A 61,220-nucleotide genomic window follows, 5' to 3' on the forward strand; every position below is an offset into this window, starting at 1 on the left:
AACTCTTTCAAAACAAACAAATCACTCATGTAAAAGTCATGCCGCTCACATACACGTAGACATCATGTGTGCAAGCACCGGTTCGTGCACAGGAGGAAAACATGTATAGAGACATACCCCAAAAAGTTCAGATCTAGAGAAGGAAGACCTTCGTCCACTTCACCCGTTTATTTTACTTTTTAATGTAACATGCACCTGTCAGCTGGTCCTCTAACCGGCGGTATTAATTGGTTACGGTCATTCGGAAGGTGGGTCCGCTCTCCAGGTTCACCCCTGCACCCCTGAGTCCTCCCATCTTTACCGGGAAGAGCACAGGGGACCTGCGGCCGAGGTGGGCAAAGCGCCCTGGCAGCTCGGAGCGGCCCCACTCGGACCTTGGCCTCTCCTCACTGTCCTCCTGCAAACGCGGGGAGGGGCGGGCCGGGGAACCATGCCCACGGTGTCTGCGGCAGCCCTGGGAGCCCGGGTGCGGGGCCAGCTCCCGGCTCCACAACACTCACCTGGGGGGGGGGGGCACACGCGCAGCCTCGCTGGCCCCACACGCTCTCGGGCGCGCCCCGTCCACGGAGGTCCCGCGGTGTAATTCCGCAGCATCCCAGAAGGGGGCAGCACGCGCACGTGAACCGCCGGGCTTCTGCGGGGCTGGGTTCCCTGGCCTCCTGCTGCTCTTCGGTCCTGGTCTCCTGGGAACCCACCCTTAAAGAACGAACCCCCAGGATCCCCCTCACCGCACAGGAGGGGCGGCTGCGGACGGAAGCCCGCCCTGGGCAGGCTGGACCCCCACGGGCCAGTCCACTGTCCCGGCCCTCCCCCTCCCCCTCCCGCTTCTCTCTACCCACAGAGGGAAGCGCTTCCTGAGGGCCAAAAGGCGGGCGAGGGGCACAGCCGCTAAGACCACCTGGGACACTCGCATCCCGTGTCGGCGGCCTAGGTTCGAGTCCCGCTGCTCCAGGTTTCCAGTTCGGCTTCCAGCTCCTGGCTCCCGGCTGTCATGGGCATTTGGGGAGTGAACCAGGGGCCGGAAGACCTTTGTCTTTCTCTCTCAAATAACTTAAAATGAAATCCTTAAAAAGTCCAGCCCATTCACTAAAACACGTTAGCCCTGACAGCTGGAGGTTCTGCAACACGCGAGTGGGGCCCTGAGCTCTGCACTTGAACTCCACCCTCGCGGTCTCGTCCCCTCCCGGGGGGTTAAGGGCTGCCCTGCTCTGAGCCTGTGAGTTCAGCTTGTCAGAGCCTGGGTTCCTGGATTCACCGGCCCTCAGCGTGGCCTTTCCCGGCCCCTCCCCACTCCCTCTCTCCTGTTTTTCTTTCTCTCAAGGATTTATTTCTTTGAAAGAGTTAGAGAGAAAGCGGGGGGGGGGGGGCATCTTTCATCTGCTGGTTCACTCTCCAAATGGCCACAAGCTTTTTCCAGGTCTCCCACGTGGCTGCAGGGGCCCACGCACTGGGCTCTTCCTCCGCTGCTCTCCCAGACACATTGGCAGGGAGCTGGATCGGACGCGGAGACTTGAACCGGCGCCTGTATGGGGTGCCGGGCATCTGGCTGCGGGTGGTAGCTTTACCGGCTACGCCACAGCACAGGCACCCCCCTCCCCCGCCAGGGCAGCCTTTTCACGCCCAGCCAGGTGCTGTTCAGCACCAGCCAAAGCGAGCTGCAGCCCACGCAGAACGGGTGGACTGTGCTGCCTGGAGGCCGGGAGGTGTGCCTGCCACCCTCTCCTCTCTGGAGCAAGCGATGGGAGGAGACGAAACCCAGCGACGACGCCGGCCTCTGCAGATAGGAAGGCGTCTTGGACTGCACACACTCTGTTCTGTGGGTGTCCTGTGGAGCGCAGGTGGGAGCTGAAGCCAGCGTGTGCCGGCCAGCAAGAGCCAGCCGTTACGGCTCAGGAACTGTGGGAGGCGGTTATCAAACAGCTATTATTGAAATTAAACGATGTAGGTTTGACAGAGATAAATTACCTTTCAAATCAAGACAACGGGAAAAGCTCGTGTTGGTTATTTCCGTTGCTTTCCTTTGGTCGAGGCTGTGGGGGTGATTCATGTGCATTATGCCCCCCCCCCGCCGAAATCCTGTTCGCTGGTGAGCTGTGCGCCCCGACCGCGCTCAGGGACGAGACCCCGACAGCCCCGCACAGGCTGACGCAGCAGTGGTCCTGCCGGGCGACGGGCCACTTCAGACCGCCCCCCCCCCCCCGAAATCCTGCTCGCTGGTGAGCTGTGTGCCCCCCACCGCGCTCAGGGACGAGACCCCGACAGCCCCGCACAGGCTGACGCGGCAGTGGTCCTGCCGGGCGACGGGCCACTTCAGACCGCCCCCCCCCCCCCCCGAAATCCTGCTCGCTGGTGAGCTGTGCGCCCCGCACCGCGCTCAGGGACGAGACCCCGATAGTCCCACACAGGCTGACGCAGCAGTGGTCCTGCCGGGCGACGGGCCACTTCAGAGCGCGTGGTCCCGGAGACAACAGGACATGCCCACCAGCACCAGGCTACTCTCGTATTCCACACAATGTAGAAGTAAGATTTAGAAGAAAGCACTCACCGCAGATAAACAAAGGAACTGAGCAGATCACTGAATGTCCGTCTGTCCGCGGCCACTGGGATCACTGGTGTCAGACTGTGAGCTCCTCCGCAGCGACACTGACAGCAAGAGCACAGGGAGCCATTTTCCTTTAAAAAAGATCACTTTCGTGTTTTTGAAAGGCAGAGAAGCAGAGAGCAAGAGCTTCCATCAGCTGGCTCCTCACTTGACTGTGACAGCCAGAACTAAGCCAGGCGGAGCCAGGACCCCAGAGCTGAATCCCACATGGTCGCAAGGACCCGAGTGCTTGAGCCAGCTCCGCTCTCTCCCATGGAGCTGCAGCCAGAGCCAGGCGTCCAGCTCGGGCAGCTCGGGGCACCCAGCGGGTCAGTCCAAACACGGGTCATTTCTCTGCAGCGGAAACCTGGGAAATCCTTCCTCCAGATGTTTGGAAAAGTGTAACCATGGGAACCATGGGGCCAGCACCGCAGCACAGGTTAAACCTCCACCTGCAGCATCAGCATCCCTCATGGGCGCTGGTTCAAGTCCCGGCTGCTCCTCTTCCGATCCAGCACTTTGCTGTAGGAAAGCAGCAGAAGATGGCTTGGGCCTTTACACCCACACGGGAGACTGGGAAGAAGCTCCTGGCTCCTGGCTTTGGATCGGCGCAGCTCCAACTGTTGCAGCCATTTGGGAAGTGAACATGCGGATGGACGATCTCTGTCTCTCTGTAACTCTGCCTTTCAAATAATAAATATATCTTTAACAAAAGAAAGTGTGACTGTTAAGAACCACAGCTGCCCTGTGTGCTACACAACTTCAGAAGTCATTCAACATTTCACCTTGAAGTCCTTTTCCCCCTGTAGAGCCTGAGAAACGTCGGAGACAGGCACAGCTCGTTACCTGGCCGGTTTTGCCTCCTCTCTCTCTGTGAAGGGAGCGGACTTGTGTCTGGAACTCCTGGTCTGGGCTTCCTGAGGTTGACCGAGCACAGCCACCTACAGACAGCAGGCGTGTCTCCACCACCTGTTCTGAGCGAAAGGCACATGGAGCCGACAGGACTCTGCATGAAGACGAGCGCTCGCGTCCTGGAGGGCACGTGGAGGGGCAGAGGGCGAGGGGGAGGCAGCCAGCGGCCTCTGGGCAGCCACGGCTTCAGTCTGCAGCATCTCCTAGTGCCCGTCAGCTCCTCCTACAACTAGATTTTGTTTAAGATTTTTGTTTTATTTATCTGAGAGAGAGAGAGAGAGAGAGAGAGAGAGAGAGAGAAGTCGGTCGGTCTTCCATCCACTGGTTCACTCCCCAGTTGGCCACAACTGCTGGAGCTGCGCTGATCTGAAGCCAGGAGCCAGAAGCTTCTTCCAGGTCTCCCATGTGGGCACAGGGGCCCAAGCACTCGGGCCATCCTCCACTGCCTTCCCGGGCCACAGAGGAGAGCTGGCCTGGAAGAGGAGCAGCCGGGACATACACCATGAAGGACCGGCTGCACAGGCGGAGGCACCACAGCGCCACCCCGCACTCCGCTCTCTGGACAGCACCCGGACAGGCGGAGGCACCACAGCCCCACCCCACACTCCGCCCTCTGGACAGCACCCGGACAGGGAGAGGCCCCGCGGCGCCACCCCGCACTCCGCCCTCTGACCAGCACCTGGACAGGCGGAGGCCCCGTGGCGCCACCATGCACTCCGCTCTCTGGACAGCACCCGGACAGGCGGAGGCCCCGCGGCGCCACCCCGCACTCCGCCCTCTGACCAGCACTCTGATAGGCGGAGGCCCCGCGGCGCCACCCCGCACTCCGCCCTCTGACCAGCACCCGGACAGGTGGAGGCCCCGCGGCGCCACCCTGCACTCCGCTCTCTGAACAGAACTCCAAGGTGACTAACGTGCTCAGGGCTTCTGCCCTGGCCACAGTGTGTCCAGCACAGCCGACCTCACTCCCGCCCTGGCCACAGTGCGTCCAGCACAGCCGACCTCGCTCCCGCCCTGGCCACAGTGTGTCCAGCACAGCCGACCTCACTCCCGCCCTGGTCTCAGTGTGTCCAGTTAAGCTGACCTCGCTCCCGCCCTGGCCACGGTCACCAGAACACGATTTCCAGCCTGCGTTGCTACACAGACCTCGTCACCACGTCCCTGCGGGTCTCACACAGGCTAACGGCTTGTGAGACAGTGGAGAACGGGGCTCCCCTTCTCCCCCCAGGCGAGGATCCCTTCCCGCATCGTTTGAAGCTGTCACAGGCGACTATCAGTGGACACTTCCACGGCCTCACACCATCAGGGTGACTCCCACAAAACCAACACATTCTGGAGAGGATGCCGAGGCTGGAATCCTCCATCAGGCCGGCAGCAACGTAAACGGTACAGAAGCCAGGAAAGTGACCTGAGGTTCCTCAAAACAACGAGAAACATCATTATTTTGGGCGGTGTGTCATGGCTGCTGCACTTCCCATCCAGCTCCCTGCTAATGCGCCTGGGAAAGCAGTGGAAGGTGGCCCAGTGCTTGGGCCCCTGCACCCATGTGGGAGATGCGGACCATGCTCCGGGCTCCTGGCTTCCGCCTGCCCAGCAGGGGCCGGATGGGCTATTTGGGGAGTGAACCAGCAAACGGAAGCCTCTGTGCCTCTCCCTCTCCCCTCTGTAACTCTTTCAAATCAATCAATCAATCTTGAAAACAAGCCAGAATCATCGTTATGTCCCAACAATCCCACAGGAACCGAGAGAGCAGAGACTGACAGGCAACTGCCCAGTGGGAGGACAGCCCAGTGCCCATGGCGGGACAGGCAGAGTGCAGTCCACGCCCGTGCCGCACGCTGACCAGCCAGTCACCAGACCCGGGTGGTCCCGTGGTAAGCGGCAGCATGTGACAGACTGAGGGGCGCTGTTGGGGGGGGGAGGGCGCAAGATGGGAGGGTCCCTGAAGGGACCCCACAGGGAGCCTGGAGAGTCGGTGGGGGTGGACACAGAGGGGAGTGGGCGGGGGAGGGCATGGCAGGCACAAGGGCCACGCAGAGGACAGAGCCCCGGGTGCCCGGAGTGCGGGGGTGGCAGGGGGGCGTCCCTGCCTGGGACAGCCTTGCAGTAGCTCGACACAGGCCATGGAGCCATTCTGACCTCTGACCTCTCACACTGTCCAGGAGGCAGGGGGCAGCACTGCCAGCTTTCTCAGGGGTCTGAGTATGGGAAGAGATGGAGGCCACAGACCTGGGATGACCCCGAGTGTCCAGGCACCGACTCCACTCAGCTTGGAGAGTCTGAGCTCAGGGCCTCCCGGCTGCCTGACCCTGGCCTGTCCCTTCACCTGTTGAGGCAGTTTGTCCCTCTGTCAGCCAGGACGGCCGTCACAGACGAGCTGTGAGCAGCAGGTGCGAACCCGGGCCCTTACGTGTGTGTTAGGAGGATGGCACTCCTTCTGGATCTGGCCACTCTCGTGTTACAGTGGTTCCAGCCATCTCCGGGTCAGCAACACGAAATTAAACATCTTTAAAAGATTTATTCATTTATTATTTAAAAGGCAGAGTTAGAGAGAGAGATCTTCCATCTGTTGGTTCACTCCCCAAGTGGCCACAATGGCCTGGGCTGATCCGAAGTCAGGAGCCAGGAGTTTCTTTTGGGTCTCCACTGTGAGTGCAGAGGCCCAAGGACTTGGGCCATCTTCCACTGCTTCCCCAGGCCACAGCAGAGAGCTGGATCAGAAGTGGAGCAGCCGGGACTCAAACTGGTGCCCACATGGAATGCTGGGACTGTAGCCGGGACTCAAACTGGTGCCCACATGGAATGCTGGGACTACAGGCTGGGGCTTTAACCCACTGTGCCACAGCACTGGCCCCCAAACATTTTAAAAAAGAAAAGAGGTTAGGATGGGTGTTGTGGTGCCGCAGGTTAAGCCACGGCTTGCAGCACGGCATCCCACATCAGAAAGCTGGTTTAAGTCCTGGCCGCTGGGCTTCTAATCCAGCTCCCTGCTGAGCTGCCTCGGCACACGGCACATGACCCACATTGGAGACCCGGATGGAGTTCCTGGCTACTGGCTCTGGCCTGGCCCAGCCTTGGCTGTTGTGGGCATTTGGGGAGTGAATCAGCGTGTGGAAGACCTCTCTGTCTCTTTCTTCTTCTTTGCCTTTCAAAGAAATGAAGAAGGAGAAGGGGGGGGGGAGCGGGGGAGGAGGGGGAGGAGGAAAGGAGGAAGAGGAGGAAGAGGAAGAGAAGAGGAGGAGGGAGAGGAGGAGGGAGAGGAGGAGGGAGAGGAGGAGGGGGAAGAGGAGGGGTAGGGGGAGGAGGATGGGGAGGAGGAACAGGAGGGGGAAGAGGAGGAAGAAGAGGAGAAGGAAGAGGAGGAGGGGGAGGAAGAGGGGGAGGAAGAGGAGGAAGAGAAAGAGGAGGAGGAGGAAGAGGAGGAGGGGAAGAGGAGGAGGGGAAGAGGAGGGGAAGGAGGAGGAGGTGAGGGAGGAGGAGGGGGAGGAGGAGCGGGAGGAGGAGGGGTAGGGGGAGGAGGAAGGGGAGGAGGAACAGGAGGGGAAAGAGGAGGAAGAAGAGGAGAAGGAAGAGGAGGGGGAGGAGGAAGAGGAGGAGGGGAAGAGGAGGGGAAGGAGGAGGAGGTGAGGGAGGAGGAGGGGGAGGAGGAGGGGCAGGAGGAACAGGAGGGGGAAGAGGAGGAAGAAGAGGAGAAGGAAGAGGAGGGGGAGGAGGAACAGGAGGGGGAAGGAAGAAGGCAGCAGCAGCAGCAGCAGCTGTGGCACGCGGCAGTCCGAGCTCACACCGAGAAGGATCGGCCTCACACTCACTTCTGAGGCCGCGGCACCAGCAAGGCCGGGTCTGGACAGGCAGACCCGGGGAGCACACACGGGGCTGTTCTGAAGCCAACCAGGGTGTTCCTGAGACCCCAGGCTATGGAAACCGGGCTCTGCACCTGTCCAGGGAAGAGACAGACTTAGAGAACTGCGGATCAGGCAAACGTCCCTGCGGAGGCTCGCCGGCGGAGGGACTGAGGGACCTACGTGGATGAGCTCAGCGTGTCTTCTAATCTCAGGTCTGGCCACAGAGCAAGCGTGCCTTCGGGGACTGGACCGCGCCTCGGCCATCTTCCTGCAGTCGCAGGTGACGTTCACTGGCTGCTGTGGCCCCGGCCAGAGGTCTGCCAGGACTTCCTCAGATGCGTGGGGGAGGGACGTGTGACAGCGCACTTCCAGCCAGGGTTGTGGACACGGATGCCGGGGGCAAGCAGCCCCTCACAGAGAGCAGCTGCCCAGAGCGGCTCTCCATCAGAGTGCCGTCTCCACGGCAGGTCCACACCCGCCTCTGTGCCTCCCTCCAGCCTTCACGGGCTGGCACGGGGTCGGTTAGCAGTCGTGTTTTTGCCAGTGTCAATGAGCGAATGCACTAATAAAAGTGGAGCAGGCGTTTCTTAACGTTTGCCAACTTCAACCAAGAGTGACTTCCCCTCCCTAAACCTGACAGCTGTCTCAGGGCTGGGGGGAGCTGGGGGTGGTGGCAGGGAGGCCGAGAGCCCTCGGGCTAAGCAGTCCTGGGGGACAGCAACCCTGGTCAACCAAGCAGCCCTGCTCTTCTCGGTTTGCACGCTGGGAATCCTCGCGGCTTCTATTTGAACATTTTTGGCCACCAACAAGGGGCAAGTGGCTGCTGGTCTGTGTTTCGGGGACTTACGAAGGGCGGGGTTCACTGGGCCTCTCGTTCTAGAGCCCGGGCAGTCCCAGAGCACGGAGCCGGCTCTGCTGAGCCCCAGAAAGGCCCCGTGCTCTGGTGTCTCCCGGCTGCGGACCTCGCACAGGGCGGCTGTGCGCGAAGAGTTCACCAGTCACCCAGGAATCCACCACGACCCGGTCACCCTCAAGTGCTGTGCTGGGGACCACGGGATTTGGGGAGCACTCTCAGAGCATAGCTCTGGGGGTGGACACGTAGTCCTCTCTCTGGTTTTCCTGCAACTTCTTGCAAATAGTTTTTAAAAGTCTTTGAGGCCGGCGCCGCGGCTCACTAGGCTAATCCTCCGCCTTGCGGCGCCGGCACACCGGGTTCTAGTCCCGGTCGGGGCACCGATCCTGTCCCGGTTGCCCCTCTTCTAGGCCAGCTCTCTGCTGTGGCTAGGGAGTGCAGTGGAGGATGGCCCAAGTGCTTGGGTCCTGCACCTCATGGGAGACCAGGAGAAGCACCTGGCTCCTGCCATCGGAACAGCGTGGTGCGCCGGCCGCAGCGCGCTACCGCGGCGGCCATTGGAGGGTGAACCAATGGCAAAAGGAAGACCTTTCTCTCTGTCTCTCTCTCTCACTGTCCACTCTGCCTGTCAAAAATAAATAAATAAATAAATAAATAAATAAATAAATAAAAGTCTTTGAGGCGGCCAGCCCCGTGGTGTACGGGGGTAAAGCTGCCACCTGAAACACCAGCATCCCATATGGGCGCCAGTTCCTGTCGCAGCTGCTCCACTTCTGATCCAGCTCCCTGCTGATGGCCTGGGAAAGCAGTGGGGAAGATGACCCAAGTGCTTGGGCTCCTGCCACCGCTGCAGCCGCCCAGGGAGTGAACCATCAGAGGTAAGACCTCCCTCTCTGTCTCTCTCTCTCTCTAGCTCTTTCAAATAAACAAATAGATTTTTTGAGAAGTCTTTGTGATCAATACATTATTGCCCTGGTTTTGCCCCCGAGAACTGAGGCTTGGCGAGGATAAGCAGACGGCATAGCATCACCTCACCAGTGACACGGCACACCTGACTCCGCGCAGTCGTCAGGAAAATCCCACCTCCTGTTACTCACAGAACGCTTCGCCTGGGGCGTGTCTGCGTCACGACAGAGAGAGGCCGGCGTTCCAGCTGATGGGCTTTGCTCGGTGCAGACTGCCGAGTGTGAGTGTTTTCTTCCTGCCTGGTGTAAGACAGCAGATGTCAGATGAATAGTCACAGAAAGATCTGATTCATTTACCAAGAAAAATCTTAGACCTGAGTCATGGCACAAAAGGCGTTTATTTTGTGCAATTCAGCCCTCTCTAATGGCAAAGAAATCAGCAACATATTTGCAGCACTCCAATTCCATTCTAAGTCGCTGACTCACCTCGTTTGCTAGGACAGACTTGTTAGACGCCCTCTCAGTCCATTTAGTCTCAGTCACAATGGCAGCTCACAGCTCTGGATCCACTGAGTCCTTAAACCTGACCTCCACGCCTGTCAGATGCCAGGAACACAGTGAGCAGGGACCTGGTGCTTTCCACTGAGTAAGTTTATATGAAATATGTCAGTCATACATGAAACAATGAACACGTTTACATGAAATATGTCAGTCATGTATGAAATAATGAACACGTTTACATGAAATATGGCAGTCATCTCTGCGGCTCTACCAGCTGCTTGGCATCGTTTTCCAAATGTTCTCAGTTACTTTCATTGTTGGTCATTTCCTTACTTGGTTGAGGGTGGCACGGTTTTATAGGACTTCTGCTCAGGGGATATGATCAGCGTGAACTCTCCAGAAGTCTGCTGTGGTGGGAGGAGGGGCCGAGCTCTGGCCTCAGCCAGGCACAGGAAGAGACCTCGAGATGTCCGTCCAGCCTGTGGCTGTGTGGTCCTCCTTTTGTCACCTTAAGCTTTCTAGAGCAGGCATTCCTGTGACTGGGAGATACGGTGGCCAGCGTGGGTGAGGGCCTGCAAGTGGCCACTGTCAAACCAGCGGCCTGCGAGCCCAGCAGCCGAGGTGAGAAGCACAGCTTTTAGAGCGAATGGGCTTTTAGTTCACATCAGTAAAATGGCACAGTGACAGACGGACTTTCAAGGGAACAGAGGTCGGCGGGCAACTCTAGTTCTAAGGAACTTCAAGTAACAAGTCTGCTTTCATTTTTTTAGTATTGCTGGACTGATTTCAATTCCATCAGCAGTTTACTACAAGTCTGGGATGTGAAGGCACAGAGACAACCCCAGACAATGAACTTAGGGGCTCGCCTTGTGGCACAGAAGGTAAAACCACCACCTGCAATGCTGGCATCCCTGTGGGGGCCAGGTCATGTCCCAGCTGCTCCACTTCCAATCCAGTTTCCTGCTAATGCACCTGGGGAAGCAGTGGAAGATGGGCCAAGTGCTTTGGGCCCCTGCACTCGCCTGGGAGACCCGGAAGAAGCTCTTGGCTCCTGGCTTCTGCATGGCTTAGCCCTGTCTGTTGGAGCCTTCTGGGGAGTGAACCCAGAACGAGATGGAAGATCTCTGTCTTCCCTCTCATTCTGCAAATATTTCAGATATATAAATGAATCTTTAAAAAAAATGAATTTGGATTTCCATGGAAGAAAGATGAAAACAGGGTATTTTCCAGAGCTAAGTCATCCCTTATCAACTTTGAATGAAATTTCCTAAATCCTCCCAATTAAGTATGGGTTCTTTTCAGGCAGAACTAACACCAATTCTTATAAACCATTCCAAACAATTTAAAGAGAAGGAACCCTCCAAACTCATTCTCTGAGACAAGCATTATCTTAGTTGGAAAACCAGACAAGAATACAACACAACAACAAAAAGAGAACTACAGACCTATATCCCTGGGGTACACAGGTGCAAAAATACTCGAAAAAGGCCGGCGCCGCAGCTCACTAGGCTAATCCTCTGCCTTGCGGCGCCGGCACACCAGGTTTTAGTCCCGGTCGGGGCACCGATCCTGTCCCGGTTGCCCCTCTTCCAGGCAGCTCTCTGCTGTGGCCAGGGAGTGCAGTGGAGGATGGCCCAAGTCCTTGGGCCCTGCACCCCATGGGAGACCAGGATAAGCACCTGGCTCCTGCCATCGGATCAGCGCAGTGCGCCGGCCGTAGCACGCTACCGCGGCAGCCATTGGAGGGTGAACCAACGGCAAAGGAAGACCTTTCTCTCTGTCTCTCTCTCTCACTGTCCACTCTGCCTGTCAAAAAAAAAAAATACTCGAAAAAATACCAGCCAATCAAATCCAACGACACATCACAAAGATCATCCACTCTGGTCAAGGGACATCTGTCCAGGAATCCAAGGATGGCTCAACATGTGCAAGTCAATAAACTTAACTCATCACCACCACAGAACGGATACAGACCACATTATCTCCTCGACAGGCAGAGAACGCATGTGATAAAATCCAACAACCACTCAGGAACACAATATGCATAAAAGAAACAGACTCCAACATAATCGAGGCCGTAAATGACAAACACATAGCCAATGTGGTACTGAATGAGGAAAAGCTGGAAACACTTCCTCTGAGCTCTGGAACCAGACAAGGATGTCTACGCTTGCCACTCCTATTTAATACAGTACTGGAAGTTTCAGCCACGGAAATTAAGTGAGAGGAAAAATAGAAGCCTACAAAGAGAAAAGGGGAGGTCACACAATCCATCTCTGGACACGATTCTCTCCACAGCGAAGACTGGAGACTCCCAGACTATGAGAGCTGACAGACTCAATAAAGCTGCAGGATCCCGAACCAACACTGGGAAGTCAACAGCGTTTCTGCGCATGAATAACAAACCTGCTGAGAGAGGGAGCAGTGAGAGGAATTCCACTCACAGCACATACAGGAACTATTCCTCGAAATACATCTGACCGAAGCCGTGGAAGACATCTGCAGCAAAAATGTAAGAATACTAATGAGAGAAACTGCAGAAGAAAGAAGAAAACGGGAAGATCCTCCATGTTCATGGTTGGAAGTTTTTTTTTCCTTTTTTTAAAGATTTCACTTACTTACTTGAGAGAGTAACAGACAGAGAGGAGAAACAGAGAGAAAGGTCTTCCATCCACTGGTTCACTCCCCCAAATGGCTACAACAACTGGAGCTGGGTCAATCTGAAGCCAGGAGCCACGAGCTTCTTCGGGGTCTCCCACGTGGGTGCAGGGGCCCAAGCACTTGGGCCATCTTCTGCTGCTTTCCCAGGCCATAGCAGAGAGCTGGATTGGAAAAGGAGACGCTGGGACATGAACTGGCACCCATATGGGATGCCAGCGCCATAGGCAGAGGTTTAGCCTACATATCCCAGCTCTAGCCCCCTTGGAAGATTTAATATTATTAAAACGTCCATACTACCCAAAGTGACTTACAGATTGTATACAATCCTCATCAAAGATCAATGACATTCTTCACAGAACGAGAAAAAAAAATCCTAAAATTCATGTGTAAACACACACACAAAAAACTAGCCAAAGCAATTTTGAGCTAAAAGAACTAAAGCTGGACATCATAATACATGATTTCAAGATGTAATTCAGACCTAATATAAACAAAACAGCATGGCACTGACATAAAAACACACACCTGGACCAGTGAGACAGAAAATAATCTTTTTTAATTTTTAAATTTGCTTTAAAATTACTTATTTATTTACTTGAAAGGCAGCTAGAGAAAGAGAGATCTTCCATTTGTTGGTTCAGTGCCCAAATGGCCTCAACAACTAAGGCTGGGCCAGGCCAAAGAAACAGCCTGGAACTCCACCGGGGTCTCCCAAGCACGTGGGCCATCGTCTGCTGCTTTTCCCTGCACATTGGCAGGGGGCTGGATTGGAAGTGAAGCAGCCAGGTCTCAAACCAGCGCCCACATGGGATGTCACTGATGCAGGAGGCAGCTTCACCAGCCGCACCACAACCCCAACCCCAGGAAAGAACCTCTAGAAGTGGATCCACATGTGGACAACCACCCGACTCTCAACAAAGACAGCTTACACTGGAGAACGGACCCGTGCTGGGCACTGGACGCCTGCACCCAGGAGACTGACCTTCACCCCCACCCAATCAAGAGGGATCAAAGACCCTGACCTTCACCCCCCACACCCAATCACGAGGGATCAAAGACCCTGACCTTCATCCTCACCCAATCACGAGGGATCACAGACCCTGACCTTCACCCCCCACCCAGTCACGAGGGATCAAAACCCTGACCTTCACCCCCACCCAATCAAGAGGGATCAAAGACCCTGACCTTCACCCCCCACACCCAATCACGAGGGATCAAAGACCCTGACCTTCATCCTCACCCAATCACGAGGGATCACAGACCCTGACCTTCACCCCCCACCCAGTCACGAGGGATCAAAACCCTGACCTTCACCCCCACCCAGTCACGAGGGATCAAAGACCCTGACCTTCACCCCCCACCCAATCACGAGGGATCAAAACCCTGACCTTCACCCCCCACCCAATCACGAGGGATCAAAACCCTGACCTTCACCCCCCACCCAGTCAAGAGGGATCAAAGACCCTGACCTTCACCCCCCACCCAATCACGAGGGATCAAAGACCCTGACCTTCATCCTCACCCAGTCACGAGGGATCAAAGACCCTGACCTTCACCCCCCACACCCAATCACGAGGGATCAAAGACCCTGACCTTCACCCCCCACACCCAATCACAAGGGATCAAAGACCCTGACCTTCACCCCTACCCAGTCAAGAGGGATCAAAGACCCTGACCTTCACCCCCCACCCAATCACGAGGGATCAAAGACCCTGACCTTCACCCCCACCCAGTCAAGAGGGATCAAAGACCCTGACCTTCATCCTCACCCAGTCAAGAGGGATCAAAGACCCTGACCTTCACCCCCCACCCAGTCACGAGGGATCAAAGACCCTGACCTTCACCCCTACCCAGTCAAGAGGGATCAAAGACCCTGACCTTCACCCCCCACCCAATCACGAGGGATCAAAGACCCTGACCTTCACCCCCACCCAATCACGAGGGATCAAAGACCCTGACCTTCACCCCCCACCCAATCACGAGGGATCAAAGACCCTGACCTTCACCCCCACCCAGTCACGAGGGATCAGAGACCCTGACCTTCACCCCCCACACCCAATCACGAGGGATCAATACCCTGACCTTCACCCCCACACCCAATCAAGAGGGATCAAAGACCCTGACCTTCACCCCCCACACCCAATCACGAGGGATCAATACCCTGACCTTCACCCCCACACCCAATCAAGAGGGATCAAAGACCCTGACCTTCACCCCCCACACCCAATCACGAGGGATCAATACCCTGACCTTCACCCCCACCCAGTCATGAGGGATCAAAGACCCTGACCTTCACCCCCCACCCAATCACGAGGGATCAAAGACCCTGACCTTCACCCCCCCCCAATCACGAGGGATCAAAACCCTGACCTTCACCCCCACCCAATCACGAGGGATCAAAGACCCTGACCTTCACCCCCACCCAATCACGAGGGATCAAAGACCGAAACGTCACACCCAAAACTACGACACCACTAGAAGAAAACATAAGGGAAATACTTCCAGACCCTGACACACGCGATGATTTTTCAGATGACTGCAGAAGCACAGGCAACAAAAGCAGAAGTCGACAAATGGGCTTGTATCAAAGTACGGAGTTTCTGCACGGCTAAAGAAATGGTCAAGAAGGTGACGAGGAACCATCGGAACAGGAGAAAACAGCTGAAGCCGTTTACCTGGGTTAATATCCAGAATACGCAAGGAACCCAAGAAATTCAGCAATGGCAACAAAAAGGTGATCCAAGCAATCTAGATAGGAAACGAGACGGAAGGGCCAACAGAGACGTGACAGGACGCCCAGTACCATCAGCCTCGGGAAAGGTGAGTCAAACCAGCGTGACACTATCTCACCTGTTAGCACATCTGTTATCAAGACAGAATCTGGCAGATGTGGGCAGGGTGTGGAGAAACGGTGCCTAACACACTGTTGGTGGGAATGCAAAGTAACACAGCCTTGCGGAGAGAAGTATGGAGATCCTAAGCAAACTAACAGAGACCCAGCTATAACTCTGTGGGGGGAACCAACTCAGGATGAGGGGCCACTGCACTTCCGTGCTTACCGCAGCACGGTGAGCAACCGCGCAGTTACAGCATTGACCTAGGCGTGCACGGAGGCGTGCATGGGTTGAACAGTGACCTCCTGGGGCTGGGGTCGTGGCGCAGTGGGCAAAGCCGACCTGTGACGACGGGATCCAGCTCCCTGCTGAGGGCCCGAGTGCTTGGAACCCTGCCACCCAGGTGGGAGACCCGAATGAACCTCCTGGCTCCTGGCTTCAGCCTGGCCCAGCCCTGGCTTTGTGGTTATTAGAGGAGTGAACCAGGGCATGAAAGATCGATCTCTCTGTCTCTCTCTCTCTCCCTTTTTCTATATAACTCTTTCCAGTAAATAAATTTTTAAATGCCGGTCCAGTACAGCCGTAGGCAGGAAGGAAGGCCGGCTGCCAATTTCACATGGCCCCCGCGGTGCACCAGGCACTGGACAAACAGTGCTAATTGGGGAGCAGGCAGGGAGGAGTCCTTTTGTACCCCAGGAGCTACGGGGAAGCAGGCACAGTGGGGTGGAGCCAGCGGGTGGGAAGTCCCGGGAGTTAACAGACAAGCTCACCGCTGGGTCTGGAATCTAAAGCGAGGTAATAACCGTGGAGGGAGTGTGGCCTGTAGCCTGGGTAACCTTAGTGAACAGAGTCAGAACAAATCAGTGTCAGAGTCTCATCTGCTCTGGGCAGAGCCACACGTGGACACCAGTGGGGAAAAGCACCGTCAGGTTTTCACATTTTTCTCCCATGATTCCACTGGGGAGCCAGTGAACCAGGATTCAAATCCAGGCTCTGGCTCTTTCTGGATGGACGGCTCTGGAGGAGAGGTGTGACTCTAAGCCTCCATGTTCTCACCTGTAAAATGGGACAGGAATGCAGGCTGAGCGTTATGGACCAGGTCTGCCCGCCCCCCGGCACATCCACTGCCTCCCAAGGCTGTTGGTAAGAGAACCAGACAGAAACAGCCTAAGATGGCATTTTTTAAAAACTTCAAGGTGGAACCAGATAATTATATAAATTTGGAAACAACCCACACGTCCACTGTGATAACTAAATAAAGTGTGGAGCAGCCGCAAAACCAAGGTGCTCTGAACTATTGTCTAATACTGACCTAGAAAGAGCCCTGTGGGGCCAGTGCTGTGGTGTAGCTGGTAAAGCCGCTGCCTGCAGTGCCGACATCCCATATGGGCACTGGTTCCAGTCCAGGCTGCTCCACTTCTGATCTAGCTCTCTGCTGTGGCCTGGGAAGGCAGTTAAAGATGGCCCAAGTGCTTGGGCCCCTGCACCCACATGGAAGACCCGGAAGAAGCTCCCGGCTCCTGGCTTCAGATTGGCGCAGCTCTGGCCATTGCGGCCAACTAGGGAATGAACCAGCGGGTGGAAGACCTCTCTCTCTCTCTGCCTCTTCTTCTCTGTGTAACTCTTTCAAATAAATAAATAAATGAGAGGGAGGGAGAGAGAGAGAGAGAGAGAGAGAGAAAGGAAGGAAGAAAGAGAGAAAGAGAAAGAAAGAGAGGAAGAGAAGAGAAGAAAAAAGAAAAGAAAGAACACTGTAACATGTTATCAAAGGGCAATGGAGAAACACAAGACCCCACAGCACGTGCTTGCCTGGCCTGAGACCATCTGTAGGGACACAGCAGGGGTGAGTGAGTCGTCAGCCCCAGGTGGGGAAGGGATGGGGGAGACTTTCCCACGGTGCTCTTGCCATGAATTCAGGGGCCTGAGTCAGTCAGGACGCCGTCATTAGAAGCTCTCTCGCACATAAAGCATCACCTCCTACGGAGCCAATGAGGCCACCACAAGCAGCACAGATGTGACGACAGGAAGAACAGGCAAGCGGGGCAAGATGGGGGCCCGCGGGCGTCAGAGCGACACAGGAAACGCACAGGCAGTGGTGGCGCTCAGCCCTTGGAGCCCCGGCCACACACCTGCTCCTGCCATGCCCCGGGAGCCCCAGCCTGGCTCGTCCTGCTCCAGCCCTCTGGGATGAGGCTGCGGGGGCTGGGGGGTGCAGGGCCACTCCTGAACCCCTGCTCTGCAGAGGCCCCTCGCCACAGGTGGCAGTGACACAGGGATCCACCCAGGAAGCCGGGCTGCAGTGGGAAGTCGGGCCCACAGGTGGCCGAGGGCGTCTGGTGACGCCACTGTGCACACTCGTCTATAAACGGTGATCACGCTGTCGTGAATTCTGTCACGTCTTTGGTCTGCCTCGCCTCGGACGTCACGACGTCTCCCCGCACATCCATCTCGAGCTTCCTTCAGCTGCAAATCTCCTCCAGCGGACTGAGACAGCGACTGTATTATCAGAGATTACTCTGGGTGTCAGCAGAAAGAAACGGAGGGTTATTTTCCGACGCGAGAAATAAAGTGACAGCTCCATCAAACGGAACGTGCCGTCTGCCAGCTCTCAAGGACACAGGGGCGGCAAGGGAAGAGGCGCTCACAGCAGCGTTCTGAGGGACACTCAGGACGGTCTGACCTTTCATCTTCAAAAATTCTTTACACGGCTGTATTGCCAATATTAACGTGGGGGTTTTAGGGTACACGTTAATTAGCTACTCCAAACTAAACATAGAGGGCCCGGTGCTGTGGCCGGCATCCCATATGAGTGCCAGTTCGAGATCCAGTTGCTCCACTTCCAGTCCAGTTCTTTGCTATGGCCTAGGAAAGCAGTGCAAGATGGCCCAAGTGCTTGGGCCCCTGCACCCGCGTGGGAGACCTGGAAGAAGCTCCTGGCTCTGGATCAGTGAAGCTCTGGCCGTTGCGGCCAGTTGGGGAGTGAACCATTGGATGGAAGACCCCTCTCTCTCTCTCTCTCTCTTTCTGCCTATTCTCTCTCTGTGTAACTCTTTCAAATAAATACATAAATCTTAAAAAAAAAAAAAACTAAACGTAGAATACGAAAACTAAGGGGAAGTGGCTTTAAAGGGACATGTCCTGTAACCTGTGACTGTAAACCTTCACCTTGGATTCTGCAGCAGTGTGCACGTCACAGCACCCCAGCACCGAGTTCCAAATGGGAGCCTGCATGGTGGGTAGTGAGCCAGCAGTCTAGAAACATCACAGATTGCAGCTTGGCATTAACTCAGTGCCCCCTCCACACCCTTCCTCCCGTGGACTGAGTGAGAGCACCCACGGTCACCTGGTTCCAAGATGAGCCCATGTTTACTGCAGAGATTAAACAAGATGCACGGGACTCCTTCGTGAAGTGTTAAGAAACACAAACAAGGGACAAAACCAGAGCACGGCGAGGGCACCCGGGGACCCCAGCCATGCTAATGCAGCATCCGGCAGGGTCGGGCCACGCTGAGCAGATCCTACCAGAACAGGGCTCTGGGTGGCACCGGGGTGAGCCCACAGTCTACTAAACTCCCTTTCATTATCAAAGCCAATCCCTCAGCTTGGGTTCCTGCCAGGCCAAGACAGATAGGGTCGCTGCCCGTGAGACACTCACGCCTCTGAAGACGGTCCATCCCCTGCAGGTCTGTGTTTCTCAGGACTTGATGTGCACACGGATCTCCAAGAAATTGGATCTAAATGAGATTCCAAGCGTGGGACTCAGCCTGAGGGATGGCTGGTCTGATACTACCTGGAGGAGCTGACACCACCGTGCCAACCTGCCAAGCAACTTGCTGTTTCCACTAGAGGCAAACACTCAGCTTCTGAAAAAGAGCCCATGAACACCGACAGTGCTTCTGGGGATCCTACGCCAGAGGGGGCAGAAGCAGCAGTGACCTCTCAATGAGGACAAGGAGCTCTGAGAAACACACTGACATGTACAGCATGTGTGCACGTCAGCTCTGACGTATACAGCAGGGACTTAACCTGTGTGCACATCAGCTCTGATGTATACAGCAGGGACTTAACCTTGTGTGCACGTCAGCTCTGATGTATACAGCAGGAACTTAACCTTGTGTACATGTCAGCTCTAACATATACAGCAGGGACTTAACCTGTGTGCACGTCAGCTCTGATGTATACAGCAGGGACTTAACCTTGTGTACACGTCAGCTCTGATGTATACAGCAGGAACTTAACCTGTGTGCACGTCAGCTCTGATGTATACAGCAGGAGCTTAACCTGTGTGCACGTCAGCTCTGATGTATACAGCAGGGACTTAACCTTGTGTACATGTCAGCTCTAACATATACAGCAGGGACTTAACCTGTGTGCACGTCAGCTCTGATGTATACAGCAGGGGTTTAACCTTACTGTGTGAACTCTAGAACGCATGCAAACACATGGAGACTGAACAACATGCTCCTGAATGAGCAGTGGGTCATGGGGGAAATCATAAAAGTTCTAGAAATAAATGAAGATGAAAATACAACAGATCCAAACTTACGGGATACAGCAGAAGGAGTGTTAAGAGGGAGGTGTATAGCAACTGGTGCCTATATCAAGCAATGCATCATGTATCTAAAGGACCTAGAACAATAACAGCAAAACAAACCTAAAATTAGTAGGAGGAAAGAAATAAAATTAGAGAAGAAATAAACAAAATAGAAATAAAATATCAGTGTGATGAAGAGCTGGTTTTTTAAAACTAAACAAAATTGATATACCATTGGCCCAACTAATCAAAAAAAAAGGCAGAAGACTCAAATTAATAAAACCAGAGATGAAAAAGGTAATGTAACAATAGATACCAAGGAAATAGAAAGAATCATCAGGAATTACTGCAAACAGCCATTCACCAACAAATCGGAAAATCCAGAAGAAATGGAAAGATTTCTGGACACATACAATCTACCAAAATTGAGTCATGGAGACAGGAAATGAAAGCAGACCAATAATCAAGACAGACACTGAATCAGTAATAAAGATCCTCCCAACAAAGAAAAACCCAGGACCACATGGCTTCACTGCTGAATTCTACTAGATTTTTAAAGAACTAATTCTAATACTTCTCAAGATACTCAACAGAATTCAAAGGGGGGGATCCTCCCAAACTCCTTCTTTAAGTCTGGTGCCGCAGCTCACTAGGCTAATAATCCTCCACCTGCGGCGCCGGCACCCCAGGTTCTAGTCCTGGTTGGGGCGCTGGATTCTGTCCCGGTTGCCCCTCTTCCTGTCCAGCTCTCTGCTGTGGCCCGGGGGTGCCGTGGAGGATGGCCAAAGTGCTTGGGCCCTGCACCCGCATTGTGAGGCCGGGGGAGGCACCTGGCTCCTGGCTTCGGATCAGCGCAGTGTGCAGGCCACGGCGGCCATTGGGGGGTGAACCAACAGAAAGGGAAGACCTTTCTCTCTGTCTCTCTCTCTCTCACTGTACACTCTGCCTGTCCCAAAAAATAAAAAATAAATTTAAAAAAATTTTAAAAACTCCTTCCTTGAGGCCAGCATCACCTTAATTCCTAAACCAGAAAAAGATAAAATAAATTATACACCAATATCCCTGATGAACACAGATGCCAAAATCCTCAATAAAATACTAACTGATTGTATCCACCAACACATCAGAAAGCATTCACCCGGACCAAGTGGGATTTATCCCTGGTATTCAGCGATGGTTCAACATTCTCAAATCAATCAATATGATACATCACTTTAACAAACTGAAGAACAAAAACCGTACGATTATCTCAATAGAGGAAGAGAAAACATTTGGTAAAACACAACACCCTCTCACGATGAAACCTTAAACAAACTGAGTGTAGCAGGAAAGTTCGTCAACATAAACAAGACAGTTTATGACAAACCCACAGCCAGCATCCTAATGAATGGGGAAAAGCTGGAAGCATTCCCACTAAGACCCAGAACCGGGATGCCCACTTTCACCACTGCTATTCAATCTTGTCCTGGAATTTTTAGCCAGAGCCATTGGGCAAGAAGAAGAAGTCAAAGGGATTCAAATGGGAAAGGAAGAAGTCAAATTATCCCTATTTGCAGGTGACAAAATTCTATATATAGGGGAACCAAAAACTCCACTAAGAGACAACTGGAACTCATGCTAAAATTCATATGGAAATACAAGAGACCCTGAATAGCTAAAGCAATCTTGGACAACAAAACAAACCTGAAGACATCACAATACCAGATTCCAAGACATACTACAGGGCAGTTATAACCAAAACAGCCTGGTAATGACACAAAAATAGACATGTAGGCCAACAGAACAGAATAGAAACTCCAGAAATCAGTCCACACATCTACAACCATCTAATCTTTGACCTTTGACAAAGGAACTAAAATCAATCCCTATAGCAAGGACAGTCTATTCAACAAATGGTGCCGAATGCAAAAGTATGAAACAAGACCCCTACCTTACACCTTATACAAAAATTAACTCAAAATGGATCATGGATCTAAATCTACAACTCAATACCACCACACTATAGAGGTGAACATTGGGGAAACTGCAAGACATTGGCATAGGCAAAGACTTCTTGGAAAAGACCCCAGAGGCACAGGAAATCAAAGGCAAAATTGACAAATGGGATTACAACAAGCAAAGGAAACACTCAGCCAAGCAAAGACGCAACGAACAGAACGGAAGAAAATATTTGCAAACTATGAAACTGAGGGGCCGGCACCATGGCACACTAGGTTAATCCTCTGCCTGCAGCGCCGGCATCCCATTTGGGCACTGGTTCTAGTCCTGGTTGCTCTTCTTCTGGTCCAGCTCTCTGCTATGGCCTGGGAAAGTAGTGGAGATGGCCCAAATGCTTGGGCCCCTGCACCCATGTGGGAGACCTGGAAGAAGCACCTGGTTCCTGGCTTTGGTTCGGCTCAGCTCTGGCTGTTGCAGCCATTTGGGGAGTGAACCAACAGAAGGAAGACTTTTCTCTCTGTCTCTTTCTCTGTCTGTAATTCTACCTGTCAAATAAGTAAATAAAATCTTAAAAAAAAAAAACCAAAATTATGAAACTAATAAAGGATTCATATCCAGAATCTATAAAGAGCTCAGGAAACTCAACAACTACAAAACAAACAATCCAGTTAAGAAATGGGCAAAGGACTAGAACAAGCATATTTTAAAAGAGGAGTTCAAATGGCCAACAGACACATGAAAAAATGCTCAAGGTCACTAGCCATCAGGGAAATGCAGATCAAAACCGCAGTGCGGTCTCACCTCACCCAGTTAGAATGGCTTTCATACAGAAATCAACAAACAAATGCTGGCAAGGGTGTGGGGGAAAGGGTACCCTAGTCCACTGCTGTGGGAATGTAAACTGGTACAGTCACTGAGGAAGGCAGCATGGAGATTCCTCAGAAAGCTGAATACAGACCTACCACATGACCCAGCCACCCCACCCCTGGGAATTTACCCAAGGGAATGAAACCAGTATATGGCAGAGTTCTCTGTGCCCCCATGTGTACTGCAGCTCAATACACAACAGCTAAGATATGGAATCAACCCAGATGTCCATCAACTGATGACTAAAGAAATTATGGTATACATATAGTAGAGAATAATACTGAACTATAAAAAAGAATTAAATCCTATCTTTTGTAACAAAATGAATGCAACTGGAAACCATTATGCTTAGTGAAATAGGCAAGTCCCCAAAAGACAAATATCATGTTTTCCCTGACCTGTGATAACCAACAGAGCACCAAAAACGTAGAGTGAAATTGACACTGTGAGCTTCCATGATGTTTACAGCCCTTGTCTCCGCTGTTTAGGATCAGCGTTGTCTTCTTCCTATTTGTAGAACTCTACTCAGCGTGGGTTCATCTTACGAGTACAAAGTAAACTGAAAGCCGATCACTGTAAAATCACTAGGAGGGGAAGGAGGAGGAAGGGTGGGAATGTGGGCGAGAGGAGGGTACGGTGGGAAGTGTCACAGTTCCTAAATCTGGATATGTGAAATTCATCAGATTTGTATACCTTAAATACATTTTTTAAAAAGAAAACTACGACACAGAAATATGGCAAAAGTAATACAGAGGCAATTCAGCAGACAGACAAGAATCCCCACCTCATTAGTGATGAAATAGACACAAAGTAAGACAGAGAGACCATAAATTAGAAAAAACACACACACACACACAACAACAACGGAGAGAGAGAGAATACACAAACTAAGGAAAGAGTGTGCTATTCACGTTCCCAGGAGACCACCACATCCCAGAATGCACTGCCTCTGCCCTGGTCACTGGGACCCCCAGGCCACGACTCTGAGGTGACCGTGCTGTGTGGAGGCCCACGTGGAGACCGACACCACAGCCGCCCGGCTCTGTCCCCTGCCTTCCAGCTCCTGCCCGGGTGCCTGCCACAGCCACAGGAGACACCGAGCAGCTCTGCCTTCAGTCGTTCCCAACCCCTCGCTTGGGGACCCTGAGGAACACGAAGTGCCGATGCTGCTGCAGGCCCCAGAGGAGTGTGTACTTTGTCACGCAGGCTGTGTGACCGACCGGGTGCTGGCAAGCAGGCGGCAGAGGAGCCACGGCAGGGGCCAGGCCCAGCGGCGTCTGGTCCCACGTTCCCTGCAACATCACTGAACAGCCTCAGCCTCCTTCCCGCATCCCTCCGTGTCCTGCTGGACCCTGGCATCCAGGGGCGGGGTCGGGGAACACAGCCCTAGCTAAGTGGATGCCAGTGCACCCCGGGTCAGCCAAACGCATGCACCTGGAGGCAGGTGTGTCCACCTGGGACACTCACAGAACGCAGGCCAGGGGGAAGCAGACCATGACACAGATAATGTAATATTTGCAAATGTAGGGAAGCCTGAACACTGGCAGCACCAGAACACAACGTAATGGTTCCTTCTGCACTGCCGCCGTAGGAAGTTTGTATTTCTGCGTGCCTTGTTTCTGTATCTATTTTCAGTCAAGCTGCGCTACTTATGCCAACACAGCAAAGGTTTCCAAGTCATCGAAGACCAGCCCAGCAGCGAGACACAAACCCAGGGATTTCTTCTGAGCTACTTCAATCAGCTGAAAATTCTGAAGCGCTATCTGAATGCATTCGGGGCTCAACGAATACAAAACTGCCCTGTTCACAACACTGGAGAGGCAATCCACTGCCACACCGCACCAGCCTTCCCCCACGAGCCCCTCTGTCAGAAGCTGTCCATCTCCTGAAGCCAGGAAGCCACGGGGAGGTGCCAGCCTTCTGAGTTAAGGGCCGGCGCTGTGCCCCATGTCCACGAGATCACGCCTCCCCAACTGACGGCGCCTGTCATTCCTGGCTGGGAATCTCTGTTCCCTTCTACTCCCTTTCTTCTTTATCTCACGGCCCATTAAAATGGGTGAAAATCTCTCTCTCTTTTTTTTTTTTTTTTTTTTTGAGCCAGAAGCATTTTTTTTTTTTTTTTTGACAGGCAGAGTGGACAGTGAGAGAGAGACAGAGAGAAAGGTCTTCCTTTTGCCGTTGATTCACCCTCCAATGGCCGCCGCGGTAGCGCGCTGCGGCCGGCGCACCGCGCTGTTCCGATGGCAGGAGCCAGGTGCTTCTCCTGGTCTCCCATGGGGTGCAGGGCCCAAGCACTTGGACCATCCTCCACTGCCTTCCCGGGCCACAGCAGAGAGCTGGACTGGAAGAGGGGCAACTGGGATAGAATCCGGCGCCCCGACCGGGACTAGAACTCGGTGTGCCGGCGCCACAAGGCGGAGGATTAGCCTGTTGAGCCACGGTGCCGGCCTAGCCAGAAGCATTTTTAAAAATTAGTAGGATGTCTACGTCCACATGGGAGCCGTCGGGGACAGGCTGAAGGGGAGCAAGCTCCATGTCTACGTCTACACAGGAAGTCAGGTCCAGGGTCCAGGTGAGCACCCCTTGTGTCTACGTGCCCAGGGGAGCAGTCGTGTGCTGCCTGTATCTTACAGAGTTCTGCTCCATCAGGCAGGCGCAGCTTTGCTCATCATGGGGCCGTTGTAAATGGTCTTTTCCTCCACTGACTTGTGTTTTATAAGCATGCATTTTGTGCTAGAGTGTGTGTGCATCTCTAAGTGGGAGAGCATGTTTGTGCATGTGTGTCCGTATGTTGGTGTGTGCATACTTCTATGTGTGCGTGTGTGTGGTTTGCTTGTGTCGGTGGTACATGTATCCACACATACATACATGCATCCACATATGCCGGCATGCTTGTGTGCACACGTGCCAGTTGTACATGCGTGTGCTTATGTGTTGCATGTGTATAATGCTCCACTTGTATGCTGTGGGCATTCATATGGTACATGTACGGTGTATGGTTGGTGGGCACAGGTGTGTGTAAGGAATGCTGGGAGGGTACACGTGCATGTATGTGTTTACAAGATGTGCGTGAAGGTGTGTGCATGTATATGGTATCTGCTGTGTGTGTTGTGGCACGGTGGGTGTGCATGTGCATATGTGTGTGTATGGTATGTGATTGCGGCATGCAGTTTATGGTGTGCACGTGTGGTAGCTACATGGCTGCCATGGTGGGCACCCGTGCGTGCTTGTGTGCTCATTTGTACGTCTGAGGTCCTACAGTTACCCACTGGGCACTCAGGGAGGAAGGGCTGAGCCTCAGGGTGTGCGGGGGGCCTAGGGCAGACCTGTGGCACCAGTGCTCACTTGGAACCCATGCTGGAGACCAGGTGCTTCTCCTGGTCTCCCATGCGGGTGCAGGGCCCAAACACTTGGGCCATCCTCCACTGCCTTCCCGGGCCACAGCAGAGAGCTGGCCTGGAAGAGGGGCAACCGGGATAGAATCCGGTGCCCCGACCGGGACTAGAACCTGGTGTGCCAGCGCCACAAGGCGGAGGATTAGCCTGTTAAGCCATGGCGCCCGCTGGAACTCAGGATTTTTAGAGCAAACACTGCTACGGCAGCTACTGGGCAAGGCAGGCCAGCTGCACCCCCACCCCCAGACCCCTACCTTCTCCAGCATCTCCTCTGTCGGGGACTCTGGGCTCCCCCTCTCCCGGGACCTCCTCTTATTAACCCCAAATCTGCAAGGCTCTGCCTCCAGCAAGGTCCTGGGACTCTGGGTGGACAGAGCCCAGGTGGCCAGCAGCGGTGTCCCCAGTGCGGTGCGGTGGCCTCGGGGAAGTGAGGACAGAGGCAGAGCACAGCACCTGCCGGCCACGCCTCATCCACCCTCACCGAAGGGCAGGGGCAGGGGCAGGGGCAGGGGCAGGAAGCCGAGGTCAGAAGCGGCCAGCATGGGTAGGCTGCTGGGAGGGAGGCTGTGCGGTCAGAACCACCGAGGACAACCCCAGGAACTCTGCAGCAGCTGAGCCACCACAGGCGGGCTAGACACGGCGGGTGAGGCAGTGTGCCCCTGCCTGGGGAAGTGACGTCACTGTGACACCACTCCATCACTCCGTAATGGTGCAGGCCCCGCTCCTGTTCCACTGCGCACCTGCTTCGCCCTCCGGCGGCTCACAAGTGACAACGCGCGCCTGCCGCCCTGCTACAGCCCACACACACAGGGGACGATGGGGGCATGCTGTTGGCAGCCCCGGGCCTGGTCGACACCGCAGCAGTGGCCCCCAGAGCTTGTCAGAAACACCTGGGGGCTGGCGCCGCGGCTCAATAGGCTAATCCTCCGCCTTGCGGCGCCGGCACACTGGGTTCTAGTCCCGGTCGGGGCGCCAGATTCTGTCCTGGTTGCCCCTCTTCCAGGCCAGCTCTCTGCTGTGGCCAGGGAGTGCAGTGGAGGATGGCCCAAGTCCTTGGGCCCTGCACCCTATGGGAGACCAGGAGAAGCACCTGGCTCCTGGCTTCGGATCAGCGCGGTGCACCGGCCGCGGCGGCCATTGGAGGGTGAACCAACGGCAAAAGGAAGACCTTTCTCTCTCTCTCTCTCACTGTCCACTCTGCCTGTCAAAAAAAAAAAAAAGAAAGAAAGACAGACAGACAGACAGACCGACTGACCGACCGACCGACCTGGGGCTGGAGTCGCCCTGGACTGGGGTCCCCCACGAGCCCCCGGCATAGACTCCGTGGTGGCAGCGCCACAGTAGGGCCCTCTCTTCGGAAGCACAGCTTTCTGTCCTACTTCCCCGGCCTCGTGGCGCCTCAGAGCACAGTGCAAGTAGCGACAGCTGATCCAGGAGGGAGGCCTGGAGATGCACACCCCAGGGGTACGGGCGGTGCTCTGCCACCACCGGGCCCAGGCTGCGGTTCTACCAACGGTCACCCAAGCACCACGGCCAGCGCTGCTACTGTCCCTTCCCCACCTCAGGCCGGCCCCTGGACACCTGACCCAGCACACCAGGCCTCAAGGAGCTCCCTTCACCCCTCCAGACGTGAGAAACCAAGCCCTGGCTGCATCACGTGACGGCATGAGACCGGCGTGGAAAAGACAGCAGCAGAGGCGAACCCTCTGAACTCTGGTTCCTTTCTCCCACTGCAGGCATCTGTGGGCGAGGGAGGGGTCGTGGCTGAGAGGCAGGACAGTCAGGCAGGTAAGAGACATTTATGATTAGAAACAGTGCATCATTCCTGCAAGAACCAACCCCGACTCATGAGGGAGCTCGTCCTCCCGCGGCAGCAGCCCTGGGCGCGGGTCCCAGCATCCCTGGCTGTCACTTCCTTCGCAAAACAAGGAAAGTGGCAACACCTCCTGTGCTGGGTTGTTCTAAGATCAAATGAAGTAGCATCTCCAAACCATTTTACACAGCTTAGGTGATAAAGACCGAGGAACAGTTGGATTTCATTTTACAGACATAGTTCTGGGACTGAAAGAATAAACAGGTGTAAAAATTGGGTATCCAATTCAGGTTTACACATAACAAGTGAAACGAGAAATTGAGGTACTTTATGAAACTGTTTAGGAATTGAAAACTGGGGCCGACACTGTGGTGTTGCAGATTAAGCTGCCATCTTCAGTGCCGACATCCCATATGGGTGCCGGTTTGAGTCCCAGCTACTCCACTTCTGATCCAGCTCCCTGCTAATGGCCTGGGAAAGCAGCAGAAGATGGCCCAAGTCCTTGAGCCCCTGGACCCACATGGGAGACCCTGAAGAAGCTCCTGGTTCTGACAGGGCCCAGTCCTGGCCATTGGGACCATCTGGGGAGTGAACCAGCAGATAGAAGATCTGTTTCTCCTCTCTCTGAAAAATAAAACAGGTCGGCATTGTGGCACAGCGGGTTAAGCTAACACCTGCAATGGTGGCATCCCATATAAGCAGCAGTTCAAGTCCTGGCTGCCCCACTTCCAATCCAGCTCCCTGCTAACGCCCCCGAGAAAGTGGTGAAAGATGGCCCAGTGCTTGGACCCCTGCACCCATGTGGGAGATCCAGAAGGAATTCCAGCCTCCTGGCTTTGGCCTGGCCCAGCCCTGACCATTGTGGCCATTTTGGGAGTGAACCAGCAGATGGAATATTTCTCTCCCCGCCTCGCACATTAAATGCATCTTTAAAAAATAAAAAACTGCAATACTGATCAGACATGGGAGGAGTTATCTCATTCACTGAGTGAGACCAGTTATTCACAGCATCTTCATGGTTACTGCCTTTCTAGATGAGATTTTCAGAGAGCCATTCTATGGATGTGGAAACTGTGTGAGAGAACTCACCGCTGTGATGAGGACCGAACTCGTGCCGTCCAGACTGCTGTCCCACCTGGACGCACTGCCACCTCCCAACATGCCTTGTCTTGAGAACTGATGTTCTCGCTAGCAGTGTCCAGTCTCCTGTTGACCCCACCCACTGAGTTTTACAGTTTAATATCTCTTCTTCATTTCTTAAGTTTTATTTTAATTTGAAAGGGAGAGAGAGAAAAAAAACAAACAGTGACAAACCAAACTATATCTCCCATCTGCAGGCTCACTCCCAAACGTCTGCATGACCCAGGGCTGGCATGGACCAACCAGGAGCCAAAACTCACCCAGGTCTCCCATGTGACTGGCAGGGGCACAAGCACTTGAGCCATTACTTCCTGGATCCTAGGGTGCACTTTAGCAGAGAGCTGGAATTTGGAGCTAAGCCAGGACTCGAACCCGGGACACGCATCCCACGCAGCATCTTAACCATGGTGCCAAACACCTGCCCCTTTATTACACTATTAAAAAACTGATCTGGATTTTTCCCCATGGTGCTATGAGGGACATTCCAGAAGTTTCTGTGGTCATGGGGCTTGACACTCATCCTATGCCCGTCTTACCAGGGACCCGAGAGGCTGTTGCTGTCTCTGCTGAGGGAGCTGCCAAAGACAAAGCTTTGAAAGAGACCCACAAATTGGTTTCACGTTCAAGAAATCAGGACGCTAAAACCTATCCCGAGATCTGAGAAGAGCCAGGAAACCTTGACCAATCATGAACACTGAACGGTAATACTTGGTTAGCGTGGGTTATAAATAGAATCCTACGAAGGCATGTACTCGCAATGTATGGAGGCACAATCTTAAGTTTCTGTGTAACCGCCGGCTGTTCTACAGTCCCACTACAAATGGGACAGTGACATCCACAGGACCCCTTCTGGTGGGGCTGGGTGACAGCTGCCTCCCTCTGCGCCCCTGGCTGTGGGTGGTTAAGCAGCAGTTTTGCTCACAACTACAGCTACCTACAGAACAAAGTTCTGCAGACAGAAATCAACCTGGCACTGGGGTGCGTCTTAGGTCTGCGCTTTCTCTACAACACTCGAGAGGAGCCACTTAGGAAGGAGAAAGGTTCGTTCCACTTACAGTTGGGAGGTGTGCGGTCTGGGACCAGGTGTCCGTGTGGGTACAGGATCTGGCGAGGCTGGAAGATGGTCGAGAGGTGGTCTCATGGTGAGCCAGGGGGCACACTGGGCCCGGCACAAGCTCTTCTGCAGGGTCCACCTTCCTGGGGCAGGGCCTAACTACCAGGACACCTCCCACTGGGCCCACCCACTCCAGATGCCCACTGTGATTGGATCAAGCCTCACCCTTAACCTGTCTGCCGCTGGCATCAATCACTAGCTGGTAACACCTGACTGCAGCTTAAAGCGGCCGCACCTGTGTGAGCTGAGGAGCGCCCCCCCCCCCCCCAGCCCCCATCCTCCTGGGCCCAGAGACTGTGAGCCGGGTTCCCTCTGCCTCGGAAGCCCAGAGCATGTGGCCGAGATTATCTGCTTGCACTCAGAGTCTCCCGAATTAAGTGCTAACCCCGTCCTGACCAGTATCAGCCTGGTCCCATAGATGCTTGCATGAGCTGGGGCCTCGGCCTGCTCGCCCTGTCCTCGGAGTGCTCTCATTCTCATGGAGGAGAACGGCAACGCTTCTGACGCCACTGCCGGCCGGTGCTTCAGCAGGCACAGCCTCGCACAGGCAGCACCAGGGGCAGGCGGCAAGCGCCGGGGTCACCGCCAGCAGCCGAAGCCTGGCTCCACCGTGTTCCAGGGTGACTGGTGCTCTGGTCTCGGTTTCCCCACCAGCAAAGGGGAGTCCGGTGTGGACATTTTAACTCATGGCAAGGCTGCAGAGCAGTGCACAGAGCACACCAGGTATTGAGTCAACACCAGCTTCCATTACGGTCTGGATTCAGGACAAGGCCAGACGCCATCTTCCTGTTTGTCCGTCTGAGATGCAGGCGCTGGGTTCTGTTTTGTTTCCGAGCCTGCAGCCTTACACAGAGTTACGCCAGCCTCACCCCTTCCTGCCTTCCCCCTGGAGCCGTATTTCCCGGTCCCCAAGGGGCTCTCACTGTGTGGCCCAGGTTGTTTTGCACCGAAGGGGGTGGGGGTGGGAGCGGGCGCAGAGCAGAGGCGGCTGCTGGCCGCCCTGACATGACGTGGCAGGGACGGGCTTTCTCCGAGCCGGTGCTAGGATGAGCCGCTCTTTCATGGACCCTGCAAATGGACCACCCTATTCAATTCCCTGATGAGGAAACAATGTAGAGGTTAAGCCTATTTCAAAAGAAAAATGAGGAGCCAATTAATGATACAAAAACCCAAGCTATTTTCTTTTTACCAAATAAATGTCCATCACTTAAAGGAGCCACCTCTGCTTCCTTCAATAGCGTTGGAGACAGTTATGTGCAGCAGACACACCTGGCGTCCAGACCGGTGCTAGGCCCTTCACTAAGCAATGGGTGGACAGGCAGGTGCACCTGCCCCCAGGCTGGGAGCAGGCTGATGTCCTGGGAGCCCAATGACTCATGCAAGAAAATGCGGCTGCCTAGGGCCTGGGAGGTCTCTGGGTGAAGCTGGACCCAGGTCACTCCCTGCTTCAGACATGGAGATGGCCCTGTCCGTACCACACACTGGGACTGCAGCCTGAGCTGGCCCTGTCCATACCACACACTGGGACTGCGTCCTGAGCTGGCCCTGTCCTCCCACACAGTGGGACTGCGTCCTGAGCTGGCCCTGTCTCACACGGTGGGACTGCGTCCTGAGCTGGCCCTGTCCATCTCACACACTGGGACTGCGTCCTGAGCTGGCCCTGTCCTCCCACACAGTGGGACTGCGTCCTAAGCTGGCCCTGTCCATCTCACACAGTGGGACTGCAGCCTGAGCTGGCCCTGTCCGTCTCACACAGTGGGACTGCGTCCTGAGCTGGCCCTGTCCGTCTCACACAGTGGGACTGCGTCCTGAGCTGGCCCTGTCCTCCCACACAGTGGGACTGCGTCCTGAGCTGGCCCTGTCCGTCTCACACAGTGGGACTGCAGCCTGAGCTGGCCCTGTCCGTCTCACACAGTGGGACTGCAGCCTGAGCTGGCCCTGTCCGTCTCACACAGTGGGACTGCGTCCTGAGCTGGCCCTGTCTGTCTCACACAGTGGGACTGCAGCTGAGCTGGCCCCAGGCAAAGCCAAGGAGAAACAAAGATCTGATAGGGCTCAGCCCCACAGCCAGCTGCCTCTGCTTCTCTACCAACTCCAGCCAGCTGCTGGCGCTGTCAAGAACTTGCTGGCCCTTGCTCTCCTCTGGGCCTCTCTCTTCTTCACCAAATTAACTTAGCTCACACTAAGATCTTCCATCCACTGGTTCACTCCCCAAACGTCTGCAACAGCCAGATCTGAGCCAGGCTGAAAAACGGAGCTCCATCCGGGTCTCTCTGTGGGTGCAGGAGCCCACGCACTTGTGTCGTCATCTACTGCATTCCCAGGCCACAGCAGAGAGCTGGCTCAGAAGTGGATGAGCCGGGACTCAGACAGGCACTCTGATACGGGGTTCCTGAGTAACCAGCAGCAGCTTAGCCATCTGCTCCGCAACGCCAGTCCCCCATCTCATACTCTTCATTCCACTCACACGCTCACCTTTATCAAAACTTGCCTGTCAATTCCATGTATGTCATATTGGTTGGAAATATGTTTTTATAAAGATTTTATTGGGGGGGGCTGCACTATGGCATAGCAGGTAAAGCTGCCACCTACAGTGCCGGCATCCCATATAGGCACTGATTTGAGTCCCGGTTACTCCACTTCTGATCCAGCTCTCTGCCTTGGCCTGGGAAAGCAGAAGATGGTCCAAGTCCTTGGGCCCCTGCACCCACGTTGGGGACCTGGAAGAAGCTCCTGGCTCCTGATCAGCACAGATCCTGCCGCTGCGGTCATCTGGGGAGTGAACCAGTGGACAGAAGACCTCTCTCTATCTACCTCTCTGTAACACTGCCTTTCAAATAAGTAAATATATCTTTGAAAAGAAAAAAATTTCATTTTATTTGAAATCAGTGACAAAGGTAGAGGAAGTCACAGAGAAACAAAGAGATATTCGATCCACTGGTTCACTCCCCAGATGGCCACAGGCCTAAGCCAGGAGCCAGGACCTCCAACAGGGTCTCCCACATGGTGCAGGGGCCCGAGCACTTGGGCCATTTTCCACTGCCTTCCCTGACACATTAGCAGGGAGCTGGAGTAGAATTGGAGCAGGCCATCAACTGACGCTCTAATAGGGGATGCTGGTGTTGCAGGGGGTGGCTTAACCCATTGCGTCACAATGCCAGCCCCAAGTGGACAGTATCTTCTGCACCAACGTACTGATTTGCCAGTCGGGTCATCGACTATTTATCTCTGTGTCTTCCTAACAGTAGGGAGAGGAGTGACTTGCGTCTGCAAACTATGTCTCAAAGAACAGAGGAAGAGGGCTGCGAGCGGGAATTTCAGTGGAGGGCGGCGTGTTCAGTCGGGTGGGCCTCTGGCTGCCCCTCGCACCACACCACCCAGGTGCCCCCTGCTCTGCCTGTGCCTGGTGGGCCTGGTAACACATGAGCCGTCAACAACTCAGGCCATGTCCTCTGATGGGGGATGTGGAGTCACTGGGAGAAGGGGTCCATCTTCTCACAGGAACCCCCAAAGCCTGATGACCCTTGCAGTCAGTCACAAAGGTCACGGTGCTGTCCAGCCAGCCAGCTTCCTGTCTTGGAGCTGGCGTTGGGTCTCTGCCCGGAAGCACAGAACACCCCTCGCTCCCACCCTGGCTGCAGAGGGCCTGAGGGCACGGCTGTTCCCCTCCCACGAGCCCTGACGTCCGTGATGTTCTCGAACCCTCTCATCAAGCTTCCTCTCCCCTGCGTCTCCTCCCCCACGTGGTTCTTTGTGTAGGGAAAAACACTTTCATGTGCAGAGAAAAATGGTGGTAATCATGACAGAGGGCCCATTAGAAGAGAGGCCCTTCAGCCTGCTGATCCGGACATCCAAAGGCACACTCCCCGTGAGGATGAGAGCGCGCGCAGGAGTAATTCCACATGATTGCCCCATAATAGGCCCTCCTCTCCACCACTCGTGGTGCCTTTGAGCTCAGAAGCAAAACAGCCTAGAAGAGCCCTGTCCAGCAAAGCGTCACTCTGAGAGCACGCGGGCAAGGCTGCTTCCAGGGAAGGAAAGCTGACGCGGGGAGACTGGAAGAAGTCTCATCACCGAACTCTGTCCTGAGCCAAGGTCTCCCTCAGAGGGCAGCTGTAGAGCAGGTGAAGAAAACCCACTTAGCAGAAGGCCAAGAGCTGCCCTGGTCACCTCATTAGTTAGGGAAGACCAAGGGGCAGGAGTAAGGGTAAGACCAGGGCCAGGCCGGAGGAAGAGTCAAGCCCAAGAGCTGGGAAAACCGCAGACACGGGAGGGGGCGCGGGGGGGGGGGGGGGGGGAGCCGAGACGCACTCTGTGGGTCGACTACTCATGACAAGCTCGTCCCACCAAGTGCTGCCTGCACTCAGGATCGGTCCTGGGGCGGGGCAGAGCCCACGGACGCGTCTGCTGTGCTGAGAGGCAGGCGTGACCCAGAGAGAGGTGACCCACCCTCCAGGGCGACGGTCAGGGTCAGCCTGCTTCTTGGCCCCAGACCACAGTCCTGAGCAGTCCTGGGATCATGGCACCCTTCAGGGCGGAAGGCATGCGGAGGGCCGGGCACAGACAACCAAGCAGCAAGCAACACCTGCCAGGCAGTGTGAACCCTCACTCCCTCACTCCTGCACACGCCTGAGCCAGACACAGTGCGAGCCCTCACTCCCTCACCCCTGCACATGCCTGAGCCAGTGTGAACCCGCACTCCCTCACTCCTGCACACCGCCTGAGCCAGTGTGAACCCTCACTCCCTCACTCCTGCACACGCCTGAGCCAGACACAGTGTAAGCTCTCACTCCCTCACCCCTGCACATGCCTGAGCCAGTGTGAGCTCTCACTCCCTCACTCCTGCAGGCGGCCTGAGCCAGTGTGAGCTCTCACTCCCTCACTCCTGCAGGCGGCCTGAGCCAGACAGTGTGAGCCCTCACTCCCTCACCCCTGCACACTGCCTGAGTCACAGTGTGAACTCTCACTCCCTCACTCCTGCACATGCCTGAGCCAGTGTGAACCCTCACTCCCTCACTCCTGCACACACCTGAGCCAGACAGTGTGAACTCTCACTCCCTCACTCCTGCACATGCCTGAGCCAGTGTGAGCTCTCACTCCCTCACTCCTGCACATGCCTGAGCCAGTGTGAACCCTCACTCCCTCAGTCCTGCACACCGCCTGAGCCAGTGCGAGCCCTCACTCCCTCACTCCTGCACACGCCTGAGCCAGACAGTGTGAGCTCTCACTCCCTCACTCCTGCACATGCCTGAGCCAGTGTGAGCTCTCACTCCCTCACTCCTGCACATGCCTGAGCCAGTGTGAACCCTCACTCCCTCACCCCTGCACACGCCTGAGCCAGACACAGTGTGAGCCCTCACTCCCTCACCCCTGCACATGCCTGAGCCAGACAGTGTGAACCCTCACTCCCTCACCCTCGCAGACGGCCTGAGCCAAAGCCTCTGTGGAATCCTCGAGGTCTGTGGTACTTTGGCCCGGTGTTTTCCTCCCGTCTGGGTGTCAGGGTTTCAGGTAGCGGATGCGATCCAGCCCATTCCAGTGACCTTTATACTAAGCCTGTCTCAGAACTGAGAGTCGGGCCGGCGCTCGGGGCGCATCTGAAGCGTCCACCCACTGGCCCCAGAGAAGCTCTCCGCGGGAGCATTTCCCTCGCTGCTCAGGCCCTGTCCTGCTCACACTGCCTGCTTCACCTCCAGTCAGCGTCACACCCAGGTCAACAGCTCACAGTTTCCCACTGTGTCTGGGGCAGTGCTGAGGTCCCGGCCCTGAGCCCTGGCATTGCCCAGAGGAGGGCAGAACCCGCATCTCTGTGCCCAGTTCCCTGCCAGGACCCACAGCCCCACTGCTGTGCAAGCCTCGCGCTGCCTCTGCCCCAAACAGCTCCACTCCAGAGCTGCCGTCCCCTGCGGCTCTGGGAAGCACGAGGCCATTCCGCTGTGCACCAAATGAGACGCTGGTTTCTGACGGCAGCGAGAGAGCAAACAGGCGACGCCAGGTGCCACCTCTGAGCGTGATTTATTCACCTTCGTGCTCACAGATGCGAAGCTTTTCCCATGCTACAGAGTTTTGAGGAAAACAAGAGGTCACAAATCACACACGGCTACAACTACAATCTACGGTAAACACTCGACAGAGGCAACTCCTGTGGGATACACGGCCTTGGGGCTTCCTGTTAGGAAATGGAGCCACGCCACTCCGCTCCTTTTCCTTCTCTGCCGCACCTCCCCTGGAGATCCGATTTTCTCCGGCACGCTGCCGTGCCAGTTCAGCTTTTTGGCATGCCAAGAACTGCAAACCTTCCCACTTAACGCTGCTCCCATCAAAAGGGGCTTCTTTCCTGACACATGGTCATTTACACGTTACAGAGAAGCAAAGTCCACAAGGAGGTGTGCTCAGGGCTGGGGTTCTGACCGACACGAGGACCACGGGCGGGTCACCACGGTCCATGCGCTTGGTCGTGGCGCAGGGACTCAGGGGCCGGACACACAGGGCTGCCCCAGGCTGTTGCCACTCTGGGCTTCCACTTCCTGCGGCTCCAGCTGGCGGTACTCAACGGTCACGCGGTTGACGTGTTTTCCGCTGGAGACCATGCGCACCACGGCGCTGTCACAGCCAATTTTCATCTGTGCTATAACGGGTGGGAAAGAAGGAAAGTTTCCCAGCAGGCGGGCGGCCGGGCAGAGGCCCCGCTCTGGCTCTGCCCCCGCCGTCTCATACTGCACAACGGGCTTGGGCCTACAAGGCCGCCCCGGCCCGCCCCCAGTGCCCCGCTCTGGCTGCCCGTCTCTTGGCACTTGGGCAGACTGGGGCACCGGCGTGTAGCACTTTCAGGAGCCAGGCCGGAGCCCAGGTTACCAGGGGCGAGAAGTCGCCAGCATGGTGCGGACACACGGAGCACGTGGTGGGTGTCACATCCACCTGCACCCTCTCCTGGGGACGGCTCCGATGGCTGGTGCCTCTCACACCCAGGCTCACTCCCCATTGGTATGGGCTGTCTTGCTCTCACCACCAAGCCTGTCTGTCAAGGCTCCCTGGCTCATGTCCCCACAGCGGCGCCTTCTGCCACTTCCCACCCACTCTGTCCCCACAGGACGTTTCCAAATTCTGAGTGCCAGCCCCCTCCCACCGGACAGTGGAGGTGAGTCCAACGGAAAGCCAGCGAAGGGCACGGGAAGGAGGAGCCCTGGAGCCAGGGCAGTGTGAGGCCAGGAGTCCTGAATGAGGGGTCCACCAGGGCCCCAATGCACTTTCCTGGAATGATCTGGAAGGTCGGTCCTTCCCTGATCTTAGTGTGACACTTCCCCAAGATAACCCAATTCCTTTAGCTATGTGCATATTACTATTTTGGGAAAATCCTGAATGAAATTCATGTTAAAGGTTCAGAGTCCTGGGGTCCTGCACTGTAGCTCAGTGGGGTAAACCTCCGCCTGTGGTGCCGGCTACGGTCCTGGCCGCTCTACTTCCCATACAGCTCTCTGCTGTGACCTGGGAAAGCAGTAGAAGATGGCCCAAGTCCTTGGGCCCCTGCACCTGCATGGGAGACTGGGAAGAAACTCCTGGCTCTGATCAGCCCAGCTCTGGCTGTTGGGGCCATTTGGAAAGTGAACCAGCAAATGGAAGGTCTCTCTGTCTGTAACCTCTCTGTCTGTAACTCTGCCTCTCAAATAAATCTCTAAAAAAAAAAAAAAAAAATAAGTTCAGAGTCCTGAGTACTTCTCTGTATGCATTTTTTAACAACTTAGGAGGCGCTCATAAGATATGGTGAATGAACGAAAAACTGAGGTTTAAAATGAACCAAGGAGTGAGATAACCCAAGCCTTCACACTGTCTTAAAACTGGTTTCAATTATCTAAGCAATGCAGGCCAAAGTGCCTTTTGGCCTTCATGTCACTTTTTTGCCTAATGCAAACCAAACCAAACCCCTCCAGCAGAAGAGCCCCTCCTGCCTCAGTTTGCTAAATTCTATGGCACAAGTGTCCTTCGGTCGCAATTTCGTCTTCTGCCCCAGCGGCTTCGCAAAGACACCGTCCATAACCGGCACGGAAGGGTCTGGAGACCACACACACGTGGCCGAGCAGGCTGCACAGTGCCCAGGGACATCAGGGCTCACTGTGGCTGGCCTCACAGAACCCTCTGGTTTCCAGGAAACTGGTTTTTAGAAACCACTTGCCCTCACCTTGTCTAGAAAGCCTGGAGCCCTGGCCCACCTGAAACGCCACTGGAAACCTTTTTGACCCAGGTGTGTCCAGAGAGGGCACAGATATCCTGGGCCTTGGGCTTAGCTGTGGATATGAATTCTGTTTCAGAGCCAGTGTGTTTGTTAAGATCTCAGCATCTGCTTAGAGAAAGCTCTGGTGGCTGACTTGGTCTGCCTGTGGCAGGAACAGCTGGCGGGTCGGACGGCCCCTCTGTAGCCGCGTTCCCTGGTAGGTCTGTGGTCTGCACTGACGAAGGAGTTCACCACACGATTAGAGACTGGTTCCCTCGCTTTACCTGGGTGTCAGTCCAGGGAACCTGAACCAGCTCTGGGAGTGGCCTCCAGAGAAAGGTCAGGCTGCCTGGTCTGGTGTGGTACCAGGCTGGTAATCCTCACCAAGCCTCGGCCACCTTAGTGTGAGCGAATGGGAACTCCTGGCTGTGCCAGCATGCCGTGCACTGAGCCAGCCCGTGTGGCAGGAGACATGGGGAGGTTTTGGACTTCAGCTCTGTGTCACGGGCCCTGCAGGGGGTCCTGGCTGCTGGAAGTCAGCCCACTCAGCAGTTCTGAGAGTTTCTAATGCAGCTCCTCACTGTGTTGTTTACTCACTCTCACGCTCACGTCCCATGTGTATGGGAAGCTTCATTACTATGTCGTCATTACACTAGGACTGATCAGTGATCCACCTACTGTCTGATCTACGCTGTTCAGTTCCCAGACAAACCTATCAGCCTCTGGGGGAGGGAGGCAGGGACCCCAAGGAAACAGAATCTGAAAGCTCTGACACTGTGCACAGGCTGCAGTGTGAAATCTGCGCTGGTCCCACGTGCAGAGTGTTCCGTGTACTGGAGGCTGGGGGTGTTGTTTCAGGCACGTAACCAAGGGTCCCAAGTCTCACCAGGGCCACGGAAGGGGTAGCAGAGGTCAGCCAGAGGTGTCATCTTGGAAGGGTCCAATCCGGTCCCGCCCAGCAGCTCCACGAAGTCTCCTGTTCCCCCACAACCTGCCGAGGGCAGCTAAGAGAAGAAGCAGCAGAGAAAGACGCTGAGACCACCAAGGACGCCCAGCCAGCCCACCAAGGGCAGCGCAGAGCTGACTCAGCCAGCCTCCCCCGCTGGCAGCACCATTCAGTGTAGCTCCCGGGACTCCGGAAATCACAAGAGGCTTTGAAGGAAAAGATCACGAGGACTGCTTTTCTAAGTCGGCTGAGCAATCGTTTTTTTTGAGTGTGTGTGAGTCATTTTCAGCTCAAGCATCTGAACGACAAACTGTGAATCTGTGAGATGGAAGCTGTGCAGAAGCGGGGCCTGCAACGCTTGCCCCTCACGGCCTGAGTCACCCGCGCTTGCCCCTCACGGCCTGAGTCACCCGAGCTTGCCCCTCATGGCCTGAGTCACCCGCGCTCCTTCTGCACGTGGCCAGAGCGCCGCGGAGTCCAGCGCCCGTGTTTACAAACGGGGCCTCTACCTCGTTTCTCCCCTCAGCTCACCCCTTCCTCCTCCTTCTTGAAGGCATGTGCCCGCTGTCGGAATACCTCATTTCCACCTTACGGGTCAGACAGCCGTGAGCATGCTGAAGAGAGGCTAAGCTCTGAGTGGGGCCACGTAAGCTAGGAGCTACCTACATCTTTCTCCTTTCAACAAAAGCACGTTTCCAAACTGATCGAGAGGGGTGGAGTCTGAGACGGAGTCCCCTGTTTCCCGCCCCACCCCAGCACACCACCCAACAGGGCAGCCACTCCTACCTGCCATGGAGAGGCCCCCTGTCGCCTGTGACCAGAGCTCCCTCGTGGGCCTGGCCAGCCGCACAGGGCCATGCTCACAGGGTCTCCGCGCTTCGTCTGAGCTGGGTGGCAATCTCGAGCTGCTCATTTTTTAACAAGGCCCCCACATTTTCATCTTGTGTTGCCCCCTGCCATTTGTGTAGTTACTTTTGCCTGTGCCCCTCTTCCTTAAAGAGAGCTGGTGGGGTGAACCAGATGGGCCCAACAGAGAACTTCAGACACACACACAAACCCACACATCCACACACTCAGAAGGACACAGAAACAAAAACAGAACTAAACAGCATGTTAGAAAACAACAGAACAATGGCTGGGCTGAGGGAAGCAGGCAAACGGGACGTGTGGAAGGCCGGCTGGGGCTGGGGCTGGGACTGGGACCGGGCACTGTGCTCAGAGCTTCACACACCGCTGCACCCACACGTGAGAGCGGCTTCATGAGCCCCACTGTGTCCCCCACTTCATGTTCTGGCACAGGGCGCTGACCAAGCCGCTCAGAGCAGGAGGGGAGAACGTGACCACTTTCCCTGGGAGCTTCACTGTGGCTGAACTTGGTTCTGTGGCCACCGTGTCTCAGCAGGCAGTGTCAGAGTAGGAGAGGAAGTCACTAGGAAGACACGCGGACACGAGGCCGCTGCTCTGCCCGTCCAGGTGTCCAGGGACTTTGCTTTGGTTACGGACGGGGGCAGCCCCTGGGAGGCCCCGCGGGGGCTCCCTCCACCGCAGGATCTCCTTGACTTTTCCTGAGGTTCCCAGCCACAGCTCTCTCTTGCCTGGGCTGCGTCAGTACGCTCAGTGGACCCCCTGCACCCACTGTGAGACAACCACACTGCTCATGTGCAAAACCTAAGTTTTCCTTGGTGCAGCTCATCGTCCAACTTACAAAGATCTGGGCTGTCCTGTTGCAGGAAAGAACCTCGAGAGGCACATTAATAATAACCAAACAGCATCTCACCTGACCACCAAAGTCCAGCCCACTCACCACGTGGGGGCCACATCGGCTCAAATCGGCTCACGTCCCTCTCTTGCCTGAACCCATCCGTGGCTTCCCACCACACTTACCCTTGAGCTCCTCACCACCAGGGCCCTTCAAAAGGTTCATGGAAAATGGGAACGAAACAACGAGTTTATTTTGGTGCAAAACCACTTTTCTTCATAATATGTGAAAAACACAGATATGATAAAGCTATGCACAATTTACTCTTTCTACACCAAAAGAAACCCATACTTCCCACTGCTCTCCCGCAAGCCTGCTGTAGTGCTCTTGGATGCTCTCAGGCTCAGCATGCTCCGGCCTTGCCACCTGGCCGCCAGCAGGCCTGTGCCTGGCTCCGAGCCCCGGTCCTGCTGACCCCTGTGCCTGCCTCCGAGTCCCGGTCCTGCTGACCCCCCGTGCCTGGCTCCGAGCCCCTGCCTGCTGGTCCCCGTGCCTGCCGATCCCCTGTGCCTGACTGAGCCCCTGCCTGCTGATCCCCTGTGCCTGCCTCCGAGCCCCTGCCTGCTGGTCCCCGTGCCTGCCTCCGAGCCCTGCCTGCTGGTCCCCGTGCCTGCCTGAGCCCCTGCCTGCTGGTCCCCGTGCCTGCCTCCGAGCCCCGGTCCTGCTGATCCCCTGTGCCTGACTGAGCCCCTGCCTGCTGATCCCCTGTGCCTGCCTCCGAGCCCCTGCCTGCTGGTCCCCGTGCCTGACTGAGCCCCTGCCTGCTGGTCCCCGTGCCTGACTGAGCCCCTGCCTGCTGGTCCCCGTGCCTGACTGAGCCCCTGCCCTGCTGATCCCCTGTGCCTGCCTCCGAGCCCCTGCCTGCTGGTCCCCGTGCCTGACTGAGCCCCTGCCCTGCTGACCCCCCAGGCCTGCCTCCGAGCCCCTGCCCTGCTGACCCGCCTGTGCCTGACTGAGCCCCTGCCTGCTGATCCCCCGTGCCTGACTGAGCCCCTGCCCTGCTGACCCCTGTGCCTGCCTCCGAGCCCCTGCCTGCTGACCCCCTGTGCCTGACTGAGCCCCTGCCTGCTGACCCGCCTGTGCCTGACTGAGCCCCTGCCTGCTGACCCGCCTGTGTCTGCCTCCGAGCCCCTGCCTGCTGGTCCCCATGCCTGCCTCCGAGCCCCTGCCTGCTGGTCCCCATGCCTGCCTCCGAGCCCTGCCTGCCGATCCCCTGTGCCTGACTGAGCCCCTGCCCTGCTGGTCCCCGTGCCTGCCTCTGAGCCCTGCCTGCTGACCCCCCGGGCCTGCCTCCGAGCCCTGCCTGCTGGTCCCCATGCCTGCCTCCGAGCCCCTGCCTGCTGACCCCCCGGGCCTGCCTCCGAGCCCTGCCTGCTGGTCCCCATGCCTGCCTCTGAGCCCTGCCTGCTGACCCCCCGGGCCTGCCTCCGAGCCCCTGCCTGCTGGTCCCTCTGCACCCTGCTCCCAGCTGCTGACTGCTGCTCCAAGCTCACTCTCAGGGCTGCTGCTCGGGACTCTTCCGTACCCGCCGCAGCTCCCGCCCTCCCTGCCCACCTTGTCCACACACCGTGCACCGCCCAGCTCTGCGGCAGCGTCCTGCAGCTCTGACCACTCTGCGAAACAGGGGACCCTGGGAGCCCATTTCCAGCATCCAGAACAGTGTCAGGCAAACAGCAAGGATTCAGGAAACAGCACATGAGGCGATAGGTGCCTAGGACGCCATGGGCTCCAGATTGTTGAGAGGAGACACCACGATCGCTCCTGAGAGCCTCGACAGAACCAGCGTTTACCCCGGAGTGACACACAGGTGGCACCAGGCCACCAGGGCTGCCCCTCAGGCGTTCCCCCCTTCCACTAAGCTGCAGTCAAAAAAAGATACTACAGGCACCGGCGGTGAGCTCGGGGCTTGGAGGAAGACGGACGTACTCACTAGCTTCCCTCAACTCTGGGCATGAAGACTGCCTTTGACAGAGGCCAGCGTGAGTTATCTTAACCTGGGCACGCGGAATGACGGCGACCCAGGAAAGCAGCTCCAGGCAGGTCAACCAAGCCCGTGTTGAGGCCCGTGCAGAAGCTCGCTTGAAAACAAGCTGATAACGGTTCTCAGTGAATATCTGTTTTGAAAGTGAAATGTATTGGACTAAATTTAATGCAAATTACTCTTTGAAACTTTTGCTGTATTTTGCAATATAAAAATCCATTCTCGTGTTTGTTGCTATAGTTAGCATCCCTCGTGGCAGCTTTGTCAATGAGCTGCTTCCTGGGTGTGGAAGGAGATCGGAAGCAGCAGGGAAGCAGCTGTGTGCATTAGTCACGCTGGCACGGTGATCTCAAAGAGGCGGGCACAAGGGAGTTCAACGGTAATTACAGAGCGCAGCTCCCCGCATCCCCAGAAACGCAGCCACGGCGTCAGAACTGGCACCTGAGCACGCCCGCCCGCCTGCAGCCAGGCCAGCGCGCGCCGCTGACACCCGCAGCCAGCGAGAACGGCTCACCTTCACGTGCAGACGGCCGATGTGGCCCAGGGCGAGGTCAGAGATTCTGATCACCACGGGGTAGACGACAGAGAAGCTGCAGTTGCGGCGCTGGTGCGGCACCACCAGTGTGAACCTTCCGCTCGGAGTCGGAGAAACCACGTTGCAGGCTTTGTGGGGAAAACACGTTTGCATTAGCTGGCGTGCCGGGTTTTACAGAAACACTGCCACTTTACACGCGGTGGGACCGGTGTACCCAGAGAGAGCACACAGTGCAAGGGCCACTGGAGACTCGGAGCTGGGGATAAACACCGTCAGGGACAGGCAGACATGGCCTGGAGGCCGGCGGCAAGGGAGCCTCCGATGCTGCCCTCTGTAACCATTACAATCAACCCAACAATACAGAAAGGAGTGGCTCCAGCAACACTTCAGCCCACAGGGCCCAAGGGCAAACCAGGAATCTGGAAGGATTAGGGCCTGGGGTGAGGCCAGGCACCAGCTGTGGTCAGTGGGTTAAGCTGCTGCCTACAGTGCAGGCACCCAGTGTGAGGGCCAGTCCAGCTGGCTCCCTGCTCATGAACCTAGGAAGGCAGCAGATGATAACCTAAGTGCTTGGGCCCCTGCACACACATGGGAGGCCCAGATGAAGTTCCAGGGTCCTGGCCTGTCCCTGGTCCAGCCGTGACATTTGAGGCCATCTTGGGAGTGAAATAACAGATGGAAGATCTTTCCCTCTCTCTCTCCCCCTCCGTAATTCTGCCTTTCAAATAAAATTAAAAAAAAAAAAGCAAGTCCAGAAGTCAACCCCTGCCTGTCTATAGCAATATATTTTTAAATGATAAATGTTTGAGCAGTTTATAATACTGACAAAATAGGCTGAAAAAAATAGACAGCAGGCTTAGGCCATAAATATTTGCTGGGTGGGGTGGTAAGCTGACAAAAAGGTAATCTCTCAACGTTTAATTTACAGAAATTTCTGAAACTTTTTCATCACAATGTATTTATTCTTCTAGAGGTGATGGTGAGACCAGAAGCATCAGATTTCGCACTTTTTTTTTTTTTTTTTTTTTGCCAATTTTGGGATAAAAGTTTCTGGTGAACCAGAACACGTCAGAGCCACCGGTGGCCGCCTCCTGCTGTTTTCATTTAAAAGTCAAAGTCCCTGACAATTCTAGAAGGCTCCTGAATGATTCTAGAAGATTCTAGTCCCTAACCAGACAAAACAGTAGAAACACCTGGTTTTTTCCCTCCAGATTTATCCTGCACCCACCCCTGGAAACAGCCTTTCAGGGGCGGTGGCGTCTTCCAAAATACTGCTATTTAATAGAAATCCGGCCACAGCATGTTACTGTCCAGCAGATGAGGACAAGGCGTTTACTAACACCACCGTGGGCAGCCTGAAGTGATGAAGTCCGTGCTTCCGATTTCTCTCTCTGGGGAAAAAGCAGCAAGCAGGGAGTGAGCGCACTGCTTCAGGCTCAGGCTGCCACGTCTCACAGTGCCGTCTCCGAGTGCCCAGCAGACAGGAACTAAGCAGAAGGCGCCCGCAGGTGCTCGGGACACGCCCTGTGGCCCCACCTCCCTGCCCTGCAGCCTTCCACCTGCCTAGGAGTGACGAGGACCCAACTCTCGCCTGCTCCCTCAGCGTAGCCTAGATGTGGGAAACGACACGGGATGTGAAAGTGCTGCCAGACTCACCGGGTGGCTGAGGGATCAGGGCAAGACTTTGGAGAAGAGAAATTCGATTTTCATAATGACAAATGGAAAATATCACTGAGGTCATTTCTAATTACAAAAGAACCTCCATTCAAATCAGCCCTCAGGTAGCAACGCCCCACCTCGGCCCTCAAGGCCTACTTACGGAAGAGGTTGGGATCTGTCCTCACGGTCACTGTGAACCCATTTCCTGGGTGGTGGACCCGGAAGAGGATCATGGCCACGTTCTGGGAGGATGTGACACTCTGTCCACTGAGGCCCCCCGTGCAGAAATCCATGTAGCGTGCAGGCGTGGGCAGGGGGTGGTCCTGGGAACTGGGGAACTTCTCTCCCTTGAGAATCCAGCCATCAAAGACCTTTGGATAAACAAGAGTGTCATTGTTAAATCAACAACGGGAGTCACTGCACCTGTAGGACCTCTGCCCTTAATGTGTTGTACTACGCGAATTGATGGTAAAACTACTACTCAAACAGTTAAAAAAAAAAAAAAAAAAAAAAAACCTTAGGGAGGGCACAGACCTGGTGACCCCGTCAGTCCTGAAACTCCAGGGGTGCTGAGGAGGGGGGGAGCCAGGCAGAGGCGGCCCACACTCCCCACCTGCTCACTGCGACGGTCAGTGCCGGGGCAGTAATTATGCCCATTCATTTGCTCTCCTATGCCTGTTTTATCGCCTCCACCACTGTGGTTCTGATCCTGGTCCTGCGTCCCACAGCACTGCAGGAGAACCCTGGGGAATCGGGGCTCACTCGGCTCCTTCCCTCGCTCTGGTCACGGACACGCAGGGGGAGAAAAGCTGGAGCAACAATTCGCCCGTCAGCGGCTAAAAGGGCACACTTCAACACGGAGTGGAGAGCAGCTTGTTTCTGGTGCAGAAACTTCTAAGCACACAATTTCTGGGAACTTTTGAAGACCACAGCCCTCAGCAAACCCCCCCCCCCCATTCACTCTCGTTCTCTCTCGCTCGGTCACTCCACAAAAAGGTTTGGTTGCAGCCTCTCCCGTGATCACGTTTGCACTGACTGCTCCCAAGACGCCCAGCGCAGTCTGCACCGGGGGAAGCCTCCAGCACCCAGGACCTCTCCGGGTGCTGCCCCAGGCACCTGTTCTGCAGGGAACCCGGCTGGTTGTGGGTGTGGGGCAATGCGGGTAGGAGCCCACTGCCCTCTTGTGGCCTGCGCCCCCCCCCCCCCCCATGGAGCCCCAGGGCACGCATGGCTGCGTCTGGCGCAGGCACGGCCAATCTCAGGCGCGGGGCAGCTCCGCGGCTTTGAGCCTGGCGGACCCCAGGGCGCGCCAAGTCTCTGCAAGTTCTTGGGCGTGGAGCCCTGCAGCGCCCCGAGGCGGCCCCGGGCACGCGTCCTCACCTTCAGTAAGTCCCCGCCGGGGCAGTCCAGGGAGGCGCGGTCGATGCGCACGGTGAGCAGCTCCCCGGGCTCCGCGATGAGGAAGACGGCACAGTGCAGCTGGGGCCGGTCCGCGGTGAAGGTGAACTGGCCCTGGAGGCTCAGCGCGTCCACGCAGCCTGGGGAAGGCGCCCGTGACCCGCAGTGCTCTCCCCGCCGCTTCCCCGGGCTCACACCCTTTCCTGGAGCGCCCTCCCCGCACCGCTTCCCCGCAAACCCTCCCGGCGCCGCTTCCCCGCGAGCCTCCTCGGGCCAGTTCTCTGCTGGGGACCGCACCCTGCGCAGTCCTTGCCACCTCCAGTGACGGAGCCCCGGAGTCCGTGCCCCGCGCAAACCCGATCTTTCGCCCCCAAGCACCCAGCACTGAGACCCGCAGCCCGACTCACGCAGCGTGCGGCGGTACGGCTCCTCCCCGGCCGCGTCCCGTTTCGGGCTGGCGCCGAAGAGCAGGAAGGGGTCGTAGTCCTCCGCTTCCCGTAGCTGGCAAGGAGAACCGGATCCGTCCAGCCACGTCCCAGGGATGGGGAGGGGAGGGGAACCCTCCGTGGCTCAGCAGAGCGACCAGAGCCGGTCAGTGTCCCGCAGGGCCAGGGAGGACCCCGAGACCTCGGACCCTTTCCATCAAACCAGGACGCCCCCGGAGGCCGCAGGGAGGGAGGGGGCTGCTCGGGCGGAGGGCATGGAGACCCCAGCAGGGGCAGGAAGGCAGCCCAGGCAGGCAGCCTCTGCCGCGGGAGGCGCGCGGGGTCCGTGGGCGCGGCCAGGACTCACCTCCGGCTCCTGGCTGTGCCCTCGTAGGGCGGCCAGGCAGAGCAGGAGGAGGTGGCAGCCGAGTCTGCAGGCGGGCGACATGCTGGCCGGCGCTGCACACCGCACCTTGGCCCAGACCGAGGGCAGATGCTGCTGGGGTCCCCTCGCTGGGGCTCTTATAGAGCAGGGGGAGGGCAGCTCAGCCACCGCGAGCTACCCCATGTCGGTGACAAAGTGCGTGGTGATGACGAGGGTCCAGCCGTCAGCCACAGGTTGTCAGCACACGGCTCTGCTCTCCAAGTCATTTCAGCTCCTGCAGCTTGAGGGAGTGGAGGCGTGGGGAGAAGGGCGCAGGGGACAGCAGTAGGGAGGGCACGCCTCGGCCTGCTGCCACTACCCTGTGACATGCAAGGGACAGGTGACTGTGTTAGTCACACATGGCCTTATCACACAGGCTTGTCACATCACCCTGGGGGGACTGGCAGAGTGGCGCCGTCTGGTTTCACAGAACACGCCAGTGATGCAACAGCCAGCTTTCTTCCCACCCCTCATCCTTCACCCTGACCCGGCTGTTTATGGCATTTCCTTAACGGAGCGCTAACTCTGGGTGCCTGTGGACGATGGGCCTTCACTGAACCTGACGGCTCCCCCCGGACATGTACACAGCACACACTCGGCACAGGGGACCGCAGCTACAGCTCCCACGCACCTGACGCTGGGAGAGCCTGCCCGTCAGCCGCCAGCCCCACACACCCGGCTACGGAAGCCTCCAGAAGCTGGATTCCACTGCTCATGACCTGGGGGGCCTGAACTGCGCAGCAGTGAGCTGATCTTCGCCGCTGGAGACAGAAGCCAGGGCTCCCGCTGGCCTGCCAGACCGGACACAGAGCTTCAGTGGCAGCAAAGCTTCAAAATACTCACAGTTAAGCAGTGACCCTCCAGTGGCGTCAGACTTCATGTTTTCAGTTGAGAGAGAGCTGAGTGCTGGAGGGGCCTCTTATTTAATCAGGAGCCCCAGCCCCACCCCAACTGCACCCACCTGGGTCAACACAGTGCCCTGCAGAAGAGCACCCAAGGACACAGATCCGACCACCACGGCCTCCTCCCGCCTCCAGGGACAACATGGAAGTCTGGCCTGTCGAGAGGGGACAGTGAGCTGAGAGGACAAGGAGGAAAACAAGCGGCAGGACCCGGACACCAGGGCGTCTTCAGGTGTCTCCCACCCTGTCTGCGCCCAGCAGGAACTCTGGGCAATCCACAGGCATGCACAGTCCCCTCTCCCTCTCCCCACCAACCCCACAGGCCGTGGCCTCTCCCTGGACTCCAGGCCAGCACTCACCTGCAGACCCCAGTCTCTCCAATTTGGGAATCTGGCACCTGGTGCCCCTGCAGCTCTGTACTGCCTGTTAGCATCGCTAAGGAGACAGCCCTTCACACACACACACACACACACGTACAATTCACACGCTCACATTCACACAGAACACTGGTTTTCACTCATTTATACACACACTCACATACACTCACACTGTCCTACACATTCATAAACATTCACAACTCTATTACACGAAGTCATGGATTGTCACTCTTGTGCATTCCTACATCCATGTCACATGCTCAAAGACACTGTCACACACACGTGTACTCTCTTCAGTCACACACTCACACTCTTACACACACTCATACTAACATAGTGATACATTCACACTCACATTCACACATACACTTACATGTATAGAGTTGCACATACACACCTGCCCTCACACTCACACTGTTGCACACATTCACTCATACACTGGTACACACACTCTTGCACACATTCACACTCATTCTCACACACACACAAAAGCACATGGATGACTAATGCTCGCTCCTCAGGAGCCACCACAAGGAGCTGGGAGAATGAGGCCAGCACTGGCAGGTGGGCAGCATCTGACCCCACACAACCATCCACACAAGGTGGACCCACTCCTGCCGGATCTGATGTGGGGAAGCTGAAATGCAGTGACTATCGACCACATCCGTGGAAACTGATTTCCATTAAACTGGCACTTGGGCCATCTTCGCCTGCCTTCCCAGGCACATTAGCAGGAAGCTGGATCAGAAGCGGGGCAGCATGACTGGAATCGGCACTCGAATATGGGACACCACCATCACAGTGGTGGCGTAACCCACAACACCACAACACGGGTCCTGCCCTAGCCTTTGGATAACAGCGATCCAAGCAGGTATAAGGTGACATCTCATTGTGGTTTTGATGATTTCTTTGATGATTAGCAATGTTGGCCATCTGTATATCTCCTTCACAGAAATATCTGAATTTTTTTTTTTAAGATTAACATACTTTATCTGACAGGCAGAGCTGCATAGAGAGGTAGAGGCAAAGACAGAACGAAAGATCTTTCATCTGCTGGTTTACTTCCCAAATAGTCACAGCAGCTGGAGTTGGGCTGATGTGAAGCCAGGAGCTACAAGCTTCTTCCAAGTCTCCCACGTGAGTCCAGGGGTCCAGGGACTTGAGCCATCTTCCACTGCTTTCCCAGGCCCATTAACAGGGAGCTAGATTGGAAATGGAGCAGCCGGAACACAAACCAGTGTCCATATGGGATACCAGCATTGTGGGCACTGGCTTTACCCATTGTGCCACAATGCTGGCCCCAGTAAGCTATATGGAAATCAAGAAATCTGATGTCATGGCTGGCACTGTGGCATGGTGGGTGGGCCGCTGCCTGCAGTGCAGGCATCCCATATGGGCACTGGTTTAAATCCCGATTTCTCCACTTCTGATCCAGCTCTCTGCTATGGCCTGGGAGGCCAGTGGAGGATGGCCCAAGTCCTTGGGATGGCGTTCCAGTGTGGGAGACCTGGAGAGGGCTATTGGCTTCAGGTCGATGCCGTTCCAGCCATTGTGGCTGTCTAGGGAGTGGACCAGTGGGTGGAGGATATATATATATATATCTCTCTCTCTCTGCCTCTGCTTCTCTGTAACTCTTTCAAATAAATAAATAAATAAATAAATAAATAAAATCTTTTTTAAAAGTACATGGAAAAATTACATTTTAAAAAAAGAAAGAACTCTGATGCCTCCTCTGTGTTTGAAGACTCTTCTGGCTATCTGGAGCCTTTTCCACTTTCCATGACTTTCTGAGTGGTTTTTCTATTTCTGTAAAAGATGGACTTAGCTATTTCTTTTCTTAAAGATTTATTTATTTATTTGAAAGCCAGAGTCGTGGCTGGGGGGGGGGGGGGGCGCTGGTGGAAGGGGCAGAGAAATCTTCCATCTCCTGGTTCACTGCCCAAATGGCTGCAATAGCTGGGACTGGTCAGGCCAAAGCCAGATCCAGGAGCTTCCTCCAGGTCTCCCATGTAGGTACAGGGGCCTAAGCACTTGAGCCATCTTCCACTGCTGTCCCAGGCACATTAGCAGGGAGCGGATCAGAAGCAGAGCAGCAGGACTCAAACTGGTGCCCATATGGGATGACAATGGCATAGGCAGTAGTTTAGCTACGCCACAACACCAGCCCCTTGGCTACTTCTTAATGCAACTATTTTTAATAGATAAGATGTGCTTGAGATCAGAAAAGAAGAAACTAAGCAGACACCCACTGGAAGTGAGCAGAAATCAGCCTTTGAATGAAAGCCTCGTGTGTTATCTCTTTCCATCTTAACTGATGAGCCACAGACAGGAGCTGCTGGCCTCACGTGGTTTCTAAGTGACTCACATAAAAGTGGAGCTTACACCAAAGGGGCATTTGTAGTCAGGCACAGGGTAGGAACCTGAAGGCAGGGCTGTCCCCCAAGCCACTCCATCTTCGGGCACCACCCGCACATCTGCAGTCCCTGTGGTGGCAGCTGTGTCCCCAGCAACTCGTATGTGTCACTTGTCAATATACAAAAATACTCTGAACAATGTTCTCATAACCCTAGTCCACAGAAATGTGGAAGACGGCTCAGAGGCCGGGGGTAGGACCCTGTCACCACGTGTCGATCCCATGTCAGCCATATGGCTCTCCAAAACATTTCCAGAAGCAAGGGTTTGAAAATGACAGACATTTACAAGAGATTAAAGAAAAAGCCATGCCTGGGTTCAGTGACATCTGTGATCCCAAGTTTCCTTCCCTGTGGGTGGTGACAATGACTGGGGGTCACAGGGATTAAACATCAAGGTACATAACACATAACACGCAGAGGGCAGACTCAGATGGAGTTGTGATTGAATTACACTGATCAGGGGCCACCATGGTGGCGCACTAGGTTAATCCTCTGCCTGCAGCACCGGCATCCCATATGGGAGCCGGGTTCTAGTCCCGGTTGCTCCTCTTCCAGTCCAGCTCTCTGCTGTGGCCCGAGAGGGCAGTGGAGGATGGCCCAAGTGCTTGGGCGCCTGCACCCACATGGGAGACCGGGAGGAGGCACCTGGCTTTGGATTGGTGCAGTGCCGGCCGTGGCAGCCATTTGGGGAGTGAACTAATAGAAGGAAGACCTTTCTCTCTGTAACTCTACCTGTCAAATAAAAAATAAATAAATGGCATCAATCAATACATTTGAAAAAAAATAAATTGCACTGATCAGACTGCAATGGGAACAGTGTTATAAGAATACATATGCTTCTTCTATTATTATTTTTCATTAGAGGGAATGACCTCTTATTAGAACATTAGCAGACTTCAAATCTACAGCCAGAGAAGTGGGCACTAGGCAGAAATGTAACCAGAGTGGCACCTGCACAGACTAGGCTGGGAGCAGGTCCACAGCAGTGATGGCTCAGCTGCCCCCAGAGGAAAGCTCAGGGCAGAGGAATGACTGAGACAGAGGGAAGAGGACTCTGGAATTATGAGGCCTAAAGGGATGGTGAGGGGCCAGCATTGTGGCACAGTGGGTAAAGCTGCCACCCGCAACGCTGGCATCTATGGGTGTTAGAGTCCCAGGGGCTCCACTTCCAATCCGGCTCCCCGTTAAAGCTCCTGGGAAAGCAGTGTAGGATGACCCAAATGCCTGGGCCCTTGCACCCATGAGGGAGATCCAGAAGAAGCTCCTGGCTCCTGGCTTTGGCCTGGCACAGCCCCGGTTGTTGTGGTCATTTGGGGAGTGAACCAGTGGATGGCAGACCTCTTACTCGTTCGCTAACTCTGCCTTTCAAATAAATAAAATAAATCTTAAAAAAGAAAGAAAGAAAGAAACTGACAGTGATCAGGAACTGCCCACAGGAAGGAACTGACCCCACATCTGTCCAGTTCTGCAAAAACTGGGACTAAGAGAACACCACTGTCCTTCAAATCCGCGGGGATGGCTCCCACAGACACCAAATCCTGGCTGCTCAAGTCGCTTGCAGGAAGTGGCATCGTGTTTGCTCCTGGTAAAGCCGCACACAACTAACCCTCTGTTGAGTCATCTCTAGCAGACTTACAGGACCCAAGAGAATGTGAGTGGGGGCCAGTGCCATGGGTCACTTGGTTAATCCTCCACCTGCGGTGCTGGCATCCCATATGGGCGCCGGGTTCTAGTCCCAGTTGCTCCTCTTCCAGGCCAGCTCTCTGCTGTGGCCAGGGAGTGCAGTGGAGGATGGCCCAAGTGCTTGGGCCCTGCACCCCATGGGAGACCAGGAGAAGCACCTGGCTCCTGGCTTCAGATCAGCGCAGCGCTGGCAGTGGCGGCCATTTGGGGAGTGAACCAATGGAAGGAAGACCTTTCTCTTTGTCTCTCTCTCACTGTCTATATTTCTACCTGTCAAATAAAAAAAAAATGTTTTAAAAAGAGAGAGAATGTGAGTGAAGAGTTGGTGCCCAGTGCTGTCAGGGGATAAAGACAAGAACACAATGCATATGTGTGCAGACTAAGTTTTCCCCAGTATTTTCCCTCTGGGGTTGGCTGTGGATACATGCAGCTGCCGTGGTGGATGGGTGAGGAGGTTCCAAAGAGAAGGATGGGAACAAAGGAAAGCATTAACTATCTGCCCAGGTTGTCACAACACGGCAGAAGCAAAGTCCACTACACAGAGCTCTCCCTATCCAGCCAGGCACCAAGCCTTCTTCTAAGACCAGAACCTGGAAGTTAACCGAAACAAGCAGGTTTTGAAGATGAGCAGTCCTGGGAAATGAAACGGCGCGGCCGGAAGCAAGACACCTGCAGCTCAATCGCAGAGGGAGGCGGGCTGCTCACTTCTGCAGCAGCTTCCTTGGCTGTGGTGCGATGTTATCTGCACTCCCTGGGCTGGCTGACTTGGAAATGTGCTGTGACTAACGCCCCTTCAGATCCCGCCGCCGCATCACAGGAAGGCACGGCCCAGAGCCGCCGGCCTGTGTGTCATCCAGGTGATGACGCACGGCGGAGAGCTGGGCAGGGAGCAGTCGCATTCCCCGGTGCCTCAGAAGGGACCTGAGGACAGAGCCCGCCAGCTCCGCTGCTCCAGACAAGGACAGCAGCAGGGAAGACCACAGGTGGGAAGGGCGGGCCGACTGCGGCCCCTCCGCACCTCAGTTCTGGGACCCCCGCCCGTGGCCAGCCTGCCCTCCCTGCAAACCCCAGCTTCTCTGTCTCACAGCGTTTCACATTCAGCTTCAATAGCCTCTACTGTGCTTGATTCTGACTTCACAAATAATTTTTAATACATCTCTTTTCATTTGGCAGGCAGACTTAGAGACAGACACAGACCTCACATTCCAGCCCAGGAGCTTGGGACTCAGTAAGGTCCCCCGGGATCGTGGCAGGGACCCAACTACTTGAGCCACCACCTGCTAACACCCAGAGTGTGCATTAGCAGGAAGCTAGAGTCAGATGGAGAAACAGGACTCGAACCCAGGTACTACGATATGGGGTGCAGACACCCTACGCAGAATTTCAACTGCTGTGGCAAACACCTGTTCCTAAATTCATCTTTTAATTCCATTTCCTCACAAACTCTTTGAAGTCACCTTGTACACAACGGAATACTATTCAGCCTAGTGATGTGCAAGTCATTGCATGAAATGCAGTAAGCGGGCATGGAAGGACAGGTCCTGTGTGACCTCCCTCACATGTGGGGTCTGAAAGAGTCATTCACTCTCATACAAGCTCAGAGAGGAGCGGTGGTCACCAGGAGCTGGGAGGGTAGAAGGAGGGGACAGGATCAGAGCAAGTCCTGGTGTCCTACTGCATGGCACGGCACTGCACCTACAACACTGTGATGAATGCTTCCAAAAGGCTAGAGAGGATTTTGAACGCTCTTAGCACAAATAAACATAAATGTTGAGGTGATGAACCGGCTCATTTCCCCAATTTCATCATTGTACAATGTGCACAGTCTCACTGTACACTGTATCACATATGTGCACATACAACTACACGTACCACAGGGTCATGCTCTATATAATATGTGTGTCATATATGTGCACATGCATGCATGTGGATCATGGCATCACACTGGACACACTACTGCACTGCATATGTGCGCATATATGTACACATATTGCAGGTCACAGTGTGTGTGCACTACATATGTGCACATTCATGTACAGCATCATGGCATCAAACTGTACATGTGTGTGCATCAGTACATGTAGCACAGGGTCACACTATGCACAATGTGTATGCATCACATATGTGCATATACAAGTACATGTATCACAGTCACATTGTGCACACATCACAGCATCACACTGTACACAATGTATATACACATATCACAATGTCACACTGCACCCCATAAGTATGCACAATGATTGTATCACTTAAAAAATTTACAAATTAATTTGAGGTGTGTCATACACACAGACATGAAAACTAAAAATTATAAAACATAGAAAAAATACAGGAAAATGTCTGTAATCTTGGGTAAAGATTTCTTAAGTTATATAAAGTACTAACCATAAAAAGCAGCAATTCAAACTTCATTAAACACTTTTGTTCATCAAGACACTACTAAAACATGAAAAACAAGCAGTAGAAAGAAAGAAAATACAAGTTCATGTGCCTGACAAATCGATAATGCGGAGACAGCCCTTCTGTTTTTATAGTGGGCACATGGGAGATCAGAGGTTATACTCAGCGGATTAAGACCCCACTCAGGACACCCATATTCCACAACAGAGTACCTGGGGTCAAGTGCCACCTCTGCTTCTGACAACAGCTTCCTGCGAATGCCTACGCTAGGAGGTAGCAGCTGATGGCCCTAATGCTTGAGTCCCTGCTACCCATAATATTCGAGACCTGGACAGAGTCCTGGCTTTAGCCTGGCCCAACCCTGGCTGCTGTGGGCATTTGGGGAGTGAACCAGATGATGAGAATGCTTGCTTGCTCTCACTCTCGCTCTCTCTCCCTTTCTGATATTCCGCTTTTCAAATAAACGCATAACTTTAAAATCATCTTTTAAATGGCAAATGAGGAGCAGGCAATTCATGTAGCAGTTAAAATGCCCCAGGCCACATCCCAGTCCCTTGGTTTGCTGAGTCCAGCTTCCGTCATGCAGACCCTGGGAGGCAGCAGTGCCAACTCAGGTAGCTGGGTTCCTGCTCCCACACAGGAGACCGGGATGGAGTTCCTGGCTCCCGACTTTGTTTAGCGGTGAAGTAATGGATGGGAGTACCCTCTCTGTGTTTCTGCCCCTTGAGTTAAGTAAGCAAATGGGGAGCAGGCATTTACCCTGGTGGAGAAGACATCCTCAGCCCACGTCGAAGTGCCCGGGTGCAATTCCTGACTCCGTCTGCCTTCAGCTTCCTGCTAATGCAAACTCTGGGCAACAGTGGTGATGGCTCCAGGAACTGGGTCTCCAACACACACCCTTAGGGAGACCAACAAGTTCCCGGCCCTGGTTTTGGCCTGGCCCAGGCCTGGTTGTTGCAGGCATCTGGGGTGATAATTGTCTCTTTCCTGCTCTCTCCCTCTGAAATAAATACATTTTTTTAAACGGGCAGGTGAGTTAAATGTGCACTTCTCAGGAGAGAAATAAATTGCCCATGAGTGTTTGGAAAGGTATCGCATGATTAGTCACCAGGAAATGCAAATGAAAACCACCGAGAGAGATATTCCACATCCACGGGAGGCCTAAAATTAAAACAGTGACAACAACATTAAGAAAAAGGTGACAGGAAACAAATGGCAGGGTATTCATATAATGGAAAACCACTCAGAAGTAAAAACAAAAAAAACAAAAAAACAGGATGATTCTTTAAAAAAAAGTTGTGTTCAGGAAAAGGAAAGAAAAAAAGACACAAACGGAGTGACTGCTGTGTAGCTCACTGGTGTCAGGCTTTTTTCTAGACCAGAGAAGGGCAGGTTGTGACGGCAGAGGTTGTCTCCGGGGTGCCGGGTTGACCGGGGGAGGGGGAAGTTCTACATCCTGTCTGTGAGTATGTCCCAGTCACAGCATGTCACACTGGTGGGCTAAGAGCTGTGTCTGACCTCATGTAAATCCCGGGGATCAAGTCACGGGTGAAAATCCCTCAAGACGCAGCTCAACAAACCCCATGCCCTGAGGACCCTCCAGAGTGTGACTGAGAATACAAGGCCAGAGGAATGATGGGATGAGAAAACAAGACAAGCAGAATCAGTGAGGAGGGGAAGCGCAGAGGGAGGCGGCTCTGGTGCCCATGCCCCGTCTTCATCCTGAGCCATCTTCCTGGGATGGCACCGCCCCCGTTCTGAGTTGTAAGCAGGACACAGAGGGAGAAGATAGAAAACATATCTAGCTTACACAGAAAAATCAGGTGCAGCGCCACCCGCAGTCCTGTCTCCAGGTTTAAGAGCCAGAATGCTCCATCGCTGCATGCATGTGTGTCTGTGCTATGTATGTGCAGTTGTGCTGTGTGCTGTGTGTGAATGTGATTATGTTGTGAGATTGTGTATGAGTGTAATCTGTTGTATTTGTGTATGCAGTTGTGCTTTGTGACTCTTTGTATGTGATTGTTGTGTGAGTGTGTATATGTGGCTGTGTGTGAAGCTAAATACATGGCTGTGTTGTGTGAGAGAAAATCCATTTATAGCACCTTTCTTGGACTTCTGGGAGACAGTAAGATTGGATACTGAGTTCAATTGCCATCCTTACTTTACAATTATAAAAAAAAGTTTTTTTCCTCTATTATATGAAAAATAAATGTTAATAGCTAATAAAACAACTTGTGAACTACAGCTGGACAAAAGGGAAAACCCCAAGCCGCCCTTAATCCCATGATGCAGAAGCAAGCCTGGTTACTGTGCCGGCATGGGTCCGTTCAGAGCACCACATGCTCGATTTTCCTGACAGATTACAGCACCTACTTTGCAACAGGATGTCTTCAAGTCATACAACAAACACATTTTGATGTTATTAAATATCTTCCTCCCCACAGCATCTGAACGTCACATGCCATTTTATTGACTAGTGATGTTCAACCAACCAGTCCCCAGCCTGTGCCCATTTCCACCGTTTCTGGTCATTTGCTACTGCTGTCAGACTGACTTGTGGCTTGAAAACTGCTCCTTTGATTCTCTGTCTGAAATTGCCGGATGTCCAACTGCAAAGTCGATGTGAGTCTGGGGCCCTGGCAAACGCACAGGTGTGGGTGGAGGTGGGAACAGAGATGCATGGGAAGCACAGAGAGGCTCACGCCGCTTAGGAGAATCGGAGAAGATGGAAGGGAGGCGAGGGGCAGAACTGGACGGAGGGGTGGCTCTGCGAGGTCAGCAGAGACCCCCGTGTCAGAGGTTAAGAAAGATCAAGTTAATCCCCACGATGTGCCAAGTTAATATCATGCCAGCTCTGTACTGTCGGCTGCTCTCTGGCAGGCTCAACGGGCCCTGCACTAAGTTGACTATGCCAATCGTTGTGTGTGAATGTGAACCTCTGTTCTCCACACGGCAGGATCTCAGGGAGGAGGCCTGCGGCAGGATGCTGCTGCTCCGCGTCCCTCTCCCTTAGGCCACACACCCCAATGCTACCTGTTGGCAGCACAGGACACTAAGCTAGTTTGTTTTCCACCCATAATGCACAGTGATGTGGCCATGAAACTGGAAGTGAAAAATATGGCCTAACACAAAAGGTTCCTCTCTTTGTGTCCCAGAAACCCACCTCGTGAGGCCCCAAAGGACACCCAGAGTGGACACTGGAAGTTGCTCCAGGACAGCACAACCGAGCACAGGACTCAAAAAGCTCTAGGAAAATGCAGCTTACAGAAAAACTAGCCGTGGGTTTCAAAAACGCTTTGCCCCAAAACAAGCTTATCTTCCAATCACATGTTCCCAGGGAGCTTTCTGAGTGCCCCATGTCAGGCCTCGGCAGTTCACGCTGTCTTAGTCCTTCGTGCAGCTGCTGTAACCCAGACCCGGCCAGGTCACTGGTAAACAAGGACTCACCTGCAGGGCTCCAGACTCTGAAGTCGGGCAGCAGATCCCGGCTGGTGATGGCTGCTCCCTGTTCCCTGCTCCTGAGCTGGCTCCAACGGCTGCCCCCTCTGCAGGGGACGAAGGCCGTGTCCTCACGGGGAGGACATGTGCAGCCCAGGGTGCCCACTGCGGCCTCCTGGGGGCGGAGTCTTTGGGGCCTGATCCCCACCACCACCATCACTCAAACCTACTTCAGATCTGAGTGCAGTCACTCCCACTGGAGTTTTGGTTTTCTCCGCCACCATCTTTGCTAAGTTGCGTGCTTAGCAGGGCAGAAGGAAGTAATTCTCAAGCTTTAGTCTTACCTAAGAGTCACCTGGGAGCTGGGTACAGGTACTACGGTTGTCCCTGAATGGGGTGGGACTAGGGTTCATGAATCTACATCAAACGGATTCTGACCTGGTGGCCTCGGAATGTGCTGGGAGACACAGTTGGTCAACAGCGACTGAAAGCAGCGCCTTGGAGTGTGGTCTCCCAGATCTGACGATTTCCCCTGCCCTCACTCTCTCTGCAGCTCTAGGAAAGCTATTTAATGTAAGCCTCAGTTTCCTAGTCTGTGAAATGGGAATACTACAGATCGCAGGAGCCTTGAAGATGCTACACTCAGTGAAATGAGCCAGATTTAGGAGCAAACACTGTGTCACTCCACATGGACTAGGTCCCTAGCACAGGCCAGCTGATAGCAACAGAATGGGAACCTGTGGCTCCTGGGGGTTAGGAGAGGAGGACAAGGGTGTGTGTGTTTGCTATGATACTAAGCTGGGAGACAGGGTGAGGCAGGGTCTATGTGCTACACCACACTATGGATGTGCTAATGCTTCTGAACTGTACACTCACAAATGGTAAGTTTTGTAATGGATTTTTTAACCACAATAAAAAGAAAGGTACAGTCCTATAGGAATGGGAATAGATTTCCAAGCTGTCTTGTTTAACCCGGAGATGGTTTCTGCTCTGTGCACACTTGGTTGAGAGGAGGTAGGAGAAGGGTGCAGCCAGGTGGATTCGTGTGCCTTTCCCTCGGGGTTTCCCGCTCTCAACAGGCGCAGTGGGGAGGGGGCATCTGGACTCCTGGAAGAGGCTGCCTTGCCCATGGCATTCTCCCTGGCCCACTGCTCCCGACGGAGGAGATGGCGCGCTGGGACCACACGCCTGTCCCATGCTGTCCATGGGAGGAGTGGGTTAGGGGAGGCTTCCCCTGCAGACCCAGCTGAGGCCAGCGTCCTGCCGGTTTCTGGGAGCTCTGGACCACCCACGACCTGACACCCCCAACCCAGTCTACACAACACTTAGCACATCACTAAGTCTCTGAAAACCTACCCTGGGCAACACTCTTCAAAAAAACTCCCCCACAGTTACAAAGACAGAGAACTCAGATTATTCCACTAAATTAAATCCAATCACGAAGCAACCCTTTGCTTTCCTCTATTTATTTAGCGTTGATAAAGCAAATGTAATTTTGATTTCTAATTAGTTTTCACTCCCACTGGTGCTCAGCTGCTTTGTTTAGGTTTTAAATGTTAGAATCATTAAAGGCTTTTTCTTTTCCTAGCTCTTTTTAAATCTTTCTTCTCAAATCCCTTGAGAAAAAGTCCAGCTCCACGTAGTTTTTATCTCTGAAATGCTGATGAGTAAGTGAATGACCTTTCTCTGAGAAGGGCAGTGATGAGGTCATTTATGGGGGGAGGGCGGGGGGGGGAGGGGGCTTGTGTACCCTGCTGGAGTTTCAGGAACGGCCTTCACTGCACCCACCCCGAGATGTAATAAGGCTTAGGGTCCTGGCAGCTTACAGGAAGGCAGCGGGACACATTCTCCGGTGCCCAGCAATCCTGCATGTGCCCTGGGGCTGCCCAGCCACCAAGTGAACAAGACAGGGGAGACAGGCGGGCACTAACACCAATATTTTGTGCGATCCTATGACGACGCAGCCAAGGAACCACTGACAACTGACATCCACGGAAGAGACTCTCCGGGAGCCATGTGGTACAAACGATGCACCTGCACAGCAAACTGCGTTTCGGAGAGCCAAGAGCTATAGACGGGTGAACAAAGACCAGTCTTTCCCTCTGTGTCTCTTTGTCCACATGTGCGTGGACACTGGCACCAAACTTACACTTACATGTGCCATGAAAAAAAAGACCCAAACCTTTCTTCCCGCACACCATCTGCTCACTCCTCATCTTTTCCCACTCAGGGGCCCCAGCGTGGCCCTGGTGGCCCCACTTCCCTGCCCCCTGCTCAGTTCTTCCCATAGCACTGCTCATCCCTTCACAGCCAGCCACCCCAGAGGCATGAGGGTGGGGATGGCCCCTGCTACCAGCTGCCTGTGCTTCCAAATCCCTCTGGGGAAGCCCTAACCGCCAATGTGACAGCACCTGGAAGCAGGGCCTGGAGAAGGTGAGTGGGGTTACACTGAGACTCATTACAGCATTTACTGTCCTAACACGACCAAGAGAGGCCAGAGCTTACTTCTGTCCCCTTAAGGGAACACAGGGACAAGGCAGCTGCCACACGTCCAGAGGAGCAAGGCAGCAGGGAGCAGACACCTGGTCTTGGACCCCAGCCTCCAGCCCGCGAGACATGGACATCTGCTGCGTGAGCTTCACGCTCAATGGTCTTTGCTCCGGGGTCCAGTGACTGACAGCTCCCCTTTCTCACTGTGTGAACTAAGGGACTCTGCTCCCCTACTGTGTCTGGGGTAATCTGTGAACTGGGGAGAATCGCGTACCCACTTTCCTGAG

The 61,220-nt window shown here is 54.8% G+C and overlaps 1 protein-coding gene across 5 annotated transcripts; it reads right to left on the reverse strand.

Annotated features, from left to right (window-relative positions):
- Positions 1-760: 760 nt before the first annotated feature.
- Positions 761-47,250, reverse strand: CRHBP (corticotropin releasing hormone binding protein). 5 transcript variants are annotated; one of them, XR_009868108.1, is made up of 7 exons: positions 38,986-39,076; positions 29,832-29,889; positions 9,580-9,689; positions 9,286-9,393; positions 3,428-3,550; positions 2,546-3,264; positions 761-2,030 (listed from the first exon to the last, which is right to left on the reverse strand). XR_009868108.1 is itself a non-coding variant. In XM_062212545.1 (7 exons), exons 1-7 carry the CDS (start codon positions 47,248-47,250, stop codon positions 36,361-36,363), a joined length of 969 nt encoding a protein of 322 aa, XP_062068529.1. In that variant the 3' UTR covers positions 35,949-36,360. The 5 variants fall into 5 exon arrangements, 3 of the variants coding, with proteins under 3 accessions (XP_062068531.1, XP_062068530.1, XP_062068529.1); XM_062212545.1 differs by lacking the exons at positions 761-2,030; positions 2,546-3,264; positions 3,428-3,550; ... (1 more) ...; positions 9,580-9,689; positions 29,832-29,889 and adding exons at positions 35,949-36,518; positions 43,300-43,448; positions 45,140-45,350; ... (1 more) ...; positions 46,785-46,878; positions 47,170-47,250 and having other exon boundaries at positions 38,986-39,103; XR_009868109.1 differs by lacking the exon at positions 29,832-29,889 and having other exon boundaries at positions 38,986-39,066.
- Between the last annotated feature and the right edge of the window lie 13,970 nt (positions 47,251-61,220).

The sequence above is a fragment of the Lepus europaeus genome, chromosome 15 (genome assembly GCF_033115175.1).
Source record: "Lepus europaeus isolate LE1 chromosome 15, mLepTim1.pri, whole genome shotgun sequence".
Taxonomy (NCBI): domain Eukaryota; kingdom Metazoa; phylum Chordata; class Mammalia; order Lagomorpha; family Leporidae; genus Lepus; species Lepus europaeus.

Excerpts from the sequence above, each read along its gene's own strand:
- CRHBP (XM_062212545.1), bottom strand. The coding sequence starts at position 47,250 with ATGTCGCCCGCCTGCAGACTCGGCTGCCACCTCCTCCTGCTCTGCCTG. Across the intron at positions 46,518-46,784 it reads GCCGTACCGCCGCACGCTGC|GCTGCGTGGACGCGCTGAGC; the intron begins GTGAGTCGGGCT and ends CGCCTTCCCCAG. Across the intron at positions 45,351-46,359 it reads CCGGCGGGGACTTACTGAAG|GTCTTTGATGGCTGGATTCT; the intron begins GTGAGGACGCGT and ends GTTTATCCAAAG.